The 68,967-nt window shown below is 53.2% G+C and overlaps 3 protein-coding genes across 5 annotated transcripts in view; 2 read left to right on the forward strand and 1 right to left on the reverse strand.

The window, feature by feature from the left end:
• Window positions 1–3,108: 3,108 nt before the first annotated feature.
• CES5A (carboxylesterase 5A) lies at window positions 3,109–23,855 on the forward strand. Its single transcript, XM_036441029.2, has 13 exons — window positions 3,109–3,406; window positions 4,720–4,924; window positions 6,088–6,226; window positions 7,619–7,752; window positions 9,228–9,381; window positions 11,771–11,875; window positions 13,581–13,685; window positions 14,399–14,539; window positions 15,791–15,859; window positions 17,676–17,823; window positions 20,720–20,869; window positions 23,207–23,279; window positions 23,356–23,855. The coding sequence occupies exons 1-13, from the start codon at window positions 3,304–3,306 to the stop codon at window positions 23,513–23,515; spliced, it is 1,686 nt and encodes a 561-aa protein (XP_036296922.1). The 5' UTR covers window positions 3,109–3,303; the 3' UTR covers window positions 23,516–23,855.
• A 10,077-nt stretch (window positions 23,856–33,932) lies between these two features.
• On the forward strand, window positions 33,933–52,425 carry CES1 (carboxylesterase 1). 3 transcript variants are annotated; one of them, XM_036440612.2, is made up of 15 exons: window positions 33,991–34,060; window positions 36,152–36,356; window positions 38,309–38,453; window positions 39,514–39,647; window positions 40,883–41,036; window positions 42,619–42,729; window positions 43,962–44,066; window positions 46,625–46,663; window positions 48,186–48,326; window positions 49,738–49,803; window positions 49,949–49,957; window positions 50,125–50,272; window positions 51,480–51,611; window positions 51,750–51,822; window positions 52,095–52,425. In XM_036440612.2, exons 1-15 carry the CDS (start codon window positions 34,009–34,011, stop codon window positions 52,276–52,278), a joined length of 1,698 nt encoding a protein of 565 aa, XP_036296505.1. In that variant the 5' UTR covers window positions 33,991–34,008; the 3' UTR covers window positions 52,279–52,425. The 3 variants fall into 3 exon arrangements, with proteins under 3 accessions (XP_036296504.1, XP_036296505.1, XP_036296506.1); XM_036440611.2 differs by lacking the exon at window positions 49,949–49,957 and having other exon boundaries at window positions 33,933–34,060; window positions 49,738–49,818; XM_036440613.2 differs by lacking the exons at window positions 46,625–46,663; window positions 49,949–49,957 and having other exon boundaries at window positions 49,738–49,818.
• Window positions 52,426–60,191: 7,766 nt separating this feature from the next.
• SLC6A2 (solute carrier family 6 member 2) overlaps window positions 60,192–68,967 on the reverse strand; it is a 22,124-nt gene continuing 13,348 nt past the window's right edge. The window contains exons 5-14 of the mRNA XM_036440610.2: window positions 68,869–68,967; window positions 67,683–67,786; window positions 66,497–66,621; window positions 65,644–65,756; window positions 64,234–64,362; window positions 63,670–63,769; window positions 62,256–62,356; window positions 61,742–61,909; window positions 61,098–61,169; window positions 60,192–60,510 (exon numbers count right to left, since the gene is read on the reverse strand). The exon at window positions 68,869–68,967 is cut by the window's right edge and continues 36 nt beyond it. Coding sequence (XP_036296503.1) covers window positions 60,487–60,510; window positions 61,098–61,169; window positions 61,742–61,909; window positions 62,256–62,356; window positions 63,670–63,769; window positions 64,234–64,362; window positions 65,644–65,756; window positions 66,497–66,621; window positions 67,683–67,786; window positions 68,869–68,967 — 1,035 coding nt within the window. The 3' untranslated portion in view covers window positions 60,192–60,486. The remainder of the gene's footprint in view (window positions 60,511–61,097; window positions 61,170–61,741; window positions 61,910–62,255; window positions 62,357–63,669; window positions 63,770–64,233; window positions 64,363–65,643; window positions 65,757–66,496; window positions 66,622–67,682; window positions 67,787–68,868) is intronic.

Here is a 68,967-nt window from a genome sequence, read left to right on the forward strand (position 1 = left end):
TCCCTGACTGGGAATCGAACCATGACATCTTGGGTCATGGGTTGACACTCAGCCATGGACCCACACCAGCCGGGCCAGATTTTTAGCTGGAAAAGCAGAGGAGGGAGCTGTGGAGGGATGGCCAGCAACCTCCTGAGTGCTTCCGGGCCCTGCTTCTGGAATGAATGTTTATTCGGCAAAGATTTATTGTGCTTTTATACTTCCTTCCGAGCGATCCTCCTTTATTCTGAAGTCGTTTGCTCTTTTTTTTTTTTTTTTTTTTTTTTTTCCTTTTGCTTCAACTATGTCTTGCCTTAATTTCTTCCAGAAACATCCTCACAGACACACCCAGAAATAGGCCCAGTCAAATTAATGCATAAAATGAACCATTACAGCAGGCTTGAACAGACCCTTCCCTTTGGTTTGGAGGGTGACAGACAAGAAAGGCCAACCATCCTGGACTGTGGGTGGCTTAGAGGGTCCGAGGACCATTTCTTCTCCTTTCCTGAAAACCCCTGTGCCCCTGGCCCGAAGGTGTCTTGGCTTTTTGGTCAGATTCGGGAACAGATCCCTCCTCCTGACCCTGGCTTCCTGACGGCTCTCCCCTCCCCCATCTCTGCCTCCAGGCAAAGCGCTTTGTTCCTCACTGCGGACCTCAGGGAGTGGTCTCTGGCAGTTGGATGCTCTAGGCAAGGGCCTTGGGCATGCAGGACACGTAGCACCCCGGAGACACACACTGGAGAAGAGCAGGGCGCTCTTGGCACACACGTGAGTGAGCAGGCCAGGCCTGCCGGTGCAGCCCGGGGTGGTGGGGGCTGGTCTAGGGATGTGGGAATGCCCTGGGGGCCCCCCACGCACAGACACCCTACCTTGTGAAGTCCCCACCTGGGTGAGCACCACCCTCCCCGAGGCAGGTAGAGTAGAACTTAGGAGCACAAGCTTCCTAATAAGAGTTTTCCTTTCAAATTCTGACCGCCATTTTGTGTCCAGGACCTTGGGCGAGATCATAACTTTTGGAAACATCAGTTCTGCCATATTTAAAATGAGGGTTCACTGCCTCTCTTAGGGTTGTCTTGGGGATTAAATGAGACCGTGTGTGTCGCCCTGGCACCCTGGGGGAGGAAAGTGAGAATCGTGGTCCTGGTCCCAGCCCTAGCCCCTCTTTCCCCCAGGATCCCATCATGCTGAGGAGGAAGCTGGCTTTTGTCCTCTCTAGAAGCCCCATAGCTGTAAGTCTTTTGGAAACCACCCGGGACAGAGTGACTTCAAAAACAACCACTTATTCGGCTCATGTTTCTGTGGGTCAGCCGTCGGCGTTGGGCTTGCTCGGGCAGCTCTTGCTGGTCTTAGCGAGGCTTGCTCATGCCTCTGTGGTCAGCTGCCAGTCAGCGAGCAAACCCCCATCCCTGAGCCTTCTGATCTCCTCCCCAGAGCTCTGCCGTGACAAGTCCAGCATCTCCATCTCATTTTCCGGGAGCTGTCCTGACGTCCGAGCTCCCGAGAGCCACTCCTGCAGCCCGTTCGGCCAGCCCCAAAGCGTTCTTTCAGGACGATAAATCCGGAGTCATGAGAACATTGCTCTTGCAGCTCGTTCTCTCCTACGCAGTCTCCTGCCTCATGCCCCGGTCCATCGCCCTCAAGATCCACCCCCACACGCGTTCTTCTGTTCCTACCAGGACACAATTGCCATCCGTGTGATTAACTCGGGGAAAAAGCCAATTCCTCCCAGAGAATGGGGCTCTATGGCTTGCTAGGGCTACGCTGAGACTTGGCCCTAGTTCTTGGGCTAGGACAGTGGTCAGCAAACTCATTAGTCAACAAAGCCAAATATCAATAGTACAACGACTGAAATTTCTTTGGAGAGCCAAATTTTTTAAACTTCTTCTAATGCCACTTCTTCAAAATAGACTCACTCAGCCAGTGGTATTTTGTGGAAAAGCTACACTCAAGGGGCCAAAGAGCCGCATGTGGCTCGTGAGCCGCAGTTTGCCCACCAGGGGGCTAGGGAAATACATGAAGTAGAGTGATCTTTTTTTAAAATTTTTTTTATTTATTTATTAATTTTAAGTGTTTATTGTTGAAAGTATTATATATGTCCCACTTTTTCTTCTATTGACCCCTTATAGCCCTCTCTCTCCCGCCACTGCCTCAGACCTCCACCATCCTATTGTCTGTGTCCATGGGTTATGCCTATATGCGTACAAATTCTTTGGTTGATTTCTTCCCACCTACCCACCCACCCACACCTTTCCTCTGAGATTCCACAGTCTGTTCCATGCTTTTATGTCTTTGGATCTATTGTGTTCAACAATTTATTTTGTTTGTTAGATTCCACATGTGAGTGAGATCATGTGATACTTGTCTTTCTCTGACTGGCTTATTTCGTTTACCATGATACTCTCCAAGTCCCTCCATGCTGTCTCAAAGGATAAGAGATTCTTTTTTTCTTTTTTTTTACTGTGGCATAGTATTCCATGGTATAGATGTACCACAGCTTTTTTTTTTTTTTTTTTAATATATTTTATTGATTTTACACAGAGAGGAATTGAGAAGGATAGAGAGTTAGAAACGTTGATGAGAGAGATACATCGATCAGCTGCCTCTTGCACACTCCCTACTGGGGATGTGCCTGCAACCAAGGTATGTGCCCTTGACCGGAATCGAACCTGGGACCTTTCAGTCCGCAGGCCGACACTCTATCTACTAAGCCAAACAGGTTTTGCCACCACAGCTTTTTTTTATCCACTCATCTATTGATGAGCACTTGGGTTGTTTCCAGATCTTAGCTATCGTAAATTATGCTGCCATGAACATAGGGGTGCATACATTCTTTCTGATTGATGTTCCGGGTTCCTGAGGATATATTCCTAGAAGTGGGATCACTGGGTCAAATGGCAGTTCCATATGAAATTATTTGAGGGAACTCCATACTGTTTTCCATGGGTGGTCCAGTTTTTCACAATCCCCACCACTCCCTATCACTCTCCTGACCAGCTGCATTCTCTGTTTGTTTGCTGCCTTCCCCGCCCCCAAAGTTGAGGTCTGAGTTGAGGTCTCTGGCTCACCTGAGCCCAAATCTACTTCTACTCTTCTGTGAGCCTAAAGCCTAACAAATGATGTTCCCCAGATCAAGGCCCAATCTTCAGCTGTTTATGCAAATCAGAACAGGAAAGTCTTGCTTGGCCAAGTCCTTCCTTGAATCTTGGCCTGATGCTATGCTTCACCAATCTTGTGACCGGTGTCTGCAGGCTCAACATTTGTCTGCTAACGGAAGGCTCTTTCTTGTCTCCGACGGAAGCTCTGTGAGGCCGGCAGCAGCTGTGGATGTCCAGGGAGCACAGGCGGGCCAGCCAGATGAGTGGAGAGTGGGTGCACCCAGGCCAGATCCTGGTCTGGGCTGTTTGGGTCCTTGCAGTTGCCGCTGAGGGTGAGACCCTGTGGGAGAGAAGGGCTCTCAGGAGATGAGGTAGGAGGGAGATTTCCCTATCTTGGAGGATTGTCCACTGTGGAAATGGAATGACTGCTCAGGGGTTTCTGAGGGCCCACGGTGGGCTGTGTAGTCACCTCAGGGCACTGACCCATGTCCTGGTGTTGAAAGCCCCAGGGCCCGGGTCTCTTCCTGGGGCCACATGGTAGAGCACAGAAGACCCTCAGTGCTGCCCTTGAGTTGCTCACACCCTGTGAGGGGCTTAGAGAGCCCTCTGTCCTGGCACAGAGCCTGTGCTTTTGTGGTGCTGGCTGCCCATGCAGGAGCTTTACTATTTTAAAATATATATATTTATTGATTTTTTTTTTTACAGAGAGGAAGGGAGAGGGACAGAGTGTTAAAAACATCGATGAGAGAGAAACATCAACCAGCTGCCTCCTGCACACCTCCTACTGAGGATATGCCCACAACCAAGGTACATGCCCTTAGACCAGAATTGAACTTGGGACCTCTACAGTCTACAGGCTGATGCTCTATCCACTGAGCCAAACCGGCCAGGGCAGGAGCTTCACTATTGAAATGAGCTTAGCCGAGGTAGCACCAACACCCCTGGTCCCATTAACTCAATAGCCGAGCTGCTAACCTCCGAAGGCTCCACATTCTACTCAGGCACAGAAGTCTCACCCTCAGACCCCAGGAGGCACACGGGCTGATTGCAGGTGGTATCTGCATGAGAATTTCCTATTTTCATTGTTGAATATTTACTTTACTCAAAAGCATACACCTAACTCAGCAAAATCACCACTCCGTAAGTGTGCTTGCTTAAGACTCCTCTAGGTAAATGTGAAAAGTTCATTGAGATTTAATTTTAAGAAAAACGAAGTGTCAGTCGCCCTATAGGTAGGTGATGCACAGACAATTGGTGGGCTATGAAAATGACGGACGTGTGGGAAACCCTGGGCCCGGTGATTCTGTGCAGTCCCAGGCTCTGCAGGGCCTGGTGAGTATTGTCGGTCCCATAGAAAGGGAGGCTTCTGGGCCCAGAAGGGAGAAGGGTTTCCATGGTAACCAGGGGACATATGGCTTGGTGCTGTGTTTCCAGGAGAGACTATTTGTGCTCTGATGCAGGTGACTTCGGAGGCAGATTTGAAGGGGCAGTGGACGTGGGTTCCTGGAGAAGGAATCCAGATACTTCCTGTTGCACCGCTTCTGGGCCCAGAAAGAGCGCCCCCACCTGGGGGAGCTCTGAGTTGGGCTTGTCCCTGGCCTCTTCCCAGCCAGCTCCTGATTCCTCCCCATGTGTGTTCCCTTAGGGCCAGCCGGAGACGCACCCACCAGGAACACCAGGCTGGGCTGGGTCCGGGGGAAGCAAGCCACGGTGCTGGGAAGCGCCAGGCCTGTGAATGTGTTCCTCGGGCTCCCCTATGCTGCACCCCCGCTAGGACCCCTGAGATTCACAAACCCACAGCCTGCGTCGCCCTGGAATGGCATCCGAGACGCCACATCCTACCCTAATATGTAAGACCGGGCTTGATCCCTCGGGTGGCCTGCAACCTGGAAGAGGGGGCAAAGCAATGAGGGGGAATAAAGGTCATGCAGCTCAATGGTTAGGAGGGAGGATCAGGGAGAAGGAGGAGGAGAGGGCTGCAGACGTGGCACCATTCAGAACATGCAGATCTCCTGAGCTCCCAACCAAACTTCCTGAATTGGAATCTTCAGACCTAGACAACTGGATTGTCTGAAGCTCTCTGAGGATTCTGAGTTCCATCAGGTTTGGGAGCCACTGTGATGGGCTTACTGATTGGAAGGAACAGTCAGCTAGGCCTAGTCTTTTTAAAAAATATATTTTATTGATTTTTTTACAGAGAGGAAGGGAGAGGGATAGAGAGCCAGAAACATCAATAAGAGAGAAATATTAGCTGCCTCGTGCACAACTCCTACTGGGGATGTGCCTGCAACCAAGGTACATGCCCTTGACTGGAATCAAACCAGGGACTGGGAGCTCTGGGGTACTTAGATACAGAGCCCTAGGCTCCTAGCTGCTCAGTGGAGCTGGGACTATGATTACCCTCCTAGGAGAAGTTCTAGGAAAAAGAAAAGAAAATGGGTAGGTGTTTCCGAAGGTACCTATGGTCTATCTGGAGAAATCTCAGAAGGCTTCTTGGAGGAGGCAGCATTTAGACAGCATCTGAAAGAAAGGGAAGAACATGAGCAAACAGAGGAAGACAGCAGTCTAGCCAGAGGGACCAGCTTGAGCAAAGGCCTGGGTGCAGGAGTCTCTCAGCCAACCTGCTTTAGTTGGTTTCTAGTAGAGAGGCCTGGGAATGTCCTTTTGTTCCTCTGGGGTCAGAAGAGCGGCCTGCCAGACCCAAGCTCTTGATTAGCAACCCAGTGTCCTGACCTCTACAGTCAGGGGAAGCGCTGAGCCAGCCGGGGGACTTCATGCATGTGTCTGGATTATGGCGGTGGGGGCTGGGGGTTAATGGTCCAGTCAGTATACACCATGTGCTTTCCCCTCCTGAGAACCAGATCAAAGAGAATCATGGTTTGTTCCTTTGTGCCCCTGGGTAGAGGGGGCACGATGAACTGTGCACCGAAAGCCCCCACAGGCATCTTCTGTGCACTCCCAGGAGACAAGTTTGCTGACAACAACTCCGGGGGTTTCTCCTCCTCTTTCCAAGGTGCTTCCAGAACTCAGATTGGCTGGTCTCAGATCAGCACATCCTCCTGGTGCGTTACCCCAAATTGGGAGTGTCGGAAGACTGCCTGTACCTGAACATCTTTGCACCAGCCGGTGCAGACTCCGGCTCCAAGTTCCCGGTAAGGCTGTCTGCGGTGCTGGGGGCAGGTCCTGGCAGAGTGGCTGGGGGGTCTGGAAGCAGCCCCAGCCTCCTATTGGGTAGAATGAAATCAATGACACATCAATAACTTCCTTGAAAAGTCATTTGAATGACGTCGTATTCACTTTACCATCTTTTCTTGACTTGACCTTTGGTTTTTATGTTGTTTTGGGTATCCCCCTCTGTTGAGTATTTAACGGTCTGTAAACATTTAGAGAAGGCGCTGCTTAAAAGGACCCTGATTATTTTTGTGCTTGTTTGCTTGAAAAATCCTTCCGTGAAAGAAAATAATTGCTTTCTCCCAAATTTTCTGTTTGCAATGAAGTCAGTCAGGTAATACCGCGAAGCATCTCATTTAAGAATGTGAAGGATCCCTGTGTAAGTCAGTAAACACCCTCCCATCATCTTTTCTCCCCCGTGCCAGTACAATGGGAGTCTCACTCTGTTGCATTAGAACAGCAATATCTGTTGATTGTTGACGTGTGCTAGGCACAGTACACTATCTATCGAACCCCCCGTAGTAAGCCAAAAGGTCAGGATTGTTGAATCCATTCTACAGATGACAAAGATGAGGCACAGAGAGAGAGAGTGTAAGCGCCTTGCTCTATACTCCACCCCAGTAAGTGGCAGATTCTTGTGTCAAAGCTGATGCTTTGTCCAGTTCTCCTTTTTCCTCCATGGCTTCCTTCTCTATTCCTGCACCAAGGATGGCAGTCCCTCATACAACCTTTATAATGGAGAATGGAAGGCATTTATTATTAAGTATAAATAGTGATAATAGCGTTTGAAAAATAGTTTATGTTCCCCAATCCCAGTTTTTCTAATCAATATAGTAAAGTTTCCACACTTCTCTTCCCTTTTTTTCTATCTTCTCTTCTCTTTGTAGGTAGACAAAGGCCTTAGATTAAAAAGCTTAAGCTGCTTTTGCTGTCATGCATGGCTTACAATGATCTCCATCTTCCTGTGGGTCACAGATTCAATATTTAGTTAATACTTTCTGAGCACTTGCAATGTGCCAACATTCTTCTAGGAACCTCAGATGGAGACTCTTGTTTAAACCTCCTAATAGCCTCATAACTGAAATACTTGGATTCTTTGCATCTTACAGATGGGAAAAATGAGGCTCAGAGAGGCTAAGTAATCTGTCCAAGGTCACACAGCTGGTCCATGGCAGAGCTCAGACTTAAACTCGGGCACTCAGATGCTGGAGCCCACATGCTTAACCCTGAGCCTTATTCTAAATACAAAACCTTGGATGCTCTTAGAAAGGAAGATTGCCTCTTCATAAGGAAAGGAGGACCTAGCATTAACAGGGAGGGGACGGGGATGTTCCTTCCATAGGCTGACCGGAAAGTTCCTCTCTCCTCCTCAGGTCATGGTGTGGCTTCCAGGGGGTTCCTTCCAGAGCGGCTCCGCCTCCATCTTCGATGGGTCGGCCCTCGCTGCCTATGAGGATGTGCTGGTTGTGACTACCCAGTACCGGCTAGGAATATTTGGCTTCTTCAAGTGAGTGCCCCCAAATGATTGACACCCCTCATCCCCAATGGCCATAGAGGATTCGGTGCCATTAGATTATCTTATCTAACCTCCTCCCCCCTAGGGGTTTGATAAGATAATGGAGGGGCCTTCAAGGACATTGAACAAATTTGGCCCAGATTATTACATAATTTTAGCAACTCTAACAAATAACCCCCACATATTAGTGGCTTAGAGCAAGACACATCTTTTTCTGACTTCAGTCAAATCTAATGGAGGGTTCCTGTTGGACAGACATCCTTCCAAATGGTCAATCAGGGACCCAGGCTCCTTCCACCTGTGGCTCTGCATTGGGCCAGCAGGTGGAGAAAGAGGTTGGAGGAGCCTTTCTGGGGCAGCCTGGGGGTGGCGATCATCACTTCTGTTTCCACACCACGGGCAGAACTCGGTCACATGGCCACACCCAATACAAGGAAAATGGGACAGCAAAACCCCTGGAAGTCAAGGACACAGAGTGTGTGAGCCATTAGTCGTCTCTGCCATAGGTCCCCGTCTCAAGGCTCCTCAGATGCTCACCTGAGAATGCTCACTGCATTCCATTGTCTTCCCACCCCATTCACTGTCACCCATCCTGGGAGCATGCTCTCTGCGTGCTCTGCAGCATGAGGCCATGGCCAGACCATGCCTCTGGGGTCAGACTCATTGGGTTTGAAGCCCAAATCTGCAGCATTTTAGGTCCTGGGCACGGGATTTGCTCTCTCTGTCCCTATTCCCTGTCTGTGAGAAGGAGCCGAGGTATCCAGCTTGTTTGCAGATTTCATGGAAGGGAATTCCTGTGAGCTAGGCCTCAGAAAAATGCAGCCGCTGCCCTAACAACCACCCAGCAGAGGGGGCCTCGAGTGGCATACTAAGCATAAACATACCGGTCTCTTGACATCCTACCCTCAGCCCCTGCTCCTTGCCCCCCACTGATCACACACATAGAGGTCAGCCTTTTAGCAGGAGGTGGAGAAGGTGGGGGTAAAGCCCGGAGAGGGGGGCGGGGAAGATGGAGAAAGTCCAGCACCATCGACCTCACAGGTTTGGAGGATTACAGGAGCATTGGCCGTAAAGCCCTTAGGACAGTGCTGCTGCTACTGTTATTATTGTCGTCATTCACTTAGTCGTTCATTGCAACCTCTGTGCCCAGGGAGGTCTCGCTCCTGATGCAGACCAGCTCTCAGGGGCAGGACTCTTCTGGAATCCATGGATTCAGGGGAGCCTATGAATACCCTGAAATTGCACTTATGACATCGTGCATTTTTCTGGGGTGCATAAACTTTCCTCAGATTCTCAAACCAAAATCCCAGAGAGGGAGAGAGCCACGCCTGGTGTTCCCCACCGCCCCAGGTCTGATTCTTAGCCCTTCCCTGGAGGGAGTGGTGCTTCCCTGACACCTGCCCGCAGTCTCGGCTGCCAGCTCCCAGTGGCCCACTAAGGATTCTCCTTCTGCCTCTTGTCCCCAGCACAGGGGACAGTCACGCGAGGGGGAACTGGGCCTTCATGGACCAGCTGGCCACCCTGACCTGGGTGAAGGAGAACATCGAGTTCTTCGGTGGGGACCCAGGCTCCGTGACCATCTTCGGCGAGTCGGCGGGAGCCATGAGCGTGTCCGGCCTTGTGAGTTTCCCTCCGGTGGGGGAGGTGGCAGCCACGAGGGTGAGGAGAGTGGCTCTGAGAGAGCACATGGCTTAGTGTGGTCTTCGTCAGCTCCCACCACGGTGTGCCGTGGCCGGGCCGAAAAGTGCAGGAGGCGATGGTGCCGCCCATCCGCCTCATCTTCAGATACGTGCAGAACAGGTCCCGGGTTCAGGGGTGACTGTATGAGCACGTGAATATGGGGATAGAAGGCTGTAACATTGGTTTTTTATTTTATTTTATTTCTTTATTGATTAAGGTATTACATATGTGTCCTTATTTCCCCATTACTCCCCATTCCCATTTATGCTCCACCGTTGTCTGTGTCCATTGGTTAGGCTTATATGCATGCATATAAGTCCTTTGGTTGATCTCTTCCCCTTACCCCCACCCTCCCCTGCCTTCACTGAGGCTTGACATTCTGCTTGATTTTGTTGAGTATGTGAACCTCGAATTTGATGAGTATGTGAACCTCATATTAGATGGTGCAGAGGAGATTCATTCTAAAACAAAGTCAAGAAAACTACTAGGTTGGATCATGCTCAAAGGAGGTGATGTCACTCTGCTCCAACGTGTCTCCACCTAGAAATGACTTAGCAAAGTGAGACATTATTGAGAGGCAACACAGTGTGTGTTTTGTAGTGTCCTTTGTTGGGAGAATAGTCTTACCCATTTATTCATATTGGCTTACAACCCCCTTATGTGACTACCAGATGACAGTAAAGGATGTTGAATTGTTTTTGTTAAAAAACAGAAAGAAAGAAAGAGGGTGATGAACCACGTATATCTGATTGGTGCTTCATGTTGAACAAACACTTTCATACACACGGTCTCCCTGGAGCCTCACACTGTGAGTCAGGGGCTCCTTCTCATTTTAAGAACGAGAGCTGTTGTCCAAGATCAGCTAGTGAGTGACAACTGGAGGAAAACTCATTTATGTGCATACAGCTGAAGGCCTGGTGTCCAGTTATCAGGACTCGTCATCACTGACTAGAGCTCAGCTCAGAGGATGCATGTGAACATTTTCACTTGAAACATAATAGGCGCCTTCCTTTGCCAATAGTTTGGTGCAGGGTCTTACTTTCTAGAGTCAGTCTGCTGACTAGAGGCCCAGCAAGACTCTTCTGCATAACACGCTCCCCCCCCCCCCACACACACACAGGATCCATTGCACTTAAATTGGGGGTTCATTGTCCTTATGGTGAACACCCACTTAAAGATGCTGCAAAGAAATATGTGGATGCAGCCCACTTAGGGAGCTTTCTATCCCCTCACGTGATTCACTCTTGTTCTCCCTTAATTTGGCAGCCATATTAGTTAGCTACCTACCTCTATCAACTTACCCCCTCCCCCAAAAAAAGAAAACCACATTATTTTGTTTCCTTTTTACACACACACGTCCATTGGTTCCCATGATAGTTCACTGGCTGTGTAATGACAATGGCTAGTGTAAACTGACAAAGCAGCTCTGGAAGCAGACACATCTGGCTCTTGGCAAGAGATGGATGGGAAAAGAGATGTGCAGAGGGGCCGGAATAACGGCTCCAGGCTCTGCGTTCAGAGGGGTCAGTGCTTCCCGGACATCTGGTAACATGCTAACCACAGAAGTCGGTCACATGGAGTGGGTTAAGCTCCTGCTGTATAACATTTGACAACATACCAGGTATTCTTTACCTTCCATATAAAGTTATAAGGTGGATTACACCAACTTTACATAAGTGATAGCAGCCATCATTCACGATGCTTATTACCTAACCGAGCGCTGTGCGAAGCCTTCTGTATTCACACTTCTGCTCCTCCGAGCAAGTTTGTGATGTGGGCTCAGTTTTTTGTTTTTAATATACTTTGTGTTGATTTTAGAGAGGAAGGGAGAGGGAGAGAGAGATAGCAACATCAATGATGAGAGAGAATCGATTGGCTGCCTCCTGCACGCCCTCTACTTGGGATCAAGCCCGAAACTCCGGTACGTGCCCTCGACCAGAATTGAAGCCGGGACCCTTCAGTCCGCAGGCCGATGTTCTATCCACTGAGCCAAACCAGTTAGGGCAAGTGGGCTCAGTTTTTACTGCAGTTTTATAGGAGAGTAAATAGATGCTTAGAAATATCCAACAACTTACCTGAGGTCGCCCCATTGGGAAGTAAAGGGGCTAACACCTTCAAAGTTCATGAGAGACATGGGGCTCAGAGAAGTTAACTTGCCCAAACCTTCCCAACTAGTCCTCTAACCCCCCAACCCGGACTTTTCCTTCTCTGAGGTTAGCTCTCCAAAGCAGGCTTCGTGGAAGTTTTCCTTACAGAAGGAGTGGGTGGTGTGCGGTGGGAGGGAAGCCCCTGGATAACTCTTGTGGGGTCTCCTATGCTCTCTCTCCAGGTTCTGTCCCCACTGGCCGAGGGCTTATTCCACAAAGCTATCATGCAGAGCGGGGTGGCCGTCCTCCCCTACCTGAAGGCCCCGGTGGAAGAGAGGAATAAGGATGTAGGTATATGTGAATACCTCTCCGGCTTCCTCTACTTGGTCGGGTGTTGGCAGTCCATGGGCTTGGCCTTACTGACCATGACAGGGAATCTGACGCTGACTTGAGGTGAAACGTGTTGTTCCATGGAAGGCCTGGCTCCGTAGGAAATGGCCCCAGGTGCACAGTGCAATGCTGCTGGCGTGCATGTGTGTGCGTGCGTGTGTGTGCACGCGTGTGTGACAGTTCTCACATTGTATCCATCAATCTTTGCTTGTGATATATATCTTAGTCCCCTATACCTACTCTATTCCACCTAGAGTACTCTGATAAGATTCTGATGCTCTTGCCAGCTCAGTGAGAAATAACACTGTGACTTACTAATATTGTCTGGCAGGAGATTGGGTGGGGGGAGGGGAGGCATATGTCCCAGATGTTCGCCATCTGTCATCTCATCTTTGCACTCTGCCAGACAGTAAGGACCTGGAGACCAAGGCCCCTGTCTCTTCCACGTCTCAGCATGACGTCTGGTGTACGTTAGGCGACTCTAGACGTTTGCTCGAGGAATGAGTTCATGAATGAATGTTAGTTAAACAATGGGCCTAGGAGCCACCTCCTGGGTGATATTCATGTTAGCGGTGCATTTTCTTAAACACCTTATGGAAGTTAACAACGTACACCAAGAGCCAAAACAGAGTCATAATATTGCAAAAATACACTCATTGCAGGCGGAAAATTGATTTTGGTGACGTGATATACATACCAGACTAGTTTCAGTGTGTGTGGTATGTGTGTATTCATCCACCACACACATAGGGAGTGCCCACTGCTTCCCTGCTCTGTGTTGGGACCTGTGGGTTTAGAAGTAGAGAAGGCACATGCTATGAGCATTTTGTGACAAGGATTTCAGCCCGCAATCCATGGGTATGTTTGGAGGTGGTCCTCAAACTCTTACGAGGGCTTTCATTGGATTCTCAGAGCATCTGTGATCCCAGAAGACTAAGGACCACTACTTCCAAGGGACGCATTCTACACACGTGGAAAGTTCAGTGACAGGGCAGGAAGGGGTTTAGCAAAGGGCTGGCTGGGAAGAGAAGGTGGGGACCTTGGGGTGATGGGAGATCAGAGGAGGAGGGGATTCGTGGAAACTGCAGTGTCTTATAGGACATCTGAGAGAAGGTGGGACATGGGTTTATAGAGTGAGACAGAAAAAAAAAAGACGTCAGGAATATTCCAGGCTGGGGGTGAGGGTGAGGCTAGAGCAGAGCTGACCAGCAGAGACTCTGAGCTGGACTCAGGTCTCAATAGACCTTGCAAAGCTGCTCCTCTCCCTTGGGGACTCCTGACTCCATGCGGCACCTCAGAGTGGGGCTTCTGGGCTCTGTGGGGCCTACTGCCAATGGAGCCAACATCACAGGCCTGTGACATCACAGGTCCCGCCATGACCAGGAATCCTGACTCTATTCCATGGGCACAGACTGGCAGATCCTCACTCCCAGCTCTTGCACTTGCTAGAGATGACAAGGATGGTCCAGCGAGAGCGTACAGATGACCCCGGGCCAGCCTGCCCTCACGGTGTCCATTCTATGACAGGGACAGGAGAACGGGGAGGGCCAGCAGGCTGGGCATCTTATAGGAAGGACCACCCTGGACAGATACTGTTTCCACGTTCCGTTTTCCCAGAGGCTGCCTGTGCTGTGCTCTCACCTGGTCTTCCTCTGCCAACAGCTGCAGGTGATTGCAAATATCTGCGGTTTCAGAGCGATCGACTCGGTGGCCCTGCTGCGGTGCCTGAGGGCCAAGTCCTCCCAGGAGCTGCTGGGCATCAGCCAGGTGAAGGGTCTGGGCAGGGCTGCTCTTGGAGTAGAATGGTGGACAAACCTGACCGCTCTTCCTTCCTTTGACTGGGGACTTGAAAAGGTATGGGAGTTGGGGATTCATGGTAATGGCTGTGAAAATGTGGACTTGTAGGTCATTAAAAAGATATATACACTTTTATTGATTTCAAGAGGAAGGGAGAGGAAGAGAGAGAAACAGCAATGATGAGAGAGAATCATGGATCGGCTGCCTCCTGCATGCCATCTAGTGGAGGATCAAGCCGGAAACCTGGGCCTGTGCCCTGCCTGGGACTCGAACTGTGACCTCCTGGTTCCTATGTCGTTTCTCAACCACTGAGCCATGCCAGTTGAGCTGCAGGGTAAAAGCTAGCTGGATAGTACTTCCAGAGCTTCATTCAGTGGGCATTTGCATTTCTAACAAGTTCACAGGTAACACGGCTGCTGCTGGGAGCCAGGCTTTGAGAACCACTGGGCCAGGCTGCTCTTTCTTGTAGGTGGTTCCTGTGATTACCCCTTATTTGCCGATGAGGAAACTAAGGCACAGAGACGCTGACCCCCTCGCCCAGGCAGCCGGATATATGGGGACCAAGACTGGCTCAATTTCCCTTTACTGCCACATTTTGCTGGCGTGGGTTGGCTCAGGGAGGCTGGGGTGTGGGGCCGGCAGGTTTTGCAAACAGAGACAGCTTCCGCCCTCTCTCATTTCAGATAGCCAAGTCTTTCACGCGAATGGTGGATGGTTTATTCTTTCCCGAGGAGCCTATGGAGCTGCTGATTAAAAGAGCATTCCGTCCGATTCCTTCTATCATCGGGATCAATAACCACGAGTGCGGCTTCTTGCTGCCCATGGTAAGAAGTCCAGCTCTGCCTCCTGTCGCTCCCTCTGCAGAGGGCCAGGGGTTTGCTCCCACAGCCGGCCGCTCGCCCTGATGACACACGTGTTGTGAGGAATAGAACCCACCCGCCGAGCACAGAGTGGCCGTCCTTCCTCTCGGAAGGTGACTGGGGATTGGGGTGAGGCAAGGCAGATGTCTGCCCCGTTTCTTGTTAGCAGTGGTCGGCAAACTCATCAGTCCACAGAACCAAATATCAGCAGGACAACAATTGAAATTTCTTTTGAGAGCCACATTTTTTAAACTTAAACTTCTTCTACTGCCACTTCTTCAAAATAGACTCACCCAGGCCATGGTATTTTGTGGAAGAGCCACACTCAAGGGGCCAAAGAGCCGGCTCTCGAGCCGCAGTTTGCCAACCACTGCTCGTTAGGTTTACAGTGAAAGAAACAGCTCTGTATAAAACAGTAAGAGACAATGGGGTCCGTTTGAGCTCTGTTCAAAACACCACAAATGCTCATTTCAAATCCTGGTATGCACAGTTCCTCCTTCGAAGGTATTGAAGTCCATGCAGGTTCGGAAAACTTCAGGCCTTTACACCTTCATGTTCTGGCATTTGGATGTCCAAGCATGCTCTCTAAGCTGGTGCATTATGCAAGCTGCAAAATCATCAACTCCTTTCGTTCATCCCATACGAATGAACTGAGCACGTGCTGTATGCTCCGAGCTCTTATAAAACCCAGGATGGCAACAGTGAGCACGTCATACGGATTCAGGTTTCTGCACACCTCCATGACCCCCTGGCTCCTAGGTCAATGCTCAACTACTGAGCCACACCGGCCGGACACAAATGCCCTCTTCTGATGAGGACATCGGTCAAATTGGATTAGGGCCCAGCTAGCATCCTCATGTTAACTTCATCACCTCTTTAAAAACCCTGTCTTCACACATAGACACATTAGGAGGTCCTGGGGTTAGGGCTTCACCATAGGAATGTGTGGGAGACACACACACACACACACACACATAGCCCGTAACGTGGCCTTTCCACAGGGCTGCCACGGGGTCCCACAAGACTACAGGTGTAACAGATGGCTGTCATAGCAAATCAGAGGAGAAACTGTCACTTACCCGATGCACGGAAGCTTCTTCTCCCCATGGCCCCTGGGGCCTGGCAGGGTCACTGCTCTTCCCAGCCTCCCCTCACAGAGACCAGCTTCCCTTCCAATGACTTGAGGTGCTCACAGGCGCCCGCTTCTCTCCACAGAAGGAATTCCCTGAGATCCTCAAGGGCACCAACAAGTCCCTCGCCCTGCAGCTGGTGCAAACACTCCTGGTAAGAAAATTCTGGATTCCCAAACCCACCTGCGACCGGGGACTCATATTGGCTGCATGTCTGCTGGGCTGTGGACTGGGTTCTAGCAATACTGAGGGCCATTCTACCATTCGTTCATTTCTTCCCTGCACACCTGCATCCTTCCTCCCTTTCTTCTTTCCATAAGCATTTATTCAGGATGTGCTCTGCGCCAGATTCGTTTCACCCACTTATTCATTGATCAGATGTTAAGTGGGAGTGCACATGCCCCGCGCTTCCCTAACACTGGGCACAGTGATACACAGGCAAGTCTCTGCATTTGAGGAACCTGTGGGCTGTTGGGATGGACAAACCTGACGAGACATTTCCTGCACCAATCAAGGCAGAGTGAGTCGCGCCAGCACAGCCAACTGTTCAGCGAGCTGAGGGAGGGTGGTACAGGATGAAGAAAAGACAGACAAAGAGAATAAGCTGGGTCTAGGTGGATCTTCTGTGCCTGGCTGAGGCCACAGAACAGATCCAGACTGCAAGCTGATGCTTTATTTATAATCGGGGCAAACAAGGTAATTTATAATGTTCTTGTAAGTTTCACTTGTTTTGGCAGCACTTGCTGCCCCTCCCACTAGCTACCCAGGAAGGATCTGGGGAGCAGTCACAAGATCAAGCTTAATTATGCTTAGAGGACTGTGCCCTCCAAGCTGGGACTGGTCCATGGTGTCCATAGGAGGGAGCAGTTGGCTAGCTCAGGGGAGGGGTTTGGAGTTTGAGTTAGGTTTGTCTGGCAAATGGAGGAGCAGGGCTGAGAGAAGCCAGCGGAACTGAGAGAACCGGGGAGGGGCAGATAAGTGTGAAGAGGTCAGTGGAAGGGGTCAGCTGCTGCGTATGGAAGGCAGATAAGGTTCCATGCCAGGGGCTGGGAACAGAAGAGCGACATGATTCCATGTCCATTGGGGAAAGGGTTCTGTGTCTGCAGTGTGGGCCGGGCTGGAGGCAGGGGTGCCTCAGGCCCTGAGGCTTAGACAGGATGTTAGATGAGTCATGGCTGCTGGGACTAATATGTGAGCGAAGGCCCAGAGGCAGCGTTGGTACCAGGGGCAGCTTCACGGGCATGGGATCTGTGTAGTGCACAGGGCCTTTTGCTCAGAAGGGTTCTACACGTGGTTGGATGTCCTGTTGTCACCATCTTGAATTCCTGTAAGTTTGGAACCATTTTTCACTTGGCATTGAACATTTTTACTTGGTACTGGGTCCTGCACATGGCATAGCCAGTTCTGCCCAGGGGTGGCTGTTTCTGAAACATTTCAGAGAGGTCTGTGTACTGTGATTAAGAGCATGGGATTTTAAAAATATATATATTTTATTGATTTTTATTTTTTTATTTTATTTTTTTTACAGAGAAGAAGGGAGAGGGATAGAGAGTTAGAAACATCGATGAGAGAGAAACATTTATTAATATCAGCTGCCTCCTGCACATTTCCTGCCGGGGATGTGCCTGCAACCAAGGTACATGCCCTTGACCAGAATCAAACCTGGGACCCTTGAGTCCGCAGGTTGAGGCTCTATTCACTGAGCCAAACCAGTTAGGGCAAGAGCATGGGATTTAGATGCAAATAGTCTTGTGAAAGAATCATGGTTCCACCAGTATGGGGCCAACCAAGCCTCAGTTCCCTAATCTGTGAAATGGGGCTGGTTCTGATCATTTGCACCACAGGCTCACTGTGTGGATCCCACGGGGCAGTGCATGTGGAGCACTCAGCACCACGCCTGCACAGGCAGAGGCCCCACGTGTGGGCCGCTGTCACTGACCTGGCTCTCCTGTGACTGTGATCTTTTGCAGCACATGCCCAGCCAGTATTTACACTACGTGGCGGATGAGTATTTCTACGGAGAGCAATCCATTTTTGAAATACGAAATAACTTTCTGGACTTGCTTGGAGATGTGTTCTTTGTGGTCCCGGGGCTGGTCACGGCTCAAAATCACAGAGGTGAGTCCCTGAGCCACCTCCCTGCAGGGCCACAGCACAGCAAGGCTGGTGCCTGCGGACCGCCCCTGTTCCGCCCTCTGTTCCCTCACTGAGGGGACCTCTCAGGGGTGTCTGGGGTATAACCGTGAAGGCCAACTTGTGTAGCTGTCCTGCCTTTCAGAGATCAGGAATGTTGATCAGTTCTTATTGTTTGTGTTCCTTCTGCTTCTTCAGGGCCCACCTCCCCATCATTTTCTGGGGCCCAACTTCCAGGTTACTTTCTGTTTGGAAATGTCTTAGCTATAAGGAGGGCGGGAGCATTCAGAAAGAGAAGATTACTTGTGAGGACACAGACCCACTCTCCCCCCCCCCTCCCTCTCTCCTTCCTTTCCTCCCTTCCTCCTTCCTTTTTTTCCTCCTTCCCTCCTCCCTCTCTTCCTTCCTTCCTCTCTTCTTTCCATTATCCTTTCCTTTCCTATAAGAGACTCACTTTAAAACTAAAGATGCAAATAGGTTGCAAGTGAAAAGAAGGAAAAAGATATTCTATATAAGCAATATCCAAAAGAAAGTGGGCATGGACCTCTTCATGTCAGACAAAAGAGGCATTGGGCCGAAGCCGGTTTGGCTCAGTGGATAGAGCGTCGGTCTGCGGACTGAAAGGTCCCGGGTTTGATTCCGGTCAAGGGCACGTGCCTTGGTTGCGGGCACATCCCCAGTGGGGGGTGTGCAAGAGGCAGCTGATGGATGATTCTCTCTCATCGATGTTTCTGGCTCTCTATCCCTCTCTCTTCCTCTCTGTAAAAATCAATAAAAATATATTTAAAAAAACAAAACAAAAAAACCCAACAAAACAACAAACACCCAAAAGCTTCCATTTAGAAAAATAATAATAATAAGAGGCATTGGGATGAAATGGTCACAGGGAATTGTTACAGACTAAAAGAGACAGAGAAGCACAGCATAGCAAGATAGAAGAGTGAATTCATCCAGATGATACAGCAGTTTTCCATCCATGGGCACCTTACCACAGAGCCCCAACATGTATAAAGCTGACAGATTTGAAGGGAGAAATAGTTTTGCATCAATAGTTGGACACTTCACCCCCACTGTTAATAGCTGGGTCAACTCTAAAACAAAAAAAACAAAAAAAGAAAACAAACAAACAAAAAACAAAACAAAAACACAGGCAAGGAAATAGAAGATTTGGACAACAGGCCAGGGCCCTTCTTCACAAGTACGCAATGCGCATCCTCCGGAAGAAAGCATACATTGGGCCACAGAACAAGTCTCAGTAAGTTTAAAAAGATGTAAACCATCCCTAGTACCTTTTCCAACCACGATGAAAGGAAATTAGACATCAATAACAAAAGGAAATTTGGAAAATCAACAGATATTTGGAAATTAAACAGCACACTCCTTTTTTTTTTAACATTTAAAAACTTATGGCAAAATACGTATCACCAAAAAAAAAAATTAGCATTTCAACTATTTTTAAACATATGGTTCCGTGAGATGGAAGTTCATTCCCGTTGCTGTGCAGCCGTCGCCACCATCCATCTGCAGGACTTTTCATGATCCTGAACTGGAACTCTGTCCCCATGACACAGGGGCTCCTCACTCCTCTGTCTCTGTGAATTTGGACTGTTGTAGCTACCTCAGCTAAGTGAAATCAGGCAGTGTTTTTTTCTTTTGTATCTGGCTTAATTCACAGCATAATGCCTTTGATATTTACCCAGGTTGTCCCATGTATAAGAATGTCATTCCTCTTAAAAAATATATATATATGTTTTTATTGATTTCAGAGAGCAAGGGAGAGGGGGATAGAGAGACAGAGAGAGAAATATCAATAATGAGAGAGAAGCGTTGATTGGCTGCCTCCTGCACGCCCCCTACTGGGGATGAGCCCACAACCCAGGCATGTGCCCTCGTGCCTTCAGTCCACAGGCTGACGCTCTATCCACTGAGCCAAACCAACTAAAGCTGAACAGTATTCCACGGAACCACCTTTTGTTGACCCCTTCAGCATCCACAGACATTCGGGTTATCTCTACCTTTTGGTTACTGTGAATAATGCTCCCATGAGCATTGGCATACAAATATCTGTTCAAGTTCCTCCTTCCCGTTAGTTCGGGAGCATGTCCAGAGGTGGGATTGCTGGATCGATGGTAATGCTACGTTGCACGTTTTTTTTTGTTTTGTTTTTTTTTAGAAACCACCATATTGTTGTCCACAGTGGCTGCAGCATTTTAGGTTCCCAGCAGTGCACAAGGGTTTCCGTTTTTTCTCCACATCCTCCCAGCACCGGTTATTCACTGTGTGTGTGTGTGTGTGTGTGTGTGTGTGTGTGTGTGTTAAACAATAGTCATCCTATTCGGGGCTGTGAAGTAGTGCCATTCTCGTTATGATTTGCTTTTCCCTAATGATGAATTTCTCTAATGATTAGTGATGTTGCTGCTTTAATGGGACACTTCGTAAGCATACCCACCCTTATCCGGGAGAGGAAAATAAAAAGGAAATTCAGAGAAAGAGGGGGAAGCTAGAGCACAAAGGCCTGTCTTGGAAGAGGGCTGGAGGAATGTGGGGTGCACAGGGGCATCTCGGAAACAGGGATTGGCTTTGTCCTGTTTGTCATGGGCCTCTCAACTGGGTCAATGAGAGGAAGTCACGGGAGGTAGACCGCGGGGCCACGCGAAGGGCTTCTTTTGAAAACGAGAACCGTTGCCCTTGCAGCCTGCCTTGGACGGGCATCAGCTCTTTGCCACCAGGGCTGCGGGGGCCTCTGGAGCAGGAAACGCTGGTCTGCAGGAGGGAAGAGGGAAGGCAGCTTTGTTCAGGTCGCTTCTTGTATGGGGGCTGTCCCCACCCACAGGGTTGGGAATTGGGGGCGCTGCCACCGGCTCTCTCCCCTTCGCTGCAGATGCGGGCGCCCCCGTGTACTTCTATGAGTTCCAGCACCGGCCGGACAGCTTCAAGGACAGCAAGCCGGCTTTCGTCAAAGCCGATCACACGGACGAAATCCGCTTTGTGTTTGGAGGGGCCTTCCTGAAGGGGGATGTGGTCATGTTCGGTAAGGAACCCGCCTGGTTTGGGGAGACTGTGGGGAGGGGGGGCTCTGCTGGTCTTGCAGGAACATGGTGGGGGTGTAAGGTGGGCAAAGACAGGCCTCCCCACCGTTTGCCAAAGTCCCTCACCCACCCCAACACTGCAAGCGCTGGAGGACTAGCTTTAATTTATTTGTTTAGTCCGTGGCTTATAAACGTGACCTTCCCTGGAACATGCCCTCCTCGGTGCTTTTAGAAACCACGACACGAACACCGGCTGCTGGATGAGTGTTCCTTGTTGTACTAAAGCCTTAAGGGGCAGGCGCTTGGGGGCAGTCACGCATCTAATTTAGAAAAATAATCATCTTTGGCTGCTGGTCTCACCCGCCTGCCCTTTTCAGAACCCTGTGGGGCTAGCACCCAGGGCTTTAAAAGGCAGGAACCTCCTTCTCCATCATCGCAGCCCCAGGGGCCCCGATCCCGGCGATCTCGTGTAAATGCCATGGGCTGTTCCTGCTGAGGGTCTCTCGTGTATCCCTGAGTGGATGGCCCGTTTGGTGCCAACCAGATGAGGTCGTCAGTAGAAACAGTGACAGGAACGGCACCCAGAAACTATCCCTAAAACACTTCCGTTTTAGACAGTTGCGAAGGCAGGCTCTTGGGCAGCTCCCAGTGGCCTCCTGGCAGTGAGGACAGAGGGGCTCCCGTAGAGGGTACGCGTGCGCGTATTCATTCCTTCATTTGTTCATTCTCGTCTTATCACACCGATCATAGCAACCACCTCCTAGGCCGCCACGGGGGTGAAATGAAATAATTTGCACAAGCACACTTTTATTATTACTCAGCAGCCATGCAGAGCCTGGACTATTGATGCGTACACAGACGCTCCACATTGGGGGCGGGGGGATACAATGGCATAGGTGTCAGAGTTTTCTAAAGAGCTTCTGATGAGAAAAGAAGCCGGGTAACAGATAGAAACAGTCTATGGGAAAGGAAATATGAAAGGCTTTTAAACGTGAAAATATACTTGGCCTCACTGTCAACAAAGGGACTGAGGGCTTGTCAACGAAAATCTGAAATACATATGGTCTTTAACCTCGCAGGTTTATTTTTATTTTATTTGTGTGTGTGTGTGTGCGTGTGCAGTTATACTTCCACATGTGCAAAAATAAACCTGCTCACTGGTACATTGGTTTTACTAGCAAAAACCCCCAAAGAAATAATGTAAAAATACCTTAGTAGAGTACTGGATACAAGAATTATATATTTATACCAGTGGCCCAGTGCATGAAATTCATGCATATTAAAAGGGAATTAATTAGAGGAAACATTTTAATATTGCTATTTGCCCTTTCTCTATAATAGAAGTGTCAGAGATGAAAGAAAATTAGTTAAATGTGTATGAAAATCTCCCTCCTGTCAGAGTCTGGGGTGGGCCTCGGGACTCAGAGTTAAGTCTTCACCCACCCACACGTGCCTTGAAATTGCGTGAGACCCAGACCTAGCCAGCCTCATCCCCGTCAAGCCCTGCAGAGTGGGGAGTGCAGCCTCAGATCCCCCAGACCAAGCATGAGAGCGTGACAACCATTTTGCATATTAGCTCTTTATTATATAGGATAACTGCATATAAACATACATGTAGGGTGTCCCAAAAGTATATACACACACTGTGAATATCTATAGAGGCAGTGTTTATTAAAGTACATTTCATTTTCAAAATTAAGCTATCAGCTGTTACAGTATGTATACATTTTTTTTGGGGGGGGGACATACCGTTTTATAGAACAATAAATGATAGTAAGTGGAAGTTTTATAGGCAACACTGTGGAACTATCTCCAAGATAGAATTGTAGTAAAAAAAGAAGATGCCGAATTCGTGTTCATTATGCTACCCTAGTATAAAAATGTGTCTGCCTAACCCTTGTACATGCCCAGTCGGCCTCCAGAGGGCGCCCAAGAACCTGGTAGCAATCACTGCCTCAGGCTGGGAACAGTGGAGAGAAGAGATGGGAGGGAAGCTAATTTGTATTAGATACTCTTCCTGCACTTCAGGCTTTGTGCTTTGAACATGATGCTTTGAGCATGACTCCTTCAAATAAAGAAATGCAAGCCTTGGAGGAGAGAGTGAGGGTCCCTGTTCCCCAAGGCCCTGTAGCCTCAGGGGAGCGGCTGGAGGAGCATTGTGCACAAGGAAGATGTACTCGGAGGCCATGCTTTCTCAGGCAAGCCGCAGGTGCCCTGAGCCCCCGTATATGCAAAAGCAAAATGAGTTACCCGGCAGGGGGGATGTGAGAGGCATTCATAAGATGCGAGGCACCTCGGCACTGCACCTGGGAGCCGGACTTTGTGATTATCTCCCTCAGAGAGAGCCACCGAGGAGGAGAAGCTGCTGAGCAGGAAGATGATGAAATACTGGGCCAACTTTGCGCGGACGGGGTAAGTATGCCTCGGGGTCTCCCACACCTGGCGCTTAAGGATGGAAAGCTCACCACCCACATTTCTGCTCTCCCAGGGATCCTAACGGAGCTGGCCTGCATTGGTGGCTGGCTTACGATAAGAACGAGTACTACCTACAGCTGGCTCTGAACATGAGTGTGGGACAGGGACTGAGAGCGCAGAAGCTGAAGTTCTGGAGGGAAACCCTCCCCTTGATCATGTCCAAGTCCGGATAGCTGGGTCCTCTTTTCTCCGTAATCTTTCTTTCCCTGCTTCTGCCGTTCTTTGCCTCTTCTTCTCATGGAGGAGGGATCTCCGTGTGAGTTGGATTTTCCTCCTCTGCTGCAATTTCTCCCGCTATCATTGGCTTCTTTCTGTTGTTCAGCTGCTTTAAGGAATCAGCTGCTTTCGCTGATCCTTAGGGAATTCTCAGCAACATCAAAAGAGTGCAATTTGCTTTGAAGGCCACCAGATTTCTCCCATACATCTGCAGGGGGTAGGGGAGGGGGACTGGTCTCTTAGTTGGCATAATAATGATCGTGTTATGCATATGAAATAAAAGCAGAATGTAAAATACGTGTGGGGAACAGAATTTAATTCTGGGCTAAAAACTACACACACACACACACACACACACACACATACACATACCACCCAAGAGGAAGTAGGACTGTCTTTGCTCACCATGGTCTCCCAGTGGGGATTGCTGGTACACAGCAGGCACCCCATGTCGATTTCCTGAAGGATCAATTCGCCTCCACCCCATCAGGGAAACATCTCTTTTCCTTGGTGACCTTGCTGCCTGGAGTGCAACTTCTGCGTTCCTGACCTTAGAGGGTGTCTGGCTTCCATTGCTGAGAAGGAGGCTGGCTGCCATGCCTCCCTCCCCCACCTCTCTGAGCCATCGAAGAACCCTGTTCAAGCCAGTGATGGTCAGTGCATCCAAACTTGGTTGTGGCTGCAGCCTGCCTGGATGGGGTTTGGAAGACTCAAGTCTCCAAACAGATCACATAACACATGGGAATCAGGACCTTTGTGTACATTAGAGGCATCCTGTCCTCACTACCCCACAGACATCTTACAGGACCGGGTCACTGACAGAGGCGTGTAACCTGTGGCGTCAGCGGCAGCATCTCTGAAGCAGCGTCCAGATGCCCTGCACGGCTGTTCTCAGGGACCCTGACAGCACAGTCCGCAGGCCTGAGTGGCAATACCCCCACGACAAAGGCATGAGGTCTCAGCCTTCCACAGTCCCCACGACTCGCCCGAGGCCTGAGCCTGCCTTTCTCACTCACTGAGATTACCTGGCCTCCGAAGGTATTTAGGTGTGGAGCCCTGACCTCTCATTTTACAATAATCTGAAAAGGTGCAGGGATTCCCCCCAAATCCCTCAGTGAGCCAGGCCAGCGTGGCCCAGTGGTTGAACATCGACTTCTAAAGCAGGAGGTCACGGTTTCAAAATTCCCAGTCAGGGCACATGCCCGGGTATTGGGCTCCATCCCCAGTGTGGGGTGTGCAGGAGGCAGCTGGTCAATGAATGATTCTCTTTCATCGTTGATGTTTCTCTCTCTCTCCCTCCCTCCCTCTCTGAAATAAATAAAAATATATTTTTAAAAATCCCTTAGGGCCTTAACCTGTTTGGCTCAGTGGATAGAGCATCAGTCTTCAGACTGAAGGGTCCCGGGTTCAATTCTGGTCAAGGGCATGTACCTTGGTTGCAGCCACATCCCCGGGGGGGGGGGGGGGGGCGTGCAGGAGGCAGCTGGTCGATGTTCTCTCTCATTGATGTTTCTAACTCTATCCATCTCCCTTCCTCTCTGTAAAAATCAATTATATATATATATATATATATATATATATATATATATATATATATATATTTAAAAACCCTTAGGGAGTCAGCAGCAGGGCAAACCCAGGCCCAGAGTCTTGTCTCGCCTCTCTCAGGACTTGGCCCCTGGCTGCTGGGTTGTCTCCACTTTAGGTGACTGTGGGAGCGGTGGATTCGTGATGCTCCCGCCACTTTATGGCTCTGGAGAGAAGGGCTGAGCCACAGGCAAGCAAACTGGAACTTCTGTTGCTTCTGCAGCTGTGGAAGGCTGATTTCTACATTGACATTTCAGGGAACTAACAGCTAGAAAACACCACTTTTTAAAATACTATCCTATTAAGTGGCCCATTTTTAAACACCCATTTTTAAAATACTATCCTATTAAGTGGCATCCCGAATATTATTTCTATACTGCTCACAACCCCTGGGTCCTCAGATATGGTTGTAATCTTGGTAGGTGCCTTGCAAGACAGAGCATCTGTCCTTGCTTGTTCCCATCCACGTGCAATCAGATGTACCCCTGAATTAAAGTTGAGATATAAATGTCACCACATCCTGATTTCTTCTTTTAATTCAGGGTTTCTATCAGGGTGTAATTAGGAGACTGAGTTGGAGGGCTTTCCCAGAATTCCAGTGCCCGGGGCCACGCCCCAGGTCATCTGAAGCAGGATCTTCTTGGCTGGCTCCTGGAAATCCATATTTTCCGTTTTGAGGCATTCAATGCACCTCCCTGATCAAGATCTGAGTACTGTGGCTCCGTGGTTGAGCGTTGACCTATGAACCAGGAGGTCATAGTTCGATTCCCCCATCACGGCCCATGCCCGGGTTGTGGGCTCAATTCCCAGTAGGAGGCAGCTGACCAATGACTCTCTCTCATCCTTGATGTTTCTCTCTCTCTCTCTCTTTCCTCCACTCTGAAACCAATAAAAATATGTTTCAAAGTATATTTTTAAAAGAACTGTTGAGGATTAATATTGTGTCGCATGCATTTTCCAAGTTGTTGGAGGATCTTTATAAAAAAAAAACAAAAAAAAAAAACACACCAGCATGCACATCTGTCTATATCACTGTCTCTTTAGCTGCTAGCCGCTTCCTGGGCGTTTGTGGGCATCCTTTGATGAACAACTTTGAGAATGAGTGCTTTTAGTTAAACTTCTTTCTGGCATCTGGATTTACAGGAGATGCCCGGGGTCAAAGGCCATGCCCTTTTAAAATTATCCTTATGCTCTACAAATTCACTTCCCAAAAGGGAAGTCATATTCTTGGGAAACACATGCATTTCACAGTCACCTCTGCTTTCTCATCATAGAGAAAAATCAATTATTTCATTGCTTTCTAATTAAACATGTAGGTTTTTACAGAAAACCCTTTTCTTCCCCTCCCAAGCAATCTTGGATCTGAATCACTAAATCAAACCCTAACAAAAAAACCGCAGAAACAAACCAGATGCTTTTGCCTGTGAATTTCCTAATGGCCAAAAGAGGGCAGCATCACAAAAGGGGGGGGAAAAGGCTTCCCTCCCAGGCTTCTAGGTGGTTGTGATGGGATGGAGAGTGGAGAATCTGGAAGGAAAAGAACAAGTCAAAACAGTTCAATGGCAAGCTACCACCATGTATCCTCGTCCCTTCCCCCGTAGCGTCTGGAAGGTGAGACGGTGCTCTCTGACCTGGGAAGTCTGACTGAAGGAACTCCCAGGAGAGCAGAGGTTGGGCCGGCCTTGGTTTTCTTTCCTCCTGTTCATAGTCCCCATCAAGCCTAGACACCTCCTCCTCTCCCCTGTGGCGCCCTGTGTCTCCCTCAGGGCACTTTGGACTCTGGACCTTCCTGCCCAACCCCAAAGCCCAGCTCCCCTCCCTCTCAGCCCCTGGCCCTGCCTGCAGGTCAAGGTTTTCTCCTGGGCAAAGGGTGGGAGGCGAGCTCACCCATGCGCCCAGGACGCTGCCCTGCCTGGCGCTGCCCCGGACAGCACATACACAAGACAGACCTCCTTCCCACAGCGAGCTGGAGCCATTTGGCGCACACAGTCTTGTGTTCTGCTAAGAGTTTACGTTAAGAGTTTATTTTTATTCCTGGGAAGGAAGGGCATTTGTCACGATACAAAGCAATGTGTTGGCAAAGAGACTTGTTCTCCATGGACGGGTCAGAGTCCAAGTTGGGCCTTTAAGGTTGGACAGGATAGAGGCCAGCAAGGAGTGGTGGAAACAGCCATGGATGTTCAGTGGTGGCCGGGGGGGGGGGGGGGAGGGTTTGGAGTCCAGGGGGCAGCCCTGTGTTTGGCAAGGTGGCTGGAGGATACCTTGGAGGCCTAGAGGGGTAGCTTTTAACCTTGACCTGCAGGAAACAGACTTCTTTCTTTTTTGGGGGGTGGGGTGGGATGATCGATAAAACGTGAATTCATCTACCCAGCTAGCTGTCCATCCATCTACCTATTATCTATCTATCTAATCTATCTGGGCCCTTTTCCATAATTACACTTGAAGCCCTGTATACCTCCTGGAATTTTCCTGTATAAGACCCAATGCATTCAATATCTGCTTTAGGTAAGTTTAACTAGGATTTCTGTGAGTACATAACACTAGAGTCCTGGCCAGAATAATTGCACAGTTGACTATTTGCATTCTATTTCTATTTCTAATACTTACATAGTCTTTGGTACAGTTTCTGTAACAGTCTTGTCTCCTCTGTTAGATAGTATGTTCTGAAGGCCTGGAACACATTTTTAATGGAATATAATATACATGTAGGAAATGACATAGAGTATAAAAGGATATGAAGATTAATATGTAAATTAGTGTAACAATATTATATCTTATGCTAGAGGCCTGGTGCATGAATTCATGCACCAGTGGGGTCCCTCAGGCTGGCCTGTGGGATCAGGCTGAAACTGGCTCTCTGACATCCCTTGAGGAGTCCCAGATTGAGAGAGGCTGTAGGCCAAGCTGAAGGACCCCACCAATGCAGGATCGGGACTGAGGAGGGATGTGGTAGGTTGGTCAGCTGGACCGTGTGTGGACTCCAGGCATGTCCCGCCCATCTCGTTCAGTCCCAATCAGCTAGACCCCCTTTACTTTCCATGACAGAGTGTCTGCCCCCTGGTGTTCAGTGTACATCATAGTGGTTGAGCGGCTTTGGCATATAATTAGCATATTACACTTGGAATGGATGACCGGACACATAGTATATTAGGCTTTTATTATATAGGACTAGAGGCCTGTTGCAGGAAGATTCCTACAAGAATAAGGCTTCCTTGGGCCTATTCCCATCTTCAGTCTTTGTTCTGTGCCTGGTTATGCAAATTAACCACCATCTTGTTTGGTTAATTTGCATACTTGCTCCTGATTGGCTGGTGGATGTGGCTTGTGGGTGCTGTGGAGATGCGGTCCATTTGCATGTTTCTCTTTTATTAGATAAGACTAGTTTAGTAATATATAATGTAGTATATATGTTCTCTATATATTATATATGGTGCCCTGATGAATTGCCACTGACTGGTCATGCTGTGTACCCAGCCCCTAGAACAAGGCACAGGAGATGGTCAGCATCCCAGCATCTGGAACTCAGGTCCAGGCCCTGCCCCATCCCGTCTGTCCAAGATGGTCACCTCCATCCTGACTTCTAGCAGCGTGCTGTCATCATCCGGGTGCTGTGCTTCATATAAACAGAACCGCACACTCCTGCATCTGGCTTCCTTCTCTCCACATCAGGTGGGTAACACTCTCCGTATGTGGCTGCAGGTTTTCCATCATTGCTGCGGACCCATTATGTGTGTGAATATGCCATAAATTACCCCTTCTACTCTTGGTGGGCACTTGAATAGTTTCCAGTTTCCCGGTATTCTGAATAGACTATTATAAACATTCTAGAACTTGTCAGCGAATGACAATCTGCATGCCTTTCTTTTGGATCTTTACCTGCCACTGGCTTTTCTGGATCCCAGGCAGTCGCCTATGGCAACTATATGCAACACACCCAAAGTTTCCTCAGATGGTTACACAAATGTGCCCTCCTTACCAGCAGGCTAAGAGATTTCTGGCCGCCCTGTGTTGTTGATAATATTTTGCTCTTTTCTGAGGACTACTACACGATTATTCCTATTAATGGCTGTATATTTCCTTGCTTGGTTTGGTTAGGCATCACAAGTTACTTGATAGGAAGAGAAGGCACGGGAGATCAGTTAGCAATACAAGGGCAGGACCAGGCATTGGGGTCACTGTTTCTGCAGCCATTTCTTGAGCTTCAGCACACTGCCTCCTTTTGACCCTCAGATTTCTGGACAGAAATCATATTATGTTGCCGCTGCCAGATCTCTGTTGTAATCAGGTGATTGGGTTCCCTGGGTTCAGTTCAGTTCCAGGGCTGGCAGAGACTGAGCCCCCGTGGGAACGCTGCCCCGGGGGTGGGCCTCGGGGCAGAGCCCTGCCCTCCCCAGGTGCACACATGGGGGGTATCTGCACCCCCACTTCCAGAGACTTATCCATTTTGAATCCCTTTGTCCGGGGCTGCCTCCCCCATGTGTGTCAACTTTCGCTTTCTCTGCTCAACAAACAGCGGCCATTGCTCCGGCCCCTTCTAGCTTCATCCTGCTGTTGCCTCCGTCCGCTCGGCCATTCTGTTGGTACATGGCGGCTCATGTCTTTCAAGACTTTAGTTCGTGTCCTTTAAGAAGAATTTGGGGATGGAGTGGAAATGAATGCAAGTGCTCGATCCTTCTTTATTAGAAAGTAGAGAACTTCTTTAAATGCACATTTAAAAACAGTGTTCTGTGTGTTCCTATGTTCTTTCCCTTTCCATTGATTTTACGAGGTGACACTGTTTAACAAAATGATATAGGTGCACAATCCTACAACATATCATCTGTACCCTGTATCGTGCCCTCCCCTCCCCGTGTGGGATGGGTTTTAACGGACGGCGAGCAGTTCCTGCCACCAATAGTACCCATTCAACCATGGACTTCGGTATCAGGGGTTTTGTTTTCTAGTACACGGCAAAATCAATACAGAACAGTTACATAAAGGCGTTAAGGTGTGTTCACACGCGGTCTTAAATAACCTTGCGTAACTCCGGGAATCAACGTACTCCACTTTGCTGAACACTGAGCTTTTGTCATTCCTTTGCTTTCCATGACAAGAGCCTGATTGTATAATAGACTCGGCCCCTGCTTGCTAGCACGGCTCTCTAGACCTTTCCTTCAGCCTTTTTAAGAATAAGAAGAGGAGAAAGAGTCCATCAGAAAGAGGCCCAGAAAAATGAAGATTGAGCTATATTCTGGAAAGGGCTCAACAAACTCAAATTGTTATCTGAGCGAATACAGTCACCTCACACTAAGAAGCGTGTTGTGTGTTTTCGAGGATTGCCAGAGTGTGCCCCGAACTGTCCCCGCCTCCCCTGGTGGTCCTGGGCACTGAGAGATGACAAGATTTGGAGGAGCAGAAAGGAAACATGTGAAACTATGAGGTAAGGGCGGCAAAGCCACATCGTGGGGATCAGCAATCCGTAACCTCTGACCCATGCCCCAAATCCAGCCCAGCACCTTCTTTGTACAAATATGGTTTTATTGAAACACAGCCGTGCCCACCACCCTGGGGGTGCCTGAGCGGCTGTTGTTACCACAGAAGAGTTGAGCAGTTGCCACAGAGACCCTATGACCCCAAAAGTCTAAAATGCCTATTAGCTGACTCCTTACCGGGAATGTTTGCCGACCTCCTGGTAGGTCCCGAGTGACCCTCTGGAGACCAGCACCCCAGTGAACAAGCAAGAAACCAACCTCTGAGGTTCTGGGACTCTCGCACCGTCATTTGCCCTCATTTCACAACACATGCTTACTCAGCAGGAGCTAAACTAGGAGGCCCCAGAGCCTGCCTGCTGGCGGTGGCCCATCTGTGTGCCACCTGGGATGACCATCTAGGCCCACGGGGGGATGGGGAGGAAGGGACGGGTGCAGCTCTGCTGTCCAGGCCCCACCCCCAGGCTGAAATGTCCCACACTTGCTCTGTCCCGGTAGGTCCTAGGGTCCGGTTGACCCCTGGGGGTCACCACCTAATTACAACGCCACCTCAAGGTCATGGAGACTGGAGAATATAATGTGACTTGTGCCCCATGATCTGAGTGTCAACAAGGAGAGGTTCCCTGAGGCCCAATGAATTGGCTAGTGATGGTGACCCCGTGATCAAGCCGGGGCCTGGTGCCCTGTTCCATGGTCGTGATGGTGGACAAGTGTCCCTGACTGATGTTACTGACCACCCCCCATCCACTTTTCCCATCGGGTGGCTTCTTTCTGGGTCTGCACTTTTGTAAACCAATTAGCGGTGTTATCACTTGGATGTCCATATTCTCTTTTTATGTTTGCCGTCATTTTACTTTTTTTAAATGCAGTGACCATCTTCCATGCTCACCTTTATTTGTGGCACCTCTTCCACTTCCAGGTCTTCCACTTACGGCCATGCTGTGACATTTTCTCTTTTTTTATTATTCATATATTTTATTGATCTTGTACAGAGAGAAAGAGAGAGTTAGAAACATCGATGGGAGAGAAACATCGATCAGCTGCCTCCCGTACACCCCCTACTAGGGATGTGCCCGCATTCAATGCCCTTGACTGGAATCGAACCTGGGACCCTTTAGTCTGCAGGCCGACGCTCTATCCACTGAGCCAAACTGGTGAGGGCTGTAACATTTTCTTGTTGAATGAGTGTGTTTACAGTAAAAGACACTGAAGAGAAATTGCTAGTAACAGTATAGATGGTGTGCTGGCGTGGCAGGAAACGGGATGTTAATCTGAAAATAACGGAGGTTCCGGAAACATTGCATGTGTTCTAGGCTCCACTGGAACATGTCACAGAGTTCTCGATTCACAGGATTTGGGTTTGGGGTGGATGGCACATGAGCCACCCACTGCCTCTCTTTCTCCAGAGAGGAACCCCCAGTGTCACCCAGTACCCCCCCACCCCCACTCCTGGTCTGCCTGTGCAGTGTTCTCTGCCACAAAGCCTATGCTGATCAATGCCAGTATTAATGGGCAAAGCCAAGTGAGGGCACAGTAGTACATGGGCTCACACTTGTCCAGTGCTTGCTTGAGCACATGCTTGCCATACACCTGTTGAGTAAATTGATGGAGATGGAGAAGTTGGGGGGCTAATTAGGAGTCCCTAGCGGTGTCTTCTCTCCTAAGACTTGTCCAGCTGCTTAGGAGTGAAGGCCATTTCCTAGCATTGTACTCTCCAGATAATCCATCTCCACATGGGAAGCTCCATGTTCCCAGCCACCTCCCACAGGCACATGAAACACTGCCTCTCTCTCTCTCTCTCTCTCTTTTTTTTCTTCATTTTTTAAATTAAGGTATTATATGTGTACATATTTTACCATTGCCCCCCTACCCCACTCCCATACATGCCCTCACCCCCAGAGTTTTATATCCATTGGTTATGCTTATATGCATGCACACAAGTCTTTTGGTTGATCTACCTCCCCCACCTCTCCCTAACCTTCCCGCTGTAATTTGACCTTCTGTTTGATGCGTTACTGTCTCTGTATCTATCTTTTTGTTCAGCAACACTGCCTGTCTTTCACGTGAGTCGAGCTGAGCTCTGGCTTCGGACGCCAGCCGCACCCATCCCTTCTGCAGTGACTGTGAGCCAGGCAGGAGCGGGCCAGGCCTGCAGGTGGCTGCCTCTGCAGAATGGGGTGGTGTCCCCGGTGTGGCTGAGTAGGGGGACCAGAGGAATAATTCACCCTGGGGCTCTGTAGTTTGCCGATACAGCACCTACAGTCTTCAGAGGCTAGCAGCCAGAGGCCCTGTGTGTGTGTGTGTGTGTGTGTGTGTGTGTGTGGTGTGTGTGAGAGAGAGAGAGAGAGAGAGAGAGAGAGAGAGAGAGAGAGAGAGAGAGAGAGAGAGAGAGAGAATGTGAGAGAATGGGAGTGTCCAGGGGAGAGACTCTTATGTAACAAGTTGTTGAACAACTCAGGTAACCCGAGAGCTGTGTCCAGGCTGTTTAGGCGAAAGAGGTCATCTCTGGATGGGCGTGGCCTAGAGGCCCTGGCAGCGCCCAGAGCGTGGTGTGTGTGTGTGTCAGCATGTGTATCTGTGTGTGTGTATGTGCACACGTGTGTGTGTGTGTGTGTGAGTGTGTGGGGTAGATTACAAATAACCTCTCTGCAAGGACAGCCCAGTGTGTAGAGATATAGGTGCTCTTTGGCCGGGTGCGCTCCATGACCTGTGTATTTCCCCCGATAAAAGATAGGAACCTCACCCCAGGGCAATCCTTTTTTTTTCTTCTTTTTAATTTCTTTTCATCCTCACCTAAGGGTATCTTTCTATTGATATTTAAAGAGAGTGGAAGAGAGAGGGAGAGAAATATCTACGAGAGAGAAACACAATGATTGGCTGCCCCCTAACTCCAAGCCCGACCGGAGGTAACTGAGGAACGTGCCCTTGACCAGAGTTGAACCCGGCACCCTTCAGCCCGCAGGCTGGCGCTCTATCCACTGAGCCAAACTGGCTAGGGCCAGGACTATCTTCATAGAAGCAGTAACAAAGTCGCTCACAGAGTTTGCAGCCTGCTCCGAGGCCCCAGACCACCGCGTCCCCCTGGCCACAGCCTTGGGAAGCTCGCTGATGCGAAGGTTGGAGTGTCCAAGGGAAGGGACTCTTATGTAACAAGTTGTTGGACAACTCAGGTAACCCGAGAGCTGTGTCCAGGCTGTTTAGGTGAAAGGTCACCTCTGGATGGGCGTGGCCTAGAGGCCCTGGCGGCGCCCAGAGCGAGCCTTTGGGAGACCGGGCGGGCGCTGTGGTGCTGCTTCCTGATTAGGGCGGTCCTGGGGCGGGAGCTGAGGGGCAGGCTGCACAGCTGCACAGCTGAGGTGGAGGCGCTGGCACCCCAGAGCTGCTGTCCTCCCACCATGTGGTTCTTCACTCTGCTCCTGGGCTCCCTGGCCGCTTTCACAGCTTGGGGTGAGTCCTTGTGAAATGCAAATAGCGGGGGCAGGGGGCACATTTGGAAGTCCGCGATTGGGGCCAGGTGGGGGAGCTGCGTGCGGGGCAAGCCTGTGACAGGTGCGGTTCCCAAACAGCGTGATGGGAGCGTCATCTGGAGTCTGCAGGAGACCGGGGCGGGGTGGGGGGGTGGGGGGGAGGAACCGTGGAGACCGGCAGGTGCACGGACCACCGCGATCCTCATGCCTGTGGCGAGGACCCTCCGGAGCTTGTTTATGCCCCTGCTTATTGGTCCATATATGGCCACATCGTGGAGAGTGAGCGGTGTCGCAGCTCATTAACATCGCCTCCAAGGGCTCCTGTGTCCTCGGGCAGGGTGCCTCCGCTAAAGTGGGTGCTAAAGTGGGTGCTAATGTACACCTCCCTGTGGGGGGTGGATAGAGGGCGGGGGTGGGGGTGGGAGGATGAGATGGGTTATTTCTCTCTCCTGAGGATGAGATGGGTTATTTCTTTGGGGACGGAGGAAGTGTCACGGGAGACTCCTTACATAAAGGGGTTGTTTCAGAGTGTCCTGTTTTAGCGGGAACTGCTGGGAGGGCCAGCAGATGAGGAGCCACTTCTCTGAGAAAATAGGTTGTTCCTCCCGGTTTCCGAGAGGAGGGAGGGGTCCCACCGCCATGATGGCCGCAGGGTGAAGCAGCCGGTACCTCCAGAGACGCAGGGAGGAGGGGAAGAAGGCACAAGTCCTGATGGTGGTTGCAGGACAGGACAAACTGTGCACATAGGCAATGCCAATGGCGGTTGGCAGGTTGGCAGGTTGGCAGGGATCGGGCCCTGGAGTGATAAGGGCAGGGAGATAGTGGCTGGGGTGTGAGAGCTCGAGAAAGAAGCTGCTGAGGGCTGGGGCGCAGGGGGACAGACTCCAGCGTGCCAGAAGGGCAGTTGGATGACTATCTCTAGGAACTGGTTCCCCTCTAAGGGGGCACGGGCAGTCCCTCCAGAGTCAGCCATGGCTGGGATGCCAGCTGATGGATCAGAACAGAAAATAAAAGACACGGTGAGGATCTGTTCTATGGGATCACTTTGCTTTCCTGGGTCTGGAGCTAAAACACAACCGAGGCCAAGATATTGTGTTCCGAAAACTCTGTCTAAATAGTCCATTGAGCCCCACTGGAGCGGCTCAGTCGGTTGAGTGTTGTCCTGTGCACTGCGAGGTTGCAGGTTTGCTACCCAGTCAGGGCACATACCTGGGTTGTGGGGTCAGTCCAAGGTCAGGGTGTGTACAGGAGGCAGCCAATGGATATTTCTCACATTGATGTTTCCGTTTTCCTCCCTCCCTTCCTTTCTCCAATGAGGATTAAAAACATTGAATCCACAGTCATTTAAACCAGGACCTCGTTCATAAGACCACTGGATGCTGACCAGTAGTCCTGAGGGCTACATCAAGCATGTCAAACTCGAGGCCCACTGGTCACGAGTTTGACATGCTTGGGCTACGTGATTAAGCAAGGGAGAAGGAAGTTAAATGAGTCAAAGTGCTGGATAAGGCCAATTAGAATCAAAGAAAAAAAAAAAAAAAAAAAGAATAAAGGCCAGCCCTAGCCAGTTTGGCTCAGTGGATAGAGCGTTGGCCTATGGATGGAAGGATCCTGGGGTTCAGGCTTCTGAGAAGAGGGGCTGCCTGTGGCTCCCCTTTCCGTCCTGCAGCTCAGCACCAGCGCCTCAATGGGAAATTGTTTCTGGAGGCTGCTGAGCCTGGAAACCATACGTCTTGTCCGCGCCCAGCAGCTCTCCTTGCATGGATGTTTTACTTGGTTCCTCCAGTCCCCACGGGCTCCCTAGGACCCTGTGAGCTAGGAAGGCCGGTTCACCTCCCTCCTCTCTGACATGAGAAGAAATGGAGGGGGGGGAGCAATGTTAAAATTTGTACACAGATAATAATTTAATAAAAAAATGTTTAAAAAAAAAAGAAGAAGAAGAAGAAACGGAGGCCTAAGAGTTGGGGGATGGGAGGGGGGACCTTTCAGGGTCACCTGGGGCCAGACCCACCTGGAGTCCAGTTCCGACCTTTCACGGCGGGGTGTCCTCGTTTCCTCTCCACGCCCACAGGGCACCCGCCTTCGCCCCCGGTGGTGGGCACCGCGCAGGGCCGGGTCCGGGGGAAGTACGTCAGCCTGGAAGGATTCGCTCAGCCCGTGGCCGTCTTCCTGGGCGTCCCCTTTGCCAGGCCGCCGCTCGGACCCCTGCGGTTCGCTCCTCCGCAGCCTGCAGAACCATGGACCTACGTGAAGGACACCACCTCCTACCCGCCGATGTGAGTGTTGGCACCTTTTAGCGGAGCGTTTGCCTCAATGGGATGCGGGAAAGCGCGGAGGCACGCCTCGGAGTGCCTTCTCTGCTGTTCTGGGTCCTTAAGAAACGGCAGGTCCTGAAAAACATTCCAGAGACAGAGAAACAACAATCAGACTATCCAACCTCAGAGGGAAGGCAGGGGAGGGTGGGGGTAAGGGGGAGAGATCAACCAAAGGATTTGCATGCATGCATGTAAGCCTAACCAATGGACATAGACACCAGGGGGGTGAGGGCATGAGTGGGGGTAATGGGGAATGAGGACACATATAACACCTTAATCAATAAAGAAATTAAAAAAAAAACATACATATTCCAGCCCAACCGGCGTGGCTTGGTGGTTGAGCATCCACCTATGAACCAGGAAATCACGGTTTGATTCCCGGTCAGGGCACATGCCTGAGATGCGGGCTCCGTCCCCAGTGTGCGGTGTGCAGGAGGCAGCTGGTCAATGATTCTCTCTCATCATTGATGTTTCTCTCTCTCTCTCCCTCTTTCCTCCTGTCTGAAATCAATAAAAATATATTTATAAACAACAACAAATTCGAGAACTCCCACAGCATGCTAGAACCCTTTATCCATCAAGTATTTATTGAGCACCTACTGTGTGCCAGGCATGGTCTAGGTTCCTGGGCTCCATTAGTGAAGGAAACAGATATTCCTACCTTCGTGGAGCGTGTGTTCCAGCCGGGAGAGAGAGATAATGAACAATATGCAAATTAATATATACATTATGTAAAATGTTAGAAGTAGAGGCCCAGTACATGAAATTCCGTGCACTGAGGTTTCTCCGCCCAGCCTGCCCCCTCTCACAGTCCAGGATCCCTCAGAGGTTGTCCTACTGATGATTTAGCCACAGTCTGGCCTCCCTCTGCGGGAGGCGACCGGGCCCGTCACCCTGCTGCTGCTGCTGCTGCTGCTGCCGCCGCCGCCACTGCCGGCCTCCAGCCCTCCGTGGTCCTCGCAGCCACTGGGGCTTTGTTCAGAGGACGGCGGGAAGACTTCCGGTCTATCCGGTCTGATTAGCATATTACCCTTTTATTCGTATAGGTAGGATATCAAGTGCTGACTTGGACTTTGCTATATTTAGAGAGTGGAGTGAGCCACAGGGTGTGTGCGTGGGAGTGCTTTGGGGTGTGGACCTGGCAAGGTCTCAGCTCCCAGGTGTGTCTCGTTACCTGGTCCCAAGGAGTGATCGATGCCTGACTCACTGCGAGGGCTCGCCGGCTGCTCACAATCTGTTATTGGGGCAGGCGGCAGCGCTCGCCTGGGACGGATGGGCTGGTGATAAGACTCTTAGCATGTCTGGGCTGCGAGACTCTTCCGGAAACCACTCCCTCACTCAGACCTGGCAGATGGGGGCCCGGAGCAGGGAAGGGGTTCTCTCAAGGTCACCTTAGAAACTAGGGGCTGTGGCAGTTCTCCTGACGTCGAACCTACAAGTAGTTCACCCCTGACCTGTCACGGGCTCCACACGTCTGCTGCCATTGGAGTGAGTGGGAGTCTCCTGTGGACCAGGACTGGGTTACCTGGTGGAGGCACACGCCCTCCCCCACATCCCCTCTCCCCCGTCCCCTCCTCCCCCTCGCACGCTCCATGGGGGCCCAGCACAGAGCCCGGCTGTGCAAGGCGTGCGGGACGACCCTCTCCCAGGTGGGCAGCCTCCTGCCCTTGACCCGGTGCATCCGAAATTGCCAGGATGAGGAGAGGAGCCAGGCCTTCTCGCTATCCATGGTCCTGGGAGGTTCCCCGGGCCCCCGCCCAGGTCTGCCCCTCATGGCTTCCTACCCGCTCAACATCTTCTCTCTCTTCTCTCTGGGAAGAGCAGCTCTGCACCGGCACGGAGCTCCCAGGCCACGGCTCTGTGCGCGGCTCCAGCTGAACCTGAGTATCTCTCTCCTCCCCCCTCCCCCCAAGGTGCTCCCAAGATGCCGTGACAGGCCAGGTGCTCTCGGAGCTCATTACCAACAGAAAGGAGAACATTCCCCTCAAGTTCTCCGAAGACTGCCTCTACCTGAACATCTACACGCCCGCGGACTTGAGGAGGGAGAGCAAGCTGCCGGTAAGGGGTGCGTTCCATGTTGGGGGGATCGTCTGGTGTGGACCGGGGAGCGGGAAGGCAGTGGCAGGGTGTGGGCCTGGCAAGTTCTCGGTTCCCATGGGTATCTAGTTCTTCCCGCCTTCTCTCATGCGAACAGAGTGACAGGCGTGACAATGGCTAGTGGCAAAGTCAGGAATCTGGTTCCCAGAGAAGCTGAGGCATGCTTTCCCTGTCAAGTTAAAGCTTGACAGGACCTCCCTGAGAAGGCCACACCCCACAGATAAGCCGGGGAAGGCGGGGCCACCCAGTTGGGTTGAAGGATTGGGCAAGGGTTTTCTGGGGGGGGAAAATTGAGCCAATGGGTGGTCTTTGTCAGCCGATGCTCTGACCGGTGTCCCAGCGTGGCACAGAGGTGTGGAGGCAGAGCCAGGGCAGTCCAGGAAGCAGTGTCCTTTGTCCTTTGTTCTTGAGCTAATTTCCCTTCCTCATTGTCTTTGGCTGGGGCCATGTCCCGGGGAGCCAACCTTTCCTCCATATGCAGAGGCCCAGAGACAGGCAGCTAGAAGGTGGGGGTGGGTCTGCTGGGGGCGGTCCCTGGGGTGCAAAGGGCGGGATGTGAGGAGGAGATACCATGGGGGGCATGGATGCTTCTCGAGATAGTCTTTCACACACGAGAGGAACTTAATTTGCCGCACGAGAGGTGACTCATGATGCTGACATCCGAGGACTGCCCTGGCAGAGCGTGCTGAGCGGGGTGAGGGGCCCAGGCAGGAGGAGGATGGGAGTGTTTGGCAGAAGACAACCCCCTTGTCCTTGGCCGCTCCCATGATGCTGTGTTCGGCATGAAGAGCCTTGGAAGCAGGCAGCACTGGGGCTGGAGAGACAGGCAGGGCGGCCAGGTGCATGGGTGGGGGAGGCCTGGCCCCAGCTGGGGGGTGGGGAGGAGACTGATTGCCTGCCCCACCTTTGCTGGGGGCTGAGAACAGTCTCCTTGAGTCCTGACCGACCAGACAACCCTTGGAGGTCCTTCCCAGCTCCGCTTCCTACCTGTCACCTGTGTGGCTGCTTCCTCCCTGTCCAGGTGATGGTGTGGATCCATGGAGGCGGTCTGCTGGGGGGCGGGGCATCCACCTATGACGGGCTGGCCCTCTCTGCCCATGAAAACGTGGTGGTGGTGACCATTCAGTACCGCCTGGGCCTCTGGGGGTTCTTCAGGTAAGACATTGGACTCCTCCCCGCACGTTGGCCCTTGAAGGGAGAGTGGTAGGACCCAGCTCTGGTCGTGTCATGTCAGTTGCCTAGGAAGGCATCCAGATCCCTTCAGGATTGGGCTCCACACACCGTCTCATTTCCCAACCACACCGGTCCACTTGCTTCTGAGCTTTTGCGTGTGCTGTTCCCTCTGCCTGGAATGCCTGTTCTGCTTGACCCACTCCTATGCATCCCGTAAGGCCCAATGCAAGTGTGCCCTCCTCTGAAATGTGCACCTCCCTCTGACCTGTGCTGCCACAGCACACCTCTGGATGACAGCAGCACAGCTGTTAGAGCAGCAGGTTCAACTCCTCACCTCTCACGGGGAAGGAAGGAAGGGCAGGCCTGGGCGGAGTCTCCATGGAGACAGGAACCAGGTTCCCTTAGGACAGAGTCACTGGTAGATTTTCTCAGTGCACCGGCCCCAGGACCTTGGATCCTGCAATGGCTGATGGACAGGCTGGAGGTGGGGTGGACACTCACTGGAAAGACCTGTAGGACTGGAGGAGGATTAGAGAAGAGTCATGTCCTAGGATGCATTGCCTTCATTGAGACTCTTCATCTCTTTCACCCCCTGGCCTGTCTCTCTGCTCCCCGTTACATTAGAACTGCTCCATCACCTCTCCATGCCTTCTCTCCTTCCAGTCTCTCCTCTCCCCACACCAGTCGGGTTTCTCCTCAGACCACGCCACTGGACTGGTCTGATGGAGGTCCAGTGACCCATCAGCTCTGGGCCCGACCTTGGCAGCATACACCCATGACCCCTCACACCGCTTTGAGATGCCTCCTTCTCTGGGCTGCATGGTCTACATATTCACACTTGTTCACTGGACCCCGGGGCTTTGCACGTGCTCTCTCTGTCACCTAGAATTCCGTTCTTTGGATATTTGCCAGGTTCTTGTGCTCATTCATTCAGTTCTCTACTCCAATGAGGCTGCCCCAGAGCGGCCTTTTCTCGACATCTAATCTGAAATGAGACCCCACTGCCCACCCCTACCTTTTCCCTGACCCTGTTTTATTTGCCCCGAGAGTGTTTTTGCTAACTGGTGCTCTATTCGTATATGTACCTGTTTATTTGTTGACAATCTGTAGCGTGAGCTCCGGGTAGTTAGAGATTTTGCCTGTTTGGCTTCGGGCTCTTAGAACGGTGTTTGGCACATGGCGCATGCTCAGTAAGTCTGTTGTTCTCTTACCCACAGCACAGGCGATGAGCACTGCCCGGGGAACTGGGGCCACTTGGACCAGGTGGCCGCGCTGCGCTGGGTCCAGGAGAACATTGCCAGCTTCGGAGGGGACCCAGGCTCGGTGACCATCTTCGGAGAGTCGGCGGGAGGGGAAAGTGTCTCTGTTCTTGTAAGTGTTCCCGACCCCGATGTGGCTGCGGAGGGATCCCTGGGAGACCCGTGACCTTTCTTAACGAGGCCTGGGTCCAAGGCTGGCCCTGCTCGGCACAGAAGCAGATGGTGGGAAGCTAATGGCCCAACTCTCCCCGGGAGCTGAGGGCTCAGCTAGCATCCTGGGGGCAGCGTGACCGCCAGCCCCAGCCTGCAACATTCCTAACCTGGTGGAGTCCCTAATCACGTCTCCATTGGGACTCCTCCCACTCCTCTTGGGGAGCAGGGGTGGGTATAAATGATGAAGAAGAGGAGGCAACTGGGAGAGTTGGGCCGAGTGTCACTGTGGGGCCTAAAGCCAGATCTACATACGTGTCAGGAGGACATGAGTGCTCACCAGGAACAGGTGGTCTTGTGGTTTGTCCACGCCCACGAAGGAGGGCTGCAGTCTCTGTGGACGAGGGAGGGAGCTGGGCTGGGGGAAGCTAGTGAGGGGGGAGGGGAATGGAGTTGCGTAGGCGTGGGGATGGGACAGGGGACACGGGACACAGACACGCCTGGGAGCCTGGAGTGGGAGATGGGGCTGGAGAGGACACGGAGAGGACACGGATGAGAAGGCGCTGGGAGCTGCCTCACAGCTGAGCAGAGGATCAGCGCTGCTATTTCAAAACATGTTTGATTTCATAGTTACATACTCAGAAGGAGAAGTACAGATAAGCCCAAAGAAGAAAAGGAAGTCACCTACAATCTTATTACCCAGGGATCATCACCACTGACATGTTGACACTTATTTTTCTAGTCTTTTTTTTTTTTAATGACTCACCCCATCATCTATCTATCTATCTATCTATCTACCCTGTTTCCCCCAAAATAAGACAATGTCTTATATTAATTTTTTCTTCCAAAGTTACACTAGGTCTTATTTTCAGGGGATGTCTTATCTTTCCATGCGCTAGATCTTATTTTCGGAGGATGTCTTATTTTTGGGGAAACACGGTATATACCTACCTACCTATCTATCTATATACCATTTATCTATGATTTTTTTAAAAATAAACTTCTTTAACATTACAATCTAGCATAAATATTTTCCTGACCATGAAGTACTCTCCCATAATTTTATTGTTATAGTATCCCATGGTAAGAATTAGAAAGTAGCTCATTGACCCAATGCCATCATGTTGGAGCCTTGGGTCCCTTCCTGCTCTCCCCATTCTCAGCAGCGGGGCACCCCCAGACATCATCATGTGCCCCCGGGACCACTTTTCTTAGGGTGAGTTCTTAGGAATGGAAATGTAGACTAGGAACTCTGTCTTCAAAGTGTTACCAGGAACCGCCAAGCTGCCTTTCAGATAATTTTGATGGTTATAGTCAGCGCTTGCCACACACCTCCTGCTGTGCCCCTCGCTCTGTGTCCCTGGCTTCCTCCAGCTGAGGTTTTCTTACAGAAACGGGGCCTCAGGGTCAGCCTGGGGACCAGGCCAGGCGAGGCCCGGTTATGTCCACTGAGCCCCGGGGGATGGGCCAGGATGGAGGTAGGGAAGTTCTTGGGGACCCCTCCCCGTGAGCCTCAACTCTCTTCATCTCCGCTCCCCTCCCAGGTGCTATCTCCGCTGGCCAAGAACCTCTTCCACCGGGCCATCTCTGAGAGCGGTGTGTCCCTCATGGCTTGTCTGGTCAAGGAGCGGAAAGACGTCAAGGCCACGGCTCAGGTAGGTCTCACACTGGGCAGCCCTCCCCCCTCTGCTCTGCGCCCCAAGAGTCCTCAGGGGCGTCCGTTGCCATGGGGTTCAGCTGGCATGCACACATCATCACAGAAGAATGGCTGAGTGGAGGAGCAGGGAGACGCCTCACCCTCCCTCCCAGTTTTGCTGCTGAGCAAACTGGGCCAGAGAGCATATGCCCCTTGCCAAGATCCTCAAGGCATCAGGGCAGCAGGTGGGGGGGGGGGGGGGAAGGCGTGTGCGCGTAACCTCAGGCTCCTGACTGGCTTGCCAGCACCATCACGGTCCGTGAACCACGCTCCCCAGAGGGTGCCATGCTGGGCTGCAGTGCCGAGCGTGGGGAGTGGACTGTCATCATGTCTCATTTCTCTGAAGGCCTGAGTCCTGGGGACCCCTCCCCTTTGCCACCTACGGGCCTTGAGTGGTTTCTCCCCGAGGGGCCTTGTGACTACAGTGGGTTCCTTGAGAATTTATTCCTGAATTCATTTGTTCACTCAACAAATAATTTATTTTTATATTTTAAAAAATATATATTTTATTGATTTTTTACAGAGTAGAAGGGATAGGGACAGAGAGCTAGAAACATCGATGAGAGAGAAACATTGGCCAGCTGCCTCCTACCCACAACCACGGTACATGCCCTTCCTTCACCGGAATCAAACTTGGGACCTTCCAGTCCACAGGCCAACGCTCTATCCACTGAGCCAAACCGGTTTCGGCTCAACAAATAATTTTTTTAATATGCATATTTTTATTGATTTGAGATGAAGAGAAAGAGAGAGAGAGAGACATCCATGATGAGAGAATCATTGATCAGCTACCTTCTGCAGGCCCCTCACCGGGGATGGAGACTGCAACCCAGGCATGTGCCCTGACTGGGAATCAAACTGTGACCTCCTGGTTCATAGGTCAACTCTCAACCACTGAGCCATCTGGGTGCCATGCCCTAAAGCCCACTGCAGGCTGCCCCTCTTCAGACATCCAGCTGTGAGGTCCTTTGGCCCATTTTAAGAGAGAGAAGGAAACTGAGACAGAAGCTGTGTAATTGGCATGACTGAGGCCCAGGACTCACACTTGCTGGTCTGGAGAAATGTCTGCCCCCGCCTCCCCACCCTCCGCCTCCCACTTACCCTTCAGAAGTTGAGGTTGGGCTAGAACTTCTGCTGGTTGACGGGAGGGACACGGCTCTTGAATGCTGCTGTCCCCTGTGGTCTCTGCAGCAAGTCGCTACCGTCGCCGGCTGTAAAACCACCACCTCGGCGGCCATGGTGCACTGCCTGCGCCAGAAGTCGGAAGACGAGCTCCTGGAGTTGATGCTGAAGATGGTAGGTGCCTCCCTTCTCCTGCCACACAGGGTCCCCCCGCCAGGTGAACTTGGCCCAGGCTTTATCATCTCAGCTGCCCCCTTGTCCCAGAAACTCTGCCTGGGACAGGGTCTCCCCTCTCAGGAGTAATGGCACCCCTCAACCTAAAGAGGGGATTTCTTTTCTTCTCTTTTATTAGGAAATATCTGAAATGTTAGCAAAGTCAAAAACTAACATAATGATCAATAGTGTAATAATCCTCCAGCTCGGTCAAGAATGGGGCCATTCTTGTTTCCAGAGATAATTTTTTGAAAGAAATTAGACACTATTTAGTCCTAGAGACAACTACCATCCTGAATATGAGGAGGGGGATATCAAGAACAAAAATTTCAGAAAGGTTTTCAAAATGTTTCTTGGTTAATTTGGGAATCATCAGTTATAACCCAGTGGTGGCCCAATTTTCTATATTTTCTGACACCCTGCCTCAGGTGTGATCCTAGGCTAACCATCCATCCATTCATCATCTTATTATCTATTTATCCCTCCACAAATATATCCAATTCATCAGTATCCTTTTCTCATCCTAATATCAATCTATTCATAACTTACATTTATTATCAATCACTCATGCATCACCCAACCACCATATATCTTTACTTCACCATCCATCCCTCTAAAACCAATGATCCATTTATCATGTATATACTATTTATCACCCATTTATCCACTCAACCATCCAATGTACCCTTACTCCATGTTATTGACCAAATCCATCCATCCATCAGTTCATCTATTCATCTGTCCATCCATCCATCCATCCACCAGTGTGGTGGGAGGGACTACAGAGAAGATTATAGTCAGCAGGGATAACTCACAGAGAAGGTGACATTTGCGGATTGAAGGGTGGTCATTACAGGGAAGCTACAGTGGAACAGACACCCAGAGAAAACAGTGTCTTGAGCCAATGGAAACTCTTCCCTTTTTTTCGGTGAAGGGGTGAATAAGAGCCCAAAAGTAACCCGAGTCCCTGGACTTGCTGTTTGGACCCTGTGGGCTTCCAGAGACATTCCTGGGCCCCCAGGGCAGGCTTTTCACACGGAACTCGGCTCTGTGTCCGTGGGTTGAACCCAGGGTGGCCTTAGGGCTTGGTTCCCCATTTCTCAGACTCAAAAAAGGTGACCAGTGTTTTGAAAGAATTAACACACAGTTGTTTTCTGGGGCCTGGAAAGAGACACATTTATTCCACATGGCACAAGAGGATCCAGCTTGTAATGTGCTAAGGGGAGGACTGGTAACTTGGGGAAAACTCAGAGAACCAAAGTTACCCTTCTAAGATTTTCTGGGATCATGTGGCAGTCTTCCCATGTTTATCCACTCTCCCAAAACACATACACACACACACACACACACACACACACACACACACACACGCTATCAATACCTTGCCTGTAGAACTATCTCCACTAATAAAAGAGAAACATGCTAATTGACCATACCTTTGCAAGACCCACCAGCCAATCAGGAGTGGGTATGCAAATTAACCCTAACAAAGATGTTAGGGTTAATTTGCATATGCAGATGCCAAGCAGCTGGGAACAGGGCAGGATGCTTGTGTTGTTGCCATGGCAGAAAGGCAGCTCCAGCCAGAGCAAAGGTAGTGTTGGCAGCCAGGGGAAGAAAGGCCCATTCTTGCACAAATTTTCGTGTATCTAGCCTCTAGTACAACCCATAATGAAGGGACCCCGCTGGTTAGTTTCTACCTACTAGTCAGACCTGTTTAGCTACAGTATAGTGTCACAACCAGCACAGTAGTGGCAAGACTACACAGAGAGAAGCATGGGGTGGGGTGAGTTTCATTGAGATTATATGAGTGAGGACTTTTCAGGTTCAAGATGGGAAAACTCTCTGCAAAGTGTCTTGAGCAGAAAAAGGAATGTGTTGTAATAGAATCTTTAGATGACTGAAAAGGTCAGGAGTAGATGGCTTCGGGCCTGGCTGGACCCAGACACACATGGATTCTTTAGACTCTGTCTCTACCCCTCAACGTTTGCCTCTCAGCGTTGATTTACTCTCAGGCAGGTTTGTTCCCTGGGGAGGTTCAAGGCCACAACAGCACTCTAGTCTGGACATATATCCGATCTGCTTAGAAACCCCCTTTCCCGTTAATTCTAACAAGAGTTTTGGGGTAAACTCTATTGGCCTGACATGGGCATGGTGCCAGTCCATGAGCCAGTCTCTGTGGTCAGGAAGATGGAGCGGGTCTTATAATATAATATATGTCTGGACTCATGGAATGAGGATGAGGGAGGCCCCCTTAAAAAACTGGGGCGTTGTTGCCTGGGGAACAAGAAGGGGAAATGGATGGAGGGCAGGGCAGGCACACACAACAGACATCCTCTCCAGAGTCCCCCTCCCCTACCCAGAGCTAGACCCTGAGCTCATGCCCAGGGGAGCCAAAGGCCTGCCCACTTCCTCTTAGCCAGTTGGGGTGGCACCCGGAGGGAGAAGTGGATACCTTTGGCGGGCAGCTTTCCCCTGGGAAGCCTCCTCACCCACACCCTCTGCCTTTGTTTCCACAGAATTTTTTCACTCTTGATTTACATGGAGACCCCAAAGAGGTAAGGACCTATGGTTTCTGGATGACACGTTTCAACTCCGATTAACAATGAATGAGAGACTTCTCCCTATGGATGCATAGTCACTCCTTGTGTTAATATACAGCTGAGCCCCAGAGAGGGGCAGTGACTTGCCTGGGGAACACAGCCAGGAGGACCAGCTGTCCGACCAGAACCTGTTCCTCTGACTCCCAGTCCAATGCTCTTAGTCACTAACTTTGTGTCTCCTGGGCCCAGTCAACACCCATTCTTCCTTTCCTTCCTTCTTCCTTCCTTTCTTTTCCTCTTCCTTTCTTTCTATTTTTTTTTTGTAGTTTTAAAATATGATTTCAAAGAGGAAGGGAGAGGAGAGTAAGAGAGAGATAGAAGCATCAATGATAAGAGAGAATCATTGATCAGCTGCCTCCTGCACATCCCACACTGGGCAGTGAGCCTGCAACTTGGGCACCTGCCCTGACTGGGAATCCAACCGTGACCTCCTGGTTCATAGGTTGATGCTCAACCACTGAGCCAGGCTGACCTGGCACTACACCCTTTCTTGTTTTCATTTCCTGCTCCCAAAAATGCCCCAGGAGTCTCGGGAGCCTTCGTGGAGGGGCCCAGATCTCCTGCGAAGCTGCAGGACTGATTAGCCACTATGTGCAGAGTCATCAGGAAGGGAGCCAGGAACCTCAGTCCTGAGGACACCACCTTCCTCCCAGCCACGCAGGAAACTCCTACATCGCCCTCCCCCTTCCTCCTCTCCTCCCACCTCCCAGGGGGCCACCAGGCTCTGATGCCATTACCTCTGCAACGTGTCCCAATCCTGCCCCCTCGGTTTTCTCTCTGAGGGCAATAGCACTTACCCTAGAAAGTGTCTTGGGGATTGAATGAAATGCATTCAGTCATTCAGCAAAGATTTCATTAGCACTGAGTACTATGTGCCAGGACCCATGTTTTGAGCCTGTGGTGGGGGTGGAGAGGAGGGGATGGGATAGATCAGAGACACAGGCCAAGAAAGCAGTCACACCCCTGCCCTCAAGGAGTGAGGAGAGAGTACACCAAACAAAGAAAATATGGAGTATGTTTGATGATGGCTAGCGTTACAGAGAAAAAGAAACTGGGAACCGGAGATGGAGTTTGCTGGTGGTTTGAGTGTACATAGTGGGATTTGGGAGCCGTGGCTCAGGGTCCACTAACTCGGAGTCCACAGTGACTTTACAGAGCGTAGCCACCGTGAATAATGAGAATAGACTGTCATGAGAGAGATGCATGATAGATATACGTAAACTTCAAGCTGAAATTTTTATACAAAATACAAATATAAGCATAATATTTTTACATATTTCAATTTGAGGGAGATTCCTCCCATCCCCCCTATCACCTGTTGGGGTCACAGACTTAGCTGCTTTGTTAGGACTTGAGCTCTGTACCACTGCTCACAGGCACACAGGTGTGTGGTGCTGGCCGTGCTCAGATGAGCTGAGAGAAGGATGGGGATGTGACCAGGGAGGGCAGCATGGACCTTGTTCTGTCCTCTTCCCAGAGTCATCCCTTCCTGACCTCTGTGGTTGATGGAGTGCTGCTGCCCAAGATGCCGGAGAAGCTTCTGGCTGAAAAGCAGTTAAACTCCGTTCCGTACATCATCGGAATCAACCAGCACGAGTTCGGCTGGATCATTCCAATGGTGAGTCTGCATGGGCCTCTTAGACTCACCTGCGTGCCCTGGCCCTCAGCCTCCCATATCTGGTCGCAGGATCTCTTCCTTCTCCAGACCCAGTTCTGGGTCCAGGGCAGCTGTTTCCTCTGTACGAGTTGAGATTTCCATGGAAACCTTCTCTGGGATGGCCCAACGGACAGCTGGGTGGTGAAACCCTGGGGCCCCATTCTCCCAAACTCTGACTGTTTCCAGTCTAAGGACCTTGGAATGTCAGGGCTGGTAGAATTATTGTGCATATGGGGAAACCGAGGCCTGGGAAGGGGAGGAGCTCAGGAGTAAGGCCTGGGGCCCTGCAGCCTCTCCCCTTGGGCTCAGTACTTCCCAGTTTCTCCATAAATCCCCAGGCATTGTTCTTAGTCATCCAATTAGAAGGAGTCAGAGGAGCTTTCTTCCTCTTGTGGTAAAATTGACTTCTAAATGTTAGGAAGGGCTTTCCCTTCTGTCGAAGGGAAAAATAAAGCCTGATACCAGTGGAAGCAGCAGGAACAGGTTTCATTCAGTTATATTATTGCAGCAGGGGTAAGATCCAGTGTGAACTCCACTCAAACCCTGAAGGGCAAGGCTGGAGCCATGTAAAGGCTGCCATGCAGGGGGATGGGGTGGCCATGAGACCAGGCCCCCTGGATTTGTGAAGTGGCACTTCTCTGGAGGAGAAGCACACCTCTCCTATGTGTATGTCAGCAGGCAGGGGTGCCAGTTGAAGCAAGATGCCCACTGAAGTTAGGTTCCAAGAGAGAGTGAGCAGAGTTATCCCCTGCGAGTCTGTGTTTTAGAGGAACAGCTCCCAGGTCCTTGAGTGACAGCGTGGGTGATAGATGTTCAGCTCTAAGGGCAGAGACAGGCTTTGGCTGGATCAAACAGTGCCTTCTCCTGGCAGCACAGGGCCTTCTCAGGGGGGCTGGGATCAGTGTTAGAGTTTGGCCAAGGCTCTTAGTGCGGGGATTTGGATAGGATGGCAATGTGCAGAGCTGTTGTGCGCTTCTCACTTGAGCCTGGTCTCGAGGGTTACACCGAAGGACCGAAGCCATCATGACAGGGTGGGGCTTCCTCAGTCATCGTAGATGCCCGGGGTATTTGTGCGGTCAGTGTCGTCCCCCAAAGCTCTGTCCTTCAACACTAGCTTGCATTCTATGGCAGAGGTCTGAGTTGGAGTCGCTTAACGTTTGCTTCATCTTCTTCTCGCTCCTTGGGTTTCTGGATGTAAGGCCCTTTCATTCATCGATTTTACCCAACTCATCAGAGACCATCAAGACATGACAAGACCATCAAGACCATCAAGACATGCCTCACAGCCTGCGTTGGTCTGGTTGTTTGGTCAGTTTGGTACTTCCCATTGATTCCCAAATGAGTCACGACTGCCAACCCATTGTTTCAACAGATGATGGGTTACCCGATCACTGAAGACAAGCTGGACCAGAAGTCGGCCACGTCACTCTTGTGGAAGTCCTTCCCCCTCGTTGTAAGGGTCTAGGGAATTCCTGGGGCGGGCTGAGACCCAAGGAGGGACAGGGGATTGCCCCAGGTCACTGGGCAACTAAATGGCAGAATGAAGACAGAGGCCAGAGGGCTTTCTTCCCATGTTTGGCCTTTCCCACACTGCCACTGGGGGGAGAGGAAGGTTGCCCAGGACTTGAGAGCATCACTGTGGATACTGCAGGGGGGGGGGGGGGAGGCGCGGTTTGCACAGCCTTGCTCACTGGCAGGAGAAGCCATGCCACTCGACCAGGGTGGTGGTCACTTTCCTTTCACTCTTGGTCCATTTCAGAACATCCCTGAGGCGCTGGTTCCCACCGTCATTGAGAAGTATTTAGGAGGGACCGACGACCCTGTCAAAAACAAAGACCAGTTCTTGGAGTTGATAGCAGATGTGGTATTTGGTGTCCCAGCTGTGACCTTGGCCCGTGGCCACAGAGGTGAGTCCCAGAGATTGGACAGGAAGGGACACCAACCCCACCCACTTCGCTGTCTGTCTGTCCTGCCCACCCCTCAGCATAGATATATCTGTGCAACCAGCTGAGGGCCAGGCCTCCGAGGCTGGTTCCCTGTGGCCTGGGGTGGGGGTACTGCCCTGTTTTGGTTTCTGCTCGACGCAGACTCTGAGGAAAGGATCCAAATGCAACTAGTTTGTTTGGAGGGGATCCGAGGGGCACCAGGAGAGGAGTGGAGAAGTGGCGTGGGAAGGAGAGGAAGCCAGGCTGGCTGCACGGCCAAGCCCATGTGCACTGTGGGCACCTGGAGCCGGTGCTCGGGGGCCCAGCAGAAGACATGTCTCAGGGTCATCCTGAGCGACGAGGGAGCTGGGGTACTTAGCTCCCAACTGCATGAGTCATTGGTTAAAGGCTCTTCCCAAGGGGGTGGCTCATTCCCTAGGGCTCCTGCCTGCTGTACTTACTAGCAGAGTGGTATCTGCTGGCTGAAGACCTCAGGCAAAGAGCTCCAGATGCTGGAGGTGAAGCCGGGCTGGCGTGCCCAGAAGTAGGGTACGGTGAGGCACCAACAGCATCTGCCTCAGGGGCTCCTCACCAGGAGAGGTGGGATCTGTGGGGCTAGATGGCTGACCTTGGAAGATGTGTCTGGGAAGATTCCCAAGGTCAGAGCCAGTGGAGCTGGGGGAGGAGTGGAACCAAGCATAGGATCGGGAGGGTGGCCTGGGACTAACAAAGCCCAAAGAGGGGGGATGAGCAGAGGCAGGTGGCCTGGAGAATGTCCACGTCTGTGGTTAGCTCTCGTCCATCCCTGTGTGCGTGGCGTCTACCGTGGGGCCTTCTGGCACTGACCCAGGGCAGTGTGGGTGGGGTGTGAGGTCAGCGACAGGTGAACTCACCTGGAGAGGAAGTGTTCCTTCTGGTTTTTCCTTTTCTAGGAGTCCCCCTTCCCCCAGTCTGCAGGCCAAGACCCTTTTCAGAATCCCAGTTCTCTGTTATGCTGATAACACACGCGTGGGACACTGTCCAGCACACCGCTGGCACCCGCATGGCCAGCTGCTATTCATCTTATTGTCTCATGCTCAGGGCCCAGGTGCGCCACTAACTTCCTGAGAGCTCAGGGCCCCCGGAGGCCTTGACACCACCCAGGCATGGGACGGGTAAAATGAACCGCGTGTCAACCCTGTCTTCTCAGATGCCGGCGCCCCCACCTACATGTATGAGTTTCGGTACCGCCCAAGCTTCTCGCCAGACAAGAGGCCCAAGACGGTGGTAGGAGACCATGGGGACGAGATCTTCTCAGTCTTCGGGGCTCCGTTTTTAAAAGGTGATGGCCCTCGGAGGTCTGGAGGGGGGCGGGGGGTTCTCAGATTCTGGATTTCCAACAAGCACTCCAGTGGCGTGGCTGCTGCCGGCCCACGGCCACACGTGGAGTAGCCAAGCCTTTTCCTCTTCTTCCCTCCAGACGGCGCCTCGGAAGAGGAGACCAAACTCAGCAAGATGGTGATGAGATTCTGGGCCAACTTCGCTCGGAATGGGTGAGCGGCCGGAGCAGGGCTGGGGAGGGGCAGGGCGTATGTGTCGGGAGGGGAGCTTCTGACGCGGAGGCTCAAGCTGCTGGCCCTGAGACTTCTGACATGGGGCTCTCACGGGGACAGGCTTCCCAGGAGGTGGGGAGGCCCCTGTCTCTGGGAGTCTTTGGGGGGAGCTGAAGCTGGGGATCCCTGCACCTCGCTGGGAGTTGTGGGGAACACACAGTAGCTTTGGGGCTTTTCTATTTGATTGTTTTGTGTGTTTTTTCTGTTCCCAGGAACCCCAATGGGGAGGGGCTGCCGCACTGGCCTGCGTATGACCAGCAGGAAGGGTACCTGCAGATCGGTGCCACCACCCGGGCGGCCCAGAAGCTGAAAGATGAGGAGGTGGCGTTCTTCACCAAGCTCCTTGCCGAGGACACAGCCAGGAAGTCACCCCAAGCGGAGCACATGGAGCTGTGAAGGATCTGGGGGAACTTAGGGGACATTCCACAGGGGGTGTTTCTGGCTGGAAAGGTACCTTATTCCCGGCGGGGTGGGCAGAGACCAAGGAGGGGGAGCCTCTACACCTGTAGCCTTCATTTTGGAAAGAATGTTCCTTAGGTGACCACATCAGTGTCTGTGTCTTGGGTTGGAGACTGCCCATCCTCTTGGCGGATGGTTGGGGTAGTCACACTGTCACTCAGGAGGGCTTCTCTGCTCTGCTCCATGAAGAACGCCCTCGGGCAGAGTGTTACAGTGCCTGTGTGTGTGTGTGTGTGTGTGTGTGAGTGTATGTGTATGTGAGTGTATGAGTGTGTGTGTGTGTGTATATGAGTGTGAGTGAGTGTATGTGTGTATGTGAGTGTGAGTGTATGAGTGTGTGTATGTATGTGAGAGAATGTGTGTGACTGTGTGTGTGTGTGTGAGTGTGTAAGTGTATGAGTGTGTGTGTGTAAGTGTATGAGTATGTGTGTGTAAGTGTATGAGTGTGTGTGGGGGGGTGGGGGGGGCAGTGAGCATAGAGGGGACATGAGCCAAGCATTGGCAGTGTCTCCTACCGAATTCAAGCTAGAAGAGCAGCCAGGTGGCCCCTTGACCACCTCACACATGGACACGGGAGCCCAGAGAGGGCAGGAAGCAGGCTCCCAGCCGCCCAGAAGGCATTGTCCCAACTCCGGGAGCCAACCTGAGGCCGCCTTCCCTAAGAGGGGCGCTCCCTACCACACTGCCTGGCCATCCCCAGACTGACTCCTCCGTACGGGAAGGGCTGTTCTCTCAATTACCGCCTGCCCCTCGGCACCTGCCCACAGCTGCCCTCCACGCTCCCCAAGCTCAAGGGTGTGAAACCAGCTCTTTCAAACATGCATTGCCCTCATTCCCGGAGCTGCAGAGGCCTGAGGCTTTGAGCAGAGGCATGGAGAGGGGGTGCCCTTCGAGAACCCTCCATCTGGGGGTAGCCGTCACACCCAGCCCCTGGGGACAGGTCCAGCCTATCCACAGCCCACGTCACCTCTCCATCTTCTGACAAGCCAGGAGCAGGGAGGTGGTTATTTTGTTAGTCCTCACCAGAGGATATTTTTCCATTGATTTTTTTTTTTTTGAGAGAGAGAGAATGGAAGGGAGAGGGGAACAGAGAGAAACATCAATGTGAAAGTGACTCATCAATGGGTTGCCTCCCACACATTCCCTGACCAGGGCTGGGGATCAAGCCTGCAACCGAGGTACGTGCCCTTGACGGGAATCAAACCCAGGACCTTCAGTCCATGGGCCCATGATCTATCCACTGAGCCAAACTGCCTGGGGCAGGGAGGGTGGTTATCTTCATCAGATAGGGCTCCTTGGGAGGAATGCCCTCCCCAAGGTCACACAGCTGGCACAGCCTAGCATATCTGCAGGAACAGGGGTCTGTTTTCAGATCCCGTGGCTGCCAGCTCACCTGTGCCCACCTGTACGCTGGCACCAGGCATGGGAAGGAAGGAATGTTAGCTGGTGACCAGAAGCTTGGTTGTTCAACCATGGGCTCCTCAGGGTCAGGACAAAGGTCAGATTCACTTTCATGGTCCCCCAGCAAGTGATTGGCAGATAGGAGGCCGGTCGGTGTCTCGTCACAAGGTGGGGGTGACAGCAGCCTCCGGTAATCTGGCGATTGTACCTTTGAATGCTGGAATAATATAGTAACTGAGGTTGTGTCTTCACAATACATTTTCATATTAATTCAAAGAATCCTCATAGCCACCCTAGGCCCGAGAAAACTACTAGTAAGGGACAGCTTAGACTAGCTACATAATTGGTTGTGCAAAAATAAAACCACAAAAAAACACCCTTATTGTAAAAAATATTAAGATGGCTACAAGCAGAGTAGTAAAGCAATGGAGGAGCCCTTCTGAGCGAGAGGCTCCCAGTGTGACTGCTGGGGTGTCACGTCTGTGAAGCTGGGGCCCTGGAGACAGAGCTGGGACATGAACCTGGGCAGTCTGGCTCCAGAGCCTGAGTCGGTAAGTGCAGAGCTATCCTTTCTCCCCACACTGGGCATAGGTTAAAAATCCTCATCTGGGCTCGTCTCTAAAGTCAAGGCCAGAGGCACCATTTGGCTGAGGGTGATCCTCTGCTGCCCTCTTGTGTTCAGCATCCAGATAGCCACACCTGCTTCAGGGGTGGAGCCAGGACTGCAACTCCAGAGAAGACTAAGACTCCCAGCAAAGTGCCTAGATAGCAGTGACTGCCTGTTAGGGCTAGGGCTAGGGTTAGGATTTCGATCCTACTCCACTACATGCACCTGATCAAGCTTTGTTTACTTGCAGCCTATAGCACTTGGGCACATGGGGCCACGTGTCCGAACCACAGGTTTAAGCTTACAACCACAGCTGTTGGCTATCATTGTGCTGGGAGGGTGAGGGTGAGGGCTAGGGCTAGGGTTAGGGCTAAGGTTAGGGTTAGGGCTAGGGTTAGGGTTAGGGCTAGGGCTAGGGTTAGGGTTAGGGCTAGGGCTAGGGTTAGGGGTATGGTTAAGGCACAAGGATGGGTTAAGGTTAGGGCTAAAGCTAGAGCTAGAACGAGCATTGGGGTTAGGGTAGTTAGAACGAGTCTGAACCCTGGTGACTTTCTAAGCATCTCTGGCCACCTCAGAGGCATGTCCTGGCGCAGGCCTCACTCAAGCTCTTCTCCAGAACCAAGGACACCTCGTCATTCTAACATAGAGACCTTTTATTGTGCTACACCGGCACGGCCAAGGGTGAGCCTGAGTGGGGGCGGCTGAAAGGCTTAGAAACGGCAGACAAGAGAATGAAAGCTGGGTCTCGGTGGGATGCTGTTTCCTGAGAGACAGTACGGATTCCCACCAGCTATGTCTTTATTTTACAGCCAGATTTCCACCATGCCAAGTAAGGGCGTGGTCAAGATGTTTACAACATTCTCATGAGTTTGGATCCTATCAACTACATGCACCTGATCAAGCTCTGTTTACTTGCAGCCTCTACCACTTGGGCACGTGGGGCCACGTGTCTGGACCACAGGTTCAAGCCGACAACCACAGCTGTTGGCTATAACGGTGCTGGGCTGGCTCTGCCCTCCACGCTGGGACTTGCACGTGGCCATGAGAGGACTGTGCCCTCTCATCAGTCCAAGGCTTGAACCTGCTCAAACACTGTAGCCACGCCCCACATGTAATCATCTTGCTTCTTGGCACAGAGCCCTGATGGACCTTCTCTCTGGCATAAAGACCAGAGAGCACGGGATTGGAGGGTGCTTGTAGGAAGCCAGCAAAGGTATTTTCCCTGGGGCACAGAGACCTTCTGTGGCCATGGCAGGACGCCTGCTAATTAAAGGCCACTAACACGTGGCCCCACGTGCCTGCGTGATAGAAGCTGCAAGTAAACAAGGCTTGATCAGGCGCATGTAACTGAGTAGGACTGAAACTCATGAGAAGGTTGTAAATGCTCTCTCTTCCTAGGTGATCTGGACAAATTATTTCTATTTCAGCACACTGTGGGCACTTACATATGTGCATGTACACTTACATAGGAATGTATGTGTTTAAGGATGTGTGTACACGTGTGTAGGTATGTGTACAGGTTACACATAAATATGTTACTTTTATATAGATATAATAAAGAGGGTGTTGCTGCTGGTTGAGGACCGGTGGCCCTACCAGCGGGGCCATGCTATGCCTTTGTGTCTGGGGCTCAGGGAGATGGCCTGTCAGAGAGGTTAAGAGCACAGACTGGAGCCAGACTTCCTGGGTTCAAATCCCCGTCTCACCAACTAGTAAGTTCTTTCATCTCCATGTGTCTCCGTTCCCCCCAGTTGTAAATGGGGATACTAATACTCCTCAGGGGCCCCTCAGGAGGCCTCCATGAGATAGACCTGTGGAGCAGGAGGCAGAAGAGAAATCCACGTGCTTGCTAATGGAAGGCCGGCTGGGTGTGTTGGCCTCGCCCAAGGTGCCGATGGATGTGCTTTGGGTCTCAGTCCTGAGGGTCCCTGGCTGTGAGACTGGGGTGCCCCCAACCGCCCTTTGAACAAGGCCAGGCCCTCCTTGCATCGTTTCGCTCTCCCGTCGCATTGATGTTTTTCTCCCTCTCCCTTCCTCTCTAAAAAAATCAATTCAAAAAAATCTTTTTTTTTTTTTTTTTTTAAAGAAAAATTCAGCTCTAGAAATGGAAGAAGCAAAACTAGATAGCCGGCCTGGTGTGCCCTGGTCTGCACGTTCCATTTAAACATGAGCGTGTCCACCTCGGAGCTGGGAGGAGAGATCCAAACCCCTTCCGCCTCTCGCTCCGAGGGTTGTAAGCAGTCCTTTGGGTGAAAGCTGGGCCGCTCTGACAGACGCTCTCCGGTAACAGCTGGGGGCTGATCAGAGACAAGCCTGTGCGATGCACAGCACCTTACACTCGGGGCAGAAAGAGCAGACCCGCGGCACAGGCGCATCCTTTATTCTATACATTTATTTTTCCACGAAGTGACGCCAGCCCACCCCAGACACAGAACGCTGCACGACATAGGGACAGTCGGTGACACGGCGAGGGCACCCCTGACTCCCTTATTTACACAGGAGTGGGGACGCGGGGGGGGGGGGGTGAGGGCCGGCACCCCAAGAGTATGTTCAAGGGCGCCTGGCAGTTGGGGCACGTCTCGGTTGTGGCCGTAACCACAGGCCTGTGGACCCCGGGACTCACAAAGTCATGGCCACGGGTTTCCTTCACAGTCCTCGGAGCAAAAGGGTTGGACTTTATTTTTTAAATACCCAAGTGTTCCTGGCATCCGGAGAAGAAATATCGGAGAAAGTGCTGAATGTCTAAAAAAAACAACAAAAACAACCACCACCGCAAACAAAATTCTGGAGGCCAGACCACTGACCTGCCTCTGCTCCGTAGGCTATTAGTCACCAGACCGCCCTGGAAAGTCCTAACGTAAGTGATGTGCTTCCTTCGTTGTAAACTTGGCACAAGGACATTGTCAGGGAGACACGGAGTTTTCTAAACTGGATGGGACCTTTGGCTTTTTTTTTTTTTTAATGGGCAAGGAACTTTGGAAGTCCAGAGAGATGCACCCCCTCTCCCAGGAACCCCGCCAGTCAGCTGCCGCTCTCCATGCTGTGCCATTTCCACCACACAACACGCCCTCTCTGTTCTTCTCCATCCCATGGCTCCCAAAGGACAAACGAACACATGACATGAGCTCGGAGGGCTTCTGGGCGAAGAGATGATGACTTCTTTGGTAAGAATGCTTCAGTCTCGCGTGCGTGACCAGGGCTGCAAAAACTCGGATCCTCCCGCCTGGGCAGAACCCCCTCTGAACACGGGGGCAGCGTTGGGGGTGTTTACCCAGCAGGATATTGGGCAAGAGTGGGCCTCTCCCGCCTCCTTGGTCTCATTGGCCTCTGGGACGAAGGCCGGCTGACCGGTGGACACCAGGGTGCTGGACGTGGTGAGGAGATGTTAACACGAAGGTCTTCAACGGATATTGTGCATCGCGGGGAAAATAACTCTTTACAGATCTCGTAAAGTATCGAGTGTCATGCACAACACACAGGAGCACCCTTATCCCGGCTAACCTCTGCTCTAATAAAAAAAAAAAGTGGTGGGGGGGGGGGGGGGTAAGGGGCATGAAGAAGTGGAGCCTTACTTAGGAGAATGCACCTTACTCAGGGGTGGAAGACGAACCCACAGGTCTCCCCACGCCTCCCGGGAACTTCCAAGGGCCTCCGGGTGCCTCTGCCTGCCTGCCCCGGCTCGGGAGCCAGCTTCCGCCACGAGGCAGCACCGTGGCGTTGGTTTGGCGTCAGGTGAGCTAGCACCGCGTCCCCAGTTCCCCAGGGGTGGGGTGGGGGGACCTGCCTGGAGGCAGAGGGGTCACAGGCAGAGGCGGCGGAAAAGCTGCGGGCACTCCCCCAGGTGCACCCTGTTCAGACCCCCGGCTTCCCCGGTCCTTCCCTGCAGCCAAGCAGACTCCGCGGTCACGAATCCTGCCCCAGAGCGACTCTCGTCACCCAGACAGCCCCTCTGCCCCTTCCTCCCGGCCACCTGGGGGGAAATGGCATCGCTCCCCTCCCCCCTTCTCCCAGCGCCTTGTTCTTTGCTCGGAAACCCTAATCCTTGGCCCCATTTCTGTCTCTGTGAGCACAGCCCAGGTGGGTGAGTCCTATGGGGGCAGGGAATGCCAAAGTGCCCGGGGCTGGGGGTCAGGGGGGGGGGGTCTGACTCCCGGGGTGCCTTTGTAGCTGAGAATCTGCAATGCCGGGCCTTGTTTTTCTCACCCGGGAAATGGGGAGACAGCAGCCAGCCCTGCCCCCCTCGTGGGGCGGATGGGGACGAAAATGTTTTGTCAAAATCATTTGACAGGGAGCAATGGCCCTTCCTGGAGGGATTCGAGGTCACCTGTGGCCCCATCAGTGACAGGCCATCCTGCTCCTGTCCCCCTGTCCCTCCCCCAACCCCCTCCCGCACCTACTGTCCACCCTGCCGGCTGCTCCCAGGCCCCGCCTGCCACCCGGCGGCCTCCAGCACTGAGCTGGAGTTTTTATATGGAAAGATGGAAAGTCCCTCCATTTCCCTCTTCTCTCTAAAGCAGGGGTGGGACCCTCGGGTCCACGGTCCACGGGCTGTATCCTTTGGTCCGGCCCTGCCAAGGCAGCTGCAAGCAGACACCAAAATTCAATCCATGCCTTTTTCACCGCAGCAGCATGTTTAAGCGGATGATGTTGTGTGGCCCACAGATGTGGTAAAGATCCATGGCCCTTGGCAGACAAAAGGCTCCCATCCCTCCTAAAGAATGCCCCCGGCTCAGCGGAACATCACCTCCCGGCCCCTAGCTGGCTCCCACAGAACCTCCTTCCAAAGTCAGCACCATCGGCCCGCCGACGGGGGCTCCGTGACACCCTACCTAGTAGGTTTGTGAAGCAAAGTGGCCTCTCTTTTCTCCCCAAGACTCTGCCGCAGGGACTCCCAGCGTCAGAGTAAGAACCCACACAAGCCCAGAGTTCCAACACGGGTGTAAGAGACTCAAATCAGGCACAGAAACCCCAAATCCACGCGGCCCGTGTAACCTATCTTTTCTCTGAATGAGCTGCAACTGACCACCATCGCCACCAGAGGGCGCCACGTGCAAAGCCTCCATGGAAGTCAACCTGGAAATTCCAACCTGCTCCACCCACCCGGAATCCCGTCCCCTTAACCGGGTTGCTGTGTGTCCGGGCCCACCCTACCCTCCATGTACCAAGTGCCATCCATAGTGAGAGACAACCCCGCCCCCCAATCCGTGGAGACCCCTGGTGCCCGCTGGGTGGGGTTTCCAGGGGACAATACATCAATAGACACCCTCAGGCACTGCCTGGGGACCACCCGGCCTGGGAGGACAACAGAGGATCCACAGTAGGGACGCCTGCCTAGCCTCGCTGGGTTGCTGTCCCATGTCTCCTCACGGTCTCGGGAGCCGCCGATGGGTTTTGGGGCTCCTGGGCCTGCCTGGCCCCTCTGTAGAGGCTGCCCACTGGGGCTCATCTGTGTTCTTCCCCATGACAGCCGTGGTCTGGACCAGCTGACCGCCGGAGCCGGAAGGATGTTCCAGAACCACCTCTCAGACTCAGATCAGCCAGAGTGAAAACCCGCGGTGAGGTTTCTGTTTGAGGCCCCAACGCCTCTCTCCCCGGACCTCCCCCAAGCTCCCTGACCACGGTGAGACCACGGTGAGACACCAGAGAGCGGCCGGGGTGGGGGTGGGGGTGGGGGAGGAGGGAAGGGGGCAGGAGACGGAGGGTCTGTATGGGTCGCCCCAGCTCAGCAGGCGTCCTGGTTGGGTTCGGTGGGTGGTGTCTGACTGTCCGACGGGGTGGACCGAGGTTTTGTCTTGGCCCAGAGGACGAGCAGACGCGGCGGGGGGTTCTGCCAGTAGGCTGGCTCTCTGACTGAGAGCAATGCCCACCCCCAACCAAAGGGGTTCCACCGAAGTCACCGTTCCTGCTCCCACCTCTCCGCTTCTCCCCGAGGCTCACCAGTCTGTGCTCACAGCCCCCAGGCCGGGCGGCAAACAGAAGGCGAAGGAAAACCAGGCCACAAACTCACAGGGGGGCGGGAGGGAGGGGGGCGGGGAGCATCTGCCGGGAGAGGGATCCCTGACAGCGTCCGGGTGGGGGCCAGGCGGGCGCCTGGACCTGGACGCTGGCGGGCGGGGCTCCGCTCCTCCGGGGCCAGGTCAGATGGCCAGCCAGTGCTGCAACTGCAGAGAGACCGGCCTCAGTGTCCGCCTGGGGGGCGGGGAACGGGCGGGGATGGGGGACCCTGGGCCGGTTGGGGAGCAGCACAGAGGAAGCAGGAAGACACCTCTTCCCTGCAGGACCCCGAGGACGTGCAGTGATCCCCTCACGGCCACCGACACCCCGAAAGGGCGTGTCTGCAGCAGGGAGCTCCCGGGGACCCTCCCCAGCCCCTGGTGGGCCGTGTCTGACTGGGGAAAGGGTGGGACTTGGGTCACCCTAACACTGATGTGCTCACGGCGCTTCCTTCCAGAGAAGACGCCCTCAGCTGGCCGGGGGACTCTCCCGGGGACAACGCGCAGACAGAGCTCAGCAGAGCTGTGGCCGGGCCTGCCGGGACCCAGATGCAGAGGCCAGCGGGAGCTGGCAGGGACAGTGGACAGCTCGGCTCTGATCTGAACGCCAGACCCCGGGGGCCACGGCCGCTGCTGCTCTGGGACTCTGGCGTGGGGTATGGGGTCCAGCCCAGGGCACCCAGCCCACGGCGGGAGCAGCCAGAGGGTCCCTCCCACCCCCCGCGGCCCCACCACGGAGGGCCCGGCGCACCCACCTGGAACTGCCTGACGTCCCGCTGGGCCACCAGATGATGCTCGTTCTCGGGCGTGAGGCCGTAGGCCACTCTCTGGGAGAGGGTGGGGGAGGGGGAGGCCTCAGCGAGGCCCGGGACACCCTCCCAGGGGCCCAGCACCTCTCTCACCCCCCGAGACAAGGGCCACCTGCTACTTGGCCCTAAAGTCCCACACGGACAGTGTCCAGGAACATGGCAGAATGTCAGCATGTGTCGGGCTCCAAGATCCGTCCTACTGTCCCCAGGCCACCGATGTGGAAATTGGGGTTCAGGCCGAAACCGGTTCGGCTCAATGGATAGTGCGTCGGCTTGGGGACTGAAAGGTCCCGGGTTCGATTCCGGTCAAGGGCATGTACCTTGGTTGTGGGCACATCTCCAGTAGGGGGTGTGCAAGAGGCAGCTGATCGATGACTCTCTCTCATCGATGTTTCTAACTATCTCTCTCCCTTCCTCTCTGTACAAAATCAATAAAATATATTAATATTTTTTTAAAAAAAAAGAAAGAAAAAAAGAAATTGGGGTTCAGTGTGTCCGTCTGACCCTAGTCTCCCCTCTCACCCCTGCAGGAATGACTGGATGCCCCTCCCGCGCCGCCCCCCGCCCCCCCCCCAAGGGCCCCAGCTCACCTCCCAGAGGGAGCCCCGTGTGCTCAGGAACTTGTAGACGATGTAGGCGGGCACCAGGACCATGGAGGACAGGGCCACGCCCCACCCCACCCAGTTGGCCCAGGGCGGGAAGACGTAGTCATCGTAGGTGAGCGGCTTGAAGTTGATGATGCTCACCACCACCACAAACTGAGGGGGTGAAGGGGGAGGGAAGGGGAGAGTGGAGAAAGTGGAGGGAGGAGTGTGAGGTGGATTATGCGGAGCAGAGAAGGCAGAGGAGGAGGGAAGAGAAGGGATTCAAGAAGCAAATGAGGACAAAAAAGGCAACAAAGACACCGGAGCAGGCAGAGGAGGAGAAAGAAAGGTGACCTTGGGGCTGGGCGGGGCTGGGCACACAGCCCCCGGGGTCCTGGCCCCGCTGGAGACCCCAGGGGTGGGCGTCCCCGTGTTCTGCATCCCAGAACCGCCTCCCCTAAGAAGCCAGGATGCCCCCCACTCCACCCCCGAACAGCACCCTCACCCCCACACCACGCACCAGGAGGAAGGCGGGGCTCACAAACTTCCAGCACAGTCTCCAGTACAGGCCGGGCTTGAACCCCATCATCTGCTGGATGTCGTTGCTGAACCTGTCCACCCCTGCAATCACACACACACACACACACACACACACACACACACACACGGCAGCCTGTCACCGCGGGCCCCGAGCCCCAGCCGCCCCTGCTGCCCACCCCCAGGGTCCGGCCTGGGGCAGGGAGCCAACACCTGAACTCATTCCTGCGGCCGGGCACCCCGCTGGCAGAGCAAGGGAGAGGGCCCTCTCACGGAGATGGCACCCACGTGCCCGCCCCTCCCCCGATTCACTTTTCAGAGGGAGACAGGGCCCGGGGAGGGGCGGGCACGTGCCCAGGCCACCCTCTCCGGGGCAGCCTGACTCCGAAGCCTGGATTTCCCCTCCTGTTCACGCTCCTGTTCACGAGACCTCCCCGAGTGCAGTCTGGTGGAGGGCCTAGGCTCTCACGAAATCTCTCCCCGACTCGACTCGTAGGGAAGAGCTCGGCAGGAGGGACCCCGGGATGGGCCACGAAGGGGAAGAAACAGCGGACACGTGGGCACTTGGTAACGCCCCTCCCCGTCCGGCCGGAGAGCCGGGCGCCCGCTGGAGCACAGGCCCCACTCCTCTGGGCCTCAGGCGGTGGGCATGGCCTCGGCTGAAGGATGACCCTTCAATGCCTAGCCCCGTGGTCGGCAAACTCATTAGTCCACCGAGCCAGATACCAACAGCACAAAGGCTGACATTTCTTTTGGAGAGCCACATTGTTTAAGCTTAAACTATATAGGTAGGTACGTTGTTATTCACTTAATGAGGGTCCTCCTAAGCCGGCCTTTGCTAAAAATAAAAAACTCACGATGCCAAAGAGCCGCATGTGGCTCGAGAGCCGCAGTTTGCCGACCACGGGTCTAGACCATACACTAGTGCAGTCACACAGCGTTCACCTGACGTTCAGGTTTAACTGAGCCCCTTGCCTCCCGTTTGCTGGGCCTGGCCCCCTGCTCCAGAATGAGTGACCTGGGAACAGCAGCTTCCTCGAGTTCCCCTTGACTTTTTTTTTTTTTTTTTTTAATATTTTTTATTGATTGTGTGTGTGTCCTGTGAGAGTGAAACATGGATCGGCTGCCTCCTGCGTGCGCTGCCCAGAGCTAGAGCCGCCACCCTGGGCGTGTGCCGGGTGGGAACGGAACAGCGACCTCTCGGAGCATGGATGGGGCTCGGCCAGCGGAGGCAGACCAACCCCTCCCCCCCCTCCCTGCCCCCACCCCGTGCCTTCGGGCCTTCACAGCACCCGCTGAAGGGGGTTCATGCAAAGGCGAGCCACCGGCCAGCGGCTGCCATGGAAACGGAGGGCCCTCGGGTGAGACTTGGGCAGGGGCCGGGGCCCAGCACGCACCGTAAAACCAGGAGACGCCAATGGCCTCCATGAGCACGGCGAACAGGATGGAGGTGCCCGCCGCGAACGTGTCCAGCAGGGTCAGCACGTAGATTCCGCCCTGGCAGGGAGGGAGGAAGCCTGAGACCACGGCTGGCCGTGCCAGCGACAGGTACGTCCGTCCGTCACCACAGCCCCGCCCCGGCCCCCGCCCCTCTCGCTCGGGGCCTCGTGAGGACGCGGGGACAGGCTTGGGTGCTACTGTCCTGATGTCAGTGTCTGCGTCCCGACAAAGGCTCTCCAAGCCACGGGCCTGAGGGTGGTGTTTCAGCCAGAAAAAGCGAGGTGGGTGTCAGGGGACTCCTGCTGCTCCCACACCAGGGGTGCCTGGGGGTCCTCGGGCTCAGAGGTGGGAGAGGACAGCGGGAGAGGGGTGGGGAGTGGTGTAACCCTGGGGTTCTAGGGGTTGGGCCACAGGGTTGAGGGTGCCTGGCCCCGCCCTGAGCTCACCTCCCCCCTCCGTGAGGCTGGCAATGTCTGACCTCGGGGAAAGCAGCCCCCAGGCCCCGGCGCAGCCCCCCTCACCTTGGTGATGCAGAACAGGGCCAGGAGGAAGGTCCCCACGGTGACGCCGAACGTGAAGAGCTTCCGGTGTCGCTTCAGGACCTGGAAGTCGTCGGCCAGGCCCGTGATGACGGCCTCCATGCCTCCCATCTGCGGGGAGCCGGCGGTGGGCGCGGGAAGGAGGGGCCCCGGCCCAGGCCGCAGGCTCGGCGCCCGGGGGCCTCCCGGGGTCTCCCTCCCACTGCCTTGCCGCTCTGGGGAAATGGGTAGGCACTGCCCTCCCCCAGCCTCTCACCCGCTTCTGCCCCCGCCCCAACCAAACTCAGGATCCAGCACCGACGGGTGGGTGGAGAGTTAGCGCCCTCTTCCCTCATGGACGGGCCCCTGTCCCCTGCCCCTCACTCAGCCCCGGGGGTTCTGATGAGTCCACAGGAACGTGAATGAAGCAAAATGCCCAACACCCAGGCAAGGAGGAGACGGCCGCCAGTGCGGAGTCCCCAGAGCTGGCACTCCAGGCAGAGCTTGTGCCAGTTCTGGCCGCCGAGGGGTCCCCTCAGCTCCACCCGCAGCGAGGAGGGTCCCAGCCCACAGCTCCGGGCACGTGTGCCCTATGGCCTCCAATGAGCCACAGTCTTGTGTTTGCCTAAGGGACATGGAGCCAGGGGGGGCAGACAGGTGCACACAGTCAGGCACCACGCTCAGCCCCTGGCTGCCTTCGCCCCTCGGCAGGCGTTTGCTCGGGGAAATCAGGATTCGTTCCTCAGCGCTGGAAGCAGCCTCAGACCCTTCTCAGCACCTGCCCGGCGACGGCCCCGCGGACAGGCCGAGAGGAACCCCTCGGCCAGCCCCGCTCTGAGCAAACGCCCAGGCTTGAGCCTACAGGGGCACACCGGCCTCTAAGGAGGGCAGCAGTCTCATCCGGCAGGTGCATGACATAAGGGCTCTGAGCTGGAAGGAGGCCCCTGAGGCGGGGCTGGCGGCTGGTGACGGGACAGTCACGGGAGGAGCCTGCTGGGAGGAGGCACCCTGCCCCGCCTAGTGCAGGGTCCCTTTTGCGTCGGGGAGGGGGCTGGGCTGGCTCATGGGTGGGCACTCTGAGTCCCAGGATGCAACGGGTTTCTATTGGTTCTTGGCTTGACCGAGTGAGGGCTCATTTCCTTGTTTGCACTTAAATAGGGCCCCCGGGACGAACTGCTCATTAGGAGTTTGAATGGTGGGGATTTAGGCTGAGTCCTGTGTGCGTGTGTGTATGTGTGTATGTGTGTATGTGTGTGTGTGTGTGTGTGCGCGCGCGCGTGCATGTTGGGAGGGTCAGGCAATGGCATGTGTGTGTATGTGTGTGTGTGTTGGGTCAGACTCAGTGGTGTGTGTACGTGTGTGTGTGTGTGTGTGTGTGTGTGTCAGGGGCGGGTCCAGAGCGGGGTCACTCACTGAGCTGTCAATCCCCAGAGCCAGGAGCATAATGAAGAACACGACGGCCCAGAAGGTGGACCCCGACAGCGTGGAGATGGCTTCCGGGTACAGGATGAAGACCAGACCAGCTCCTGCAAGAAACACCGGCCTCCTCACCGCTGGGGCGGGGGTCTGAGCAGCAGGTGGCAGCACAGCGTTTGAAGGCCCCGAGGCCCCAGGCCAGCCCGTGGCACCTGGTCCATCCCGTGAGGGCAGGGAAACCAGGGCCTGGACAGACGAGGCCAGCCCCGGCCTGCAGTTCACCAGGCACCAGGGAAGCAGGACCCCGGCAGCCAGACCAGAGGACAGCTCCTCGCGCCCTCCTGCACGCCATGAGCAGCCTCTTACTTCACAAGCTCGTGGGGGGCCACTGGAGGCAGCCCCTCCCAGGCCTCAGCTGCTCTGTGGCCACGAGAACATGGGAAACGGGAGGAAAGGACGCAGGCCCCAGGGCTGGCCTGGCCAGCCGGGTGACCTGGGGCAACTTAGCCTGAGTCTCAGCTTCCTCATCTCTAAAGTGGGTCTATTCACACTCTCACTCGTGAGAACCAAGTGTAGGTGTGCCGAGTGCCCAGCCCGGGGGCTGCTGGCCCAGAGCGGATGCTTCCCAACGCTGTCCGGCTACACGCACACAGAGGGCGGGTCCGCCGCTTCCGAGGGGCCCGGGACTGCCTGCCACTCCTACGGACAGACTGCAAGAGGGTCATTCACGTGGGCAGGATGGAAACCTCCGCGTCCGGCCCTCAGTCCCACCGCCTGCAGAGCGGTGCAGCCGGGAGTGCAGCGGCTCTCCCAGCCCCGCTTCCCTGGGGCGCTGGGTCTGCCCACCCACCTTCAGTGGCCACGTCCTCGATGTTGACCTTGTGCTCGTGGGCCATGTACCCGAGGATGGAGAAGATGGCGAACCCCGAGACGAAGCTGGTGACGCAGTTGATGGTGCTGGTGAGCAGGGCGTCCCTGGGGGAAGAGGGGGGAGGGGGACGGGGGGAAGAATCCCTGTTAGTTCAAGTCGCCTGACTCCCGACGCTGCTCAGGGGCCCCTGGACCACCTACAGGATCCTGGCTTCAGACGCCTCCAGTGGCCTTGCCGTCCCATGGGCCCAGGCCCTGCCCTAACTGCCCGAGTACCTGCAGGTGCAGGAACAGGGCAGTGGCTTCCAGATGAAATACTGGGAGACCAGAGTCTGGGATCTAATTCCTGTTGGGGCACTGAGTCACCATCGCCTTCCACCGACTTGCCATGGCTCCCGGCATCTCCCCACCGTCTCACCCAGACCCCCGGAGCTCTGCTAAGGTGAGCCGACCTTTCTCGCAGGCTCATTTCCCATGAGCCCCTGATACACGCTCTTAGACAAGTCAGGCCAGCCAACCTGCTCACCGGCTATCCCCGCCCTGGCTTGGCTTTGGCCGTTCCCCACCAGGCGGGCCCCCATCCCGTGTCTGCCGGTCACTGCCTAACTGTCCTCCACGCTCTCGCCAATCCCCCGTCAGAAGGCGGATCGTCCATTTCCTTAGCCTTCCTGCAGCCTGCCCCCGGGTCTGCCCCAGAGGGGTGTGGGTCTGCCCTCAGCCTCTGACAGAGCGACGGAGGCCCCAGGTGTGCCCACGTGCAGGCTCTGACGCCCTGCCCGGCACTGACCGCTCATGCAACCAGCCTTGACATCCCACCCTTGCCTGCCTGCCTGGGCATCGGACGGACAAACAGACACTGCTGCCTGCTCTGAAAGCCACACAGTGTCCCTCTGTCCCAGCTGCCGAGCTCTTGGATCTCCCGGCACCAGTGGCTTCCGCTTTCTCCCCCTCTCCCCCAGCATCTGGTTCAGAGGTACCCGAATGGAAACAAGCCCATCAGGACCCCACTGGCCATGTCAGCGCCCTGAGAACACTCGGTGGCCATTTCCCAGAGGAAGGAATCCTGGAGGAAAAGCTGGCTTGTCCCAGACCAGAGCCCCGCCCCCCATCCCTGCCACCGTCCGTCCCCAGATGCAGAGCCTTCCAGAGCCGGAGGAGGGCCTCACCGGTAGCAGTTGTTGTCGAATTTGTTGTAACTGGCAAAGGCAATCAAGACTCCGAATCCAGCCCCCAGGGAGAAGAAGATCTGTGTGGCAGCGTCAATCCAGACCTGAGAGGAGCAGACAAGAGCCGTGTCACCCACTGCTTCCGGGAGGAGGGGCCTCTCTCCCCGCCCCGGGGGTGCTTCAGGGGCGCCCCGGGTGCTCCGAGACCCAGGGGAATGAGGTGTGAACTGGCGCTGGCCGCAGATCGCCCGTCGGAGCCGGCTCAGATCTCCAGGTTTCCAGCCAGGCGCTGGCATCACTCGGAAGATGGCAGGAGTAACCCCCTGGCCCTAGGAGTCGCCCCACGTGGGCTCGTAGGAGCTGCCGGGACACAGACCCCCTTTCTGAAGAAGCCGTCCCCGTAACTCCCGAGACGGTCGTGGCCCTTTGCCCTCCCTCCGTCTGCACAGCCCGGGACGGCTAGCTTATGAAGGTTCTTTACAATCAGCACATCAAGTTCCGTTCCTCCAGACTCAGCTTCCTCACAACTACCCAAGACCCGGAGATGCTAGAGCAGGGGAGGGGAACCTCCGGTCACTGCTACAAGCACACGTGAGGCCCTCAAAATCATTCGGTCTGGCCCTGCCAGGGCACTGGCGTGAGTTAATCCAGTGTTTGACGGAGTACAGCAGGCTACATTTTAAGCTGATAATTCTGTATGGTCTGGGAATGATGGGATAGATACCCAAAAGGCAGTGTGCTAGAGAGATCCCGGCCTCTATGCTCCGTTATCTTGTCCAGCTTCTGTGGGGGGGAAGGGGAGGGTCTAGGTCTCCCTGTGGCTAACGCTGCCCCTGACCCTGTCATCACGGGATGGGGGCCAAGGCCAGCGCTGGGGGACTAGAGAGTGGAAATAGGACTGGGGTGTCTAGGTGGGTTGGGGGGGGGCCATGGCCCAGGGTAGAGGTAAAACCCCAGGACACAGTATCATTCCCTTTAAAAGAGGGATCTACAAAGGCCCAATAGAACCCCAGACCACCAGAGCTGGGCCGACTGGTGGACACCTATAGGTGCCAATCCAACCGGCACCGCCGGGTGGAGGAGCCACAGCCCAGCCAGGAAGGGGCCTCTCAGGGGGCAGATCTGGGGCCGGAGTTCCCTGAGGACCTGGCCCAGTGCCAGCCTCGGGGGGGTCCCGGGCGCTCACCGTGGCCTCCTTGAGGCGGTAGAAGTCGATGTGCAGGTAGGCGCTGATGCCGTTGGAGGCGCCGGGCAGCGTGATGCCGTGGACCAGGAGCACGAACAG

Source organism: Pipistrellus kuhlii, unplaced genomic scaffold (genome assembly GCF_014108245.1).
Source record: "Pipistrellus kuhlii isolate mPipKuh1 unplaced genomic scaffold, mPipKuh1.p scaffold_m20_p_17, whole genome shotgun sequence".
Classification (NCBI taxonomy): Eukaryota; Metazoa; Chordata; class Mammalia; order Chiroptera; family Vespertilionidae; genus Pipistrellus; species Pipistrellus kuhlii.

What these genes read in the sequence shown, in the direction of transcription:
- CES1 (XM_036440611.2), top strand. Translation starts at nt 34,009, where the DNA reads ATGTGGTTCTTCACTCTGCTCCTGGGCTCCCTGGCCGCTTTCACAGCT. An exon ending in GGCCTCTGGGGGTTCTTCAG is followed by an intron (nt 39,648 to 40,882) that starts GTAAGACATTGG and finishes TCTTACCCACAG; the next exon opens with CACAGGCGATGAGCACTGCC. An exon ending in TACATGGAGACCCCAAAGAG is followed by an intron (nt 46,664 to 48,185) that starts GTAAGGACCTAT and finishes TCCTCTTCCCAG; the next exon opens with AGTCATCCCTTCCTGACCTC.
- CES5A (XM_036441029.2), top strand. Translation starts at nt 3,304, where the DNA reads ATGTCCAGGGAGCACAGGCGGGCCAGCCAGATGAGTGGAGAGTGGGTG. An exon ending in CCTTGCAGTTGCCGCTGAGG is followed by an intron (nt 3,407 to 4,719) that starts GTGAGACCCTGT and finishes GTGTTCCCTTAG; the next exon opens with GGCCAGCCGGAGACGCACCC. An exon ending in ACTCCGGCTCCAAGTTCCCG is followed by an intron (nt 6,227 to 7,618) that starts GTAAGGCTGTCT and finishes TCTCCTCCTCAG; the next exon opens with GTCATGGTGTGGCTTCCAGG.